This window comes from Malania oleifera, chromosome 11 (assembly GCF_029873635.1).
Source record: "Malania oleifera isolate guangnan ecotype guangnan chromosome 11, ASM2987363v1, whole genome shotgun sequence".
Lineage (NCBI taxonomy): Eukaryota > Viridiplantae > Streptophyta > Magnoliopsida > Santalales > Ximeniaceae > Malania > Malania oleifera.
In genome coordinates, this window is record NC_080427.1 from 48819550 (window position 1) to 48881172 (window position 61623).

Here is a 61623-nt window from a genome sequence, read left to right on the forward strand (position 1 = left end):
TGCAGTCCAAATGATAATTTTTGAACCATATACTATGTATAACATGTTTTTATCTAAACAAGTGTGACATATGATATGAAATGGACTGGTACTAAACTGAAACAAATGTTTCGAATGTTTATGAAATATGGGAACTGGAGTTCCAAGTGTTTATGAATTGTGGAAACTGTAGTTCCAAATGATTATCAGGAAATGTAGAAATGCAATGTCGGTTAGATACCGAGCGCTATGTATGTATGGGTTAAACCGAGAGGGTGTGTGTCGGTTTATACCACAGTATGTATGAAAGAATGAATGTACAAAAGTACGAAAGAATGAATGTATAATTTTGTGAAAAATACTGAAAATGCTTAAATGCTTTTATTATAAATTATATATATGATGTTGGAACGGCCGAATATAGCTCGTTATTATGAAAGCTTTAAAAGCTTATTATTATATGAAAGCCTTAAAAAGATTATGATATGTAAGCGCAGTATTGTTGCTAAAATATAAGGTATAGTGCAACCACATATATGTTTTCAGTGTGGGTATTATGGAGTCGACATGGCACGAAGGGCCACTGGTCGGTAAAGGTCTAGGGTGGTGATGGTCTAGTCGAACTGGAGAAAGTTATGTGGCTTAACAATTCCTGCATGTACGGGGCTCGATCAATGTTTATTTATCACACAACCCTTGCCATGGGGACATTTACTAGCACAGTTATGATGTTACGAAGCTGGGCTAAGTTCAATATACATATACATGTTTTAAAAACTAAAATGGACAAAGTCACAAGGTTGAGTATTGAGCAGAGGGACTGATGTAATATTTTCCACCTTACCGAGAAGTGTTTCACCCCAACATACAACCTTTGTTTCAGCTCCTACAGGAAATCGGTCCTAAACTACTAGAGAGACTTGGAGCGTAGTTTGTCATTAGTTTACGTAAGTGTTGTATATGTACTGGACTTGGTTCAGAATGCTTTTTAGGGAATGTAAGGACAGATTATGTTTTAAGTATGTATGGATGTATGTAAGATTACAGTTGAGACTCTGGTATGTCTAGTAGTTGAAATATGAATGTTTATGTTTTCCGCAATGAATGAAAGTACAGGTCAGTATGTTATACCCATATGTCCCTGTTTAGGGTGGATAGTTTATGTATGTTATCAGATATATGCAGGCTATGTATGAATAGTAGCACTTCGGGCCCACCTAAAGGGCCAGGGGGTTACAGTTGGTATCAAAGCCATAGCCAGCCGAATGTGTGATAAGATTCACACCGCCTGGTTATGGAAATGTCAAAACTTAGGTTGCTAGGTTCCGTAGACTAGACTATACCAGAGTATACGACGAGAATAAGATCTTTTAGTTTTGCCTTGTAGACCTGGAGACAGAAATTCATTGACAAACATCTGTATTTTTTTGGATCAGTCGACGGTGTAGAAAATCACGGCAATCTATTGACGATTGTGTTTCCAAGTAGAGAGGCGGGACTTGAGTTAGAATGAGAATGTTGAGTTATCAAATTATGTTTGTTTTGGGAATGTTAATGTGGGGGAATAAGTTTTATAGCACTGTAGTATTAGCCGATATGTAGGTTATTAAGTTTCTAAACAATTTTCTTGAATGTCTCTTCAAGATGGAGTCTAGGGAGAATATTGCCAACGTTGGAGGTAGTAGTAGTGAGGGAACCGACCATGAGGTTGGCAATGACTCCACAAGTGTACTACGGGATTTCGCACAACAACTTATGACTGAGGTAGTGCGAACAAATAGGGGGCAGGACTGTCTCACAGCTGAGATGGGATGCTCCATCGATCAGTTTACATGACTGAAGCCTCCTATTTTCATAGGTAGTGTAGACCCAATTCAAGCTGAGAATTGGATCTGAGAGATCGAGAAGATCTTGGATGTTCTGAACTGCACAGAGAAGCAGAAAGTAGCCTTTGCAACGTTTAAGTTAACTAGTGAAGCACAAAGATGGTGGGATTCAGTACACATGCTTGAGGAGCATCGACCCATTCCAATGGCAATGACATGGGGCCGGTTCAAAGAAATATTCTTTTAGCAGTACTTCCCAGCCATGGTCAGAAATGCAAAGATGGAGGAATTTATGAATTTGACACAGGGGCAGCTGATAGTTTAGCAGTACGCTGCCAAGTTCCAGGAATTGACACGCTTTGCTCTATGTATGATTCCGGATGAGGCAATGAAGGCTTGGAAGTTTCAAAGGGGCCAGAAGAAGGAGATCCGAAAACAAACAGCGATCCTATAGTTGCAGGACTTTGCTACTCAGGTAGACAAAGCCATTGTAGTAGAGGAGAGTCTACAAGAGGATGCAAAGGTCCAGATCCTAAAGAAGAGGCTAGCACCTCTTAGTTTTTCTTCAGGGGAAAGGCAAGGTGCATGGAAGAAGAGTGGTGGTGGTACATATCAAGGTGCCACGTCTTCACTAGGCTGCCTTTTTTATGGCAAACGTCATGCAAGGAAGTGTTTGTTGGGTTTGGGGGTTTGTTTTCGGTGTGGTAAGACAGGACATCAGGTGAAAGACCGTAGCATGCCAAGGAACAACGGAACCCCATAGCAGCCAAATAAAGGTGGTGCGCAGCTATAGCATAGTGGTTTTCAGAGGGGTACAACCCAGGTCAGGGTGTATACCCTAACTCCGGGCAACGCAGAGAATGCCGGGAATGTAGTCACAGGTATTATTTATATGCTTTTGAATATAGCTATCATGTTGTTCGATTCAGGAGCGACGCATCCTAGAAGGGACTTGGGTGCGTATTGATGCAACAGGGTAAGGTAATTGCTTATGCTTCTCGTCAACTTAAGGAGTATAAAAAGAATTACCCTACGCATGATTTAGAACTAGCAGCTGTCATATTCGCATTAAAGATTTGGCAGCACTATATTTACAGTGAAAGGTGTGAGATCTTTATGGATTACAAGAGTCTCAAATACTTCTTCACCCAGAAGGAGTTAAACATGAGGCAACGCAGATGGCTAGAACTGATCAAGGACTATGACTGCACCATTAGCTACCATCCGGAAAAAGCTAACATAGTAGTTGATGCTTTGAGTCGGAAGAATGTAGATGCATCAGTTTTAGCAATTATTATACAGCCTCAGATCATGATGGATCTTGAGAGGCTAGGAGTGGAATTAGTGGATAAGGACCCATAGACGTTCATGGCCAGTTTAGTGGTTTAGCCAGCTTTGCAGGATAGAATCAGAATTGCTCAGAAAGAAGATGCAGAACTGGTTGAGGTCATGGAAAGGGTTTAGGAGGGCTTAAAGCCAGATTTCAGTATCTCAAGTGATGGGATATTGAGATTCCACAGTAGGATTTGTATGTTACAATTTATGTATGTTATCAGATATATGTAGGTTATGTATGAATAGTAGCACTCCGGGCCCACCTTAAAGGCCGGGTCATTACAGCTCCTACCCATAAAGGAGTGGTATAGTGGAATCCTTAGGTGTGTTGCCTAAGGCGAGGATGTAGGCGAGTATAGCCGAACCTCGTAAAAACTTGGTCTTACTTTCTTTTTTACTCTCATTTAATTTTCTATTCATATACACTGCGTGGTTGGATTTTAAGCTTCTACTCATATAAACTACGTGGATTGAACTTTAAATAAACTAAAAATTAATTTGGCTTTGGGATTGCGGAAATCGAAAGGGAGTACGTTGGTTGATCAATACTTATTGCGGAAACCGTAAGGGAGTATGTTGATTGGTTGACACCTAAGAGTCATTAATTTAAAGTTTATTTAAATTTTGAGTTTTTGGAAAAGTGTTGGAAATTTACATTGTGCTTAATATTGAGAAATCAAGTTCACTAATATAGGGCTTTTATCAACTACATTCTTAAACTCTACTTTGAGTTACTCAATTGCTAAATCTTGGAAGCATTGATGAATTCATTCTATATTGTGAATCTTGTTTTGGGAATCTTGGTTGGTTGAACTAAATTGTTGAAAGAAGTATTCAAGTTAGAACTCTCATTCATAAAGGTTTATAACTAAATTAATTTTCTGTTGAACTTGTGATTGTAAACCAACTTTGTATGTGTGTTTGCTGAAACCAAAAAGAGTTAAGAAAGAATTAATTAAAGAGGGTATAAAGAAATTTTAAATTCCCAATTCACCCTCCTCTTGGGAATACACCTTCCTTTTCACAAACCAAACTTGCCTATATGGAATCAAAACCAAACAAAAACAAACATAAACAAATTACCTGCAAAATGATGTCAATTACCTGCAAACATAAACCAGAGGAAAACCAAATGATGTCAATTAAAGATGAAGGCTTGGAATACTCATCTTTTCCATATGAATGAGACCTCTCATTTTACTTGGCAGCACATCACATGCAAAATATCTCCTCGTATTGCCTTGACGAGCCAAAAAATCCACCACTTGATTACCTTATCTAAATTGCTGCTTTATAGAGAACTGAAGACCTTGTAACTCCTCCTCTAATAATTTATAAAAGTCTTATAAGTACCAGGAGGAAAAAATTCCATATATGAGCTATCCCACCACCAATTTCGAGTCGCTTTCAATACATATATTCTAATATCTCAACACTTTACAGAGACTAATACCACTAGTAAATGACCATAACTCGGCTCCATTGTTAGTACCTGCATCAAATTTTTCAGAGAAAGTGACCTTAATATTACCAAATGAGTCACGGATGATACCACCACCACTACAAGAACTTGGTCTTCCTCAATAAGAGCCATCAATATTTAGCTTCAACTAACCTACTAGAGGCTTTTCCATACTACTTTCCGAGGAGTTCTAAACTTTGGCTTTTTTTTGTTTTCACCTGGAACTCTTCCAATAAATTCTTATCTATAAGGGATAGAGAACCCTTCATGCCTTCTGAAATTTTTGCAAGCCAAAACCTCACAAATAACCAAATTACATTCCCCAACTCATACATTTCTTCCATGCAGGCTTTACAATGTCTGAGTTATAGTCTCTAAGAAATTATTGTAGGTAACAAACCAATAATCATACCTTTTTGGGTTGATTTTTTGGCACATCTGAACCATCTACTAATTTTCATCCTCTATGGTTCAGTATCAAAATTTAGAATTCCCAAGATAGACACTGCTTTCTTCCATGCTATACTTGTAAGGGATCTCGTACTCTAAACATGATTGAGAGACTCATTTTTTTATTCACGCAGCAGTTACAACATGTGACCATATCAAATCCCAATTTCCGCACTCTGTCATCTACGGGAAGATATTGGAACATAACTTTTCACATACACAACGATACTTTCTTAGGAAGTAGTTTATGTCAAACCCACATAAGTTTATGTCATGTTAATAGTAGATATGTAGAAATTATGATTAGTTTGGGATTAATTTCAAATATTGAAAAGCATTTTGAAAAATTTGAATCATATAGTAGAGCTAAAATAACAAAAGGGTTCCATAAATCATCAAGAGAAATATGAAATTGTTCGATTTAATTCACACAAATTTGTGAAAATTTGAAATTATTTTAACTCATAGAGGAAATAAATATTTTATCACATTTATTGGTGACTTTTTAAAATATAAAATATTCGCATGTTTATTTATTGAAAAATAAAAGTGATGCTTTTGAAAAGTTTAAAACTTTCCTCCTTGAAGTTGAAAATTAATTCAGTAGAAAAATTAGGAGAATTAGAAGTAATGGAGGTCATGAGTATGAATCTTTAGAATCCAACTCATTTGCACAATCCTTGGAAATAATTCATGAAATTACTCCACCATATTCACTTGCTTCTAATGGCATAGTTGGAAGAGAGAATAGAACTTTAATAAATTTGACTAATGTTATGCTAATAGAATTAGGTTCACCTCATAATCTTTGAGGAGAAGTAGTTTTAGTTGCTTGTCATGTTTTGAATAGTGTGTCGCACAAAAAAACCAAAGTTGCATCTTTTGAACGTTGGAGAGGGCATAAGCCTAATTTAAGTTACCTTAGTGTTTGGGGTTGTTTAGCCTTGGTAGGGTTTACAAACTCTAAAATACCTAAATCGGGTGCTAGAGCTCCTACTTTAATTTTTCTTGAATATGCTATTAATAATTTAATTAGCTTATAGATTTTTCAATATTAAGAAAAATTGAATCATGTGGTGCAGTTTTTCATGAAGAGAAATTTCCTTTTAAAACTAAAGTAGTGGGGACCGTAACTTTAGTGATAATATTGCTTTAGAACCTAGCTTATCTACTCCTAATTTAAAGAATAAAAGAGATTTTAAATATGAACGTAAAAGGAGTAATAGAGTTAGAATTGAAAACGATTTTGGTCCTAACTATTTTGTTTATGTTTTAGAGGAAATTCAAATTACCTTAGAAGATGTATTAACATCGCCTGATGTAATTTTTTGAAAAGAGACTGTAAATCATGAGATGGAATCTTTGATTTCTAATAAAACATGAAAATTGGTAGATTTATTGTAACAACCTGACATTTATCTGGGGTTTTTTTTTTTTTATACTATACTATAACAACTATAATGCTCTAATACCAAACTATCAACCTAAACAGCAAGAAGCGGAATTCATATAACCATATCCAAATTATACAATACCAGAGTGCTAAAATGTTCCCAAAATATACATGTTCGGCTATTCCCCAAAATACCCTCAACTGGGCTAGAGCTATACAGAAATGCTCCAAAAACATACTCACTCTCTACTGACAGGGCAGTACTGAGGCCCCTCTATCTGCGAGCCTGGTCTGCTCGCCTACCTAGATCACCTGAAAAATGTTAAAATAATAAGATGAGTCAACGCTTAGTAAGACGAAATATGCTATTACTAGTATGTAGCAAATGAGTTTCAATACTATGAAAATCTGTTGCTATATAATCATGTATAACTGAATCTGTAATTACAACACAAATAATAGAAACCACCACCATTTCCATGTTGCTTAACATATCAGTATTTTAGGTTACTATTCAAAATACTTCTAATGTACATAAGTATATTCTTTATCTCTGTAAATCTGTATAGACATAATAATAACTAAAAACTTTCCTATGGATAACTGTGTATCATGATTTAACCCCTCATGATAGGGTTGTGCGGCCCATAGGCAAGATCTACCCTGCCTGGCCGATCAGGGTAAACCACTATACTCCTTTGGTCAGATCTGCCCTCCTAAACCCATATCTGATGGGGAGCCTGTCCACTCATGGGCACTGTATGATCGACCTACTACCACGTATTATCTGAATAGGTGGTTGCACTCTAAAATGAATATATGTAGCTACGGTACCATGCTCTGTAAACTGTAATGGTCTAACAGGGTCTGATACTATATAATACATCTCTATATACCACTATCTGTTTTACCATGATTCTGTAGTAACTGTATTAACCATGACACTGAAATAAACTGTAACTGTGTCAACTGTATTTCTAAACTGAACTGTAATCTGTAAGTCATGGTACTGAAAATTGTATAATCATGGTACTGAAAACTGTATAATCATGGTATTCTGTAACTACTATAAAACATATCCACTGGCTATATATTCTGTAAAACATACCTTGAAAATACTGTAAAACATGCTTTTGTACTATATTTATATTCTCAAGCCACATATTAATTTAATACATAATATTCATAATTAATAATCTGTATAATGTCCTGCTATAAATAATAAACTGGTAAAAATATACATTTCATACTGGAAATCATTTTAGAACTACCTAACACAGCATATTTCCCTTACTAGTTTTCTGCTAAAAACCCCCTACTGAGACGGGTCTACACCCACAGGATTCTCCACTCAACAACCTGAAAACCATATATTTTAGAACAAAATGTCACTATTTCTACGTCTATAGCATTTCCTACAACTGCTGGAAAGCCAAATTTCAACAAAAAGACCTTATCCTGATTCTGGGGAGAAATTCAACTTGATTCCTCTGATGATCCGTCCCAGCAGACTTGAAGAGAACTCTGTCAGGAACGTCGTGGTGGCCTCAGATCGTCAATCCGATGACTGACGGGGCTGAAATCGAAGAAAATTGGAAGGGAAACCATAGGGGAGGAAGAGAGGGTTTCTCAGTTGAAATTTTCTACGTAAAATTTGAGTTTAGCACTATTTATACTACGGGATTCATCGACGAGCCACATCACCTCGTCGACGAGTCCTGTAGAAAGTTCGTCGACGAACTTGCATCCTCGTCGATGAATTTCAGACTTCTCAAAAATCCCCTCTCGATATCTTCTCGTTTACAAGACGGGACCTCGTCGACGAGATCCTGAAGAAGCCTCGTCGACGAAACCCCTGTGTTCGTCGACGAGGCCTGGGAAATTCTCTTGGAATTATCACCTCCAAAATGCTGTCATAGACGAACGCAACTGCCTCCTTCTATTACTGTTTCCATTTCCCTCCCTCTTTTTTTTATTTAAATACCATTATTATTTGGGTCGTTACATTTACCATCAGATTGTAAAATAATAAGATGCAAATGAGTCCTTAAAGAGAAACTCAAGTCGTATGGGTCAATAGGTAAGTATAAAGTACGCCCTAAAGACAAAGACTTTAAACAAAAAGAAGACCTTAATGTCTTGGATGCATTTTTTTTTTTTAGTTTCTAAAAGTGAGTCCATTAGACCATTAATTACGACTACTGCAATTTATAATCTGCAAATTCATCAAATTTACGGAAAAACTATTTTTGTAACGACCCAAAAATAAATAAATAATAATAAATTATTAATTAAAAAATTATTATTAATTAATTAATTATTATTAAGAAAATTAATTAAATTGAGAAATTTGAGAATTGTGGATATATATATATGTATATTTAATTATATATATATAAGTATATATGTAAGTAATATGTATAAGTATATATAAGTATATATATATATATATATAAAAGTATATGATAAGGTTAAAGAAAGGATAAAGGAAAGAAGAAAAAAAAAAGAGAAAAAAAAAAAAACTTAGTGTGTAATTTTTCTCGCTGGAACAAAACAGAAGGAAAGAAGAAAAAAAAAAATTCACACGCACAAAACAGAACAAAAAGGAAAGAAAGAGAGAGAAAGAGAAAGAAAAATTAAATATATTCTCTCACTCTCCACTCCTCTTCTTTCTACGATTTCACGGTCGATTCTCGTACAATCGAAGATACCACCAAATTCCATTCTTCGCCACCGACATATCTACCGAAGTGGATTTGTCGTAGGAGTAATGTGGGCATATCTCGTGGGGTAAGCCAAATTCTTATTTTTATCTCAATTTTTCCAAAATTTTAAGTCAAATGGGCGATCGAACACCACCACGAGAATCTAGGAATGATTCTCTACAAGTCTAGCGGAATGAAATTCTCGTGGGGTTATTCTAGAAATAGTCCAAAATTAGAATAAATGTGTTATTTAGATATTAATTATTATTTAATTATTATAAATTAGGAAATGTTAAAATAATATTTTATTGGAGTTGATTTGATTGAATCAGGGTTCGGGTGAGTGTCACGAGTATAAGTTTGGGAGCCCTACAAGCGTAATTCAAGGAATCAGGTAAGGGGGAATAAAATTATATCAGTATTTTATTAAAGTGAACCAATTATTTACGAGCATACAAAATTTATTATTTATCTATATGATTTTCAGAATAGTCTGATTACTGGAAAAAAAAAATTATTATTTGGTTTAAGGTTATATTTAGGATAATTGTTTATGATATGAAATTCGTGTGACATGGGAGTAATTTTTCCTAATAAATTGAATATGAATTACTGTGGTATTTGAGTTTGCATGTGGGGGTGTTTGAAATGATTATGGCATGATGAATGAGTTGTTATGTTTGGCTCCTGTGTGGAAATGTATTGATTTGTGGGGATACTGTGTGGGAAATGAATTGATCTTTTGAATTCCTGTGTAGAAATGCATTAATGCGTCTGTGTGAACTAACTGGTGTGGTTATTCGTATGCATCTCAATATAACGTTGGCATGAGGAGGTTGTTATATTGCCTAAATGTAAATCATGATATGACGTTGGCAGGTTGAGGAGCTTGTCATATTGTCATTTATATAGGGTAGGACATTGGCAGGTCGAGGAGCTTGTTCTATTGATGTATGACGGGTAGGTCATGGGGATTGGATACTGGTGAATAATGGCGCCTATGTGGGCCATGTTATATACCCTGTGTGGGTAGTGGTGCCTGTATTGGCCACATTATATCCTGTGTGGATAATGGCGTCTGTGTGAGCCATGTTATATACCCTGTATAGGTAGTGGTGCCTGTGTGGGCCACGTTATATCCTGTGTGGATAATGGCGCCTGTGTGGGCCATGTTATGTACCTTGTGTGGTTAGTGGTACTTGTGTGGGCCACGTGTAGATAAGAAGTACGTAGGTACCTGTGTGGGCCACGTACTGACATGTACGCAGTTGTTCTGTGTGGGCCACGTACTGAGGACATTGGAAGATGAAGTATGAGATGCATGATTCTTGTGTGGATGTGTTGTGCGCATGTGAATTTAATTGTAGCATAAAAATAATGGCATAGCATATTGTGAATGCATGTGTGTGCATGCGACGAGGTAAACATACCACCGGGGGCTTGCTGAGAAAGGCAAGTGCTTTGCTAGGTAGTTTCTTGGTATCAGTGCAAAAGGATGCTACTTGTATAGGCGGGTAGACATCCCGATCCTCGGAAACCTTCGCCTTTGAAATAATAATTATCTGTGGACAGGCGGTGAGGTAATACTTCACCTAAGGGCTCACTGAGTAAGGTGAGTGCTCTGGTAGGTAGTTTTTAGTACCAGAGCAGAGGAAAGCTACTTGTATGGGCGGGTAATCTTCCCTATCTTTGGGGACTTTCGCCTGCATAAAAATTATGTACTTGTGCATATTGAATGTGTGTGTGATATTGGATGTCGGGAATGTCATTAATGGTACATTTTCTCAGTTGTTATTGATGTTATATGAGAAGTAGTTTATTTTGAGATATAAATATTAAAACTCATTTGTCACACACTGTTATAATTTATTCCACCCTTACTGAGAAGTGTCTCACCCTAGTGGATTAACAATTTTTCAGGTTCTTCTGGAGACCGGGTTTGAAGGCCTAGGTTGGGATTGTTTGTGATAGTTTCTTTTTGGGGTATTGTGAGATACTGATATATGTATAGATATATTTGTACGGAATTACGTTTTAAATGCTAGTTGTGGATACAGATATTTGGATGTTGTAGTGTTGGTTTTTGGTTGTTATATAGAACTCTGGTATTTATTTGAGGTTATTTATTCATGTGCCACTGCGTGTATGTTAATTATGGTATCAGATACAAGTCATTGGAACACATGGCACTCGGGCCCCACTTGGCGGGTCGGGGCGTCACAATTTTTTCACATGGGTCCTAGATAAAGAAATTTATATGGACCAACTCAAAGGTTTCATAAAACTTGACCAATAAAATAAAATGTGTAAGTTGAATAAGTCGCTTTGTAATTTAAAACAAGCTCCAAATAGTGGCATGAAAATTTTGATTCTTGCATGATTGAGAATAGATATAAAACAAATAAGTCTGACCAATGTCTCTATCATAAATCTTAGGAAGACTTACATGTTATCATTAGCCTCTATGTGGATGACTTGCTAATTTTTTATTTGAATTTTCATGTCATAAAAAAATAAAAAATATACTTAAAAGGCATTCTGAAATGAAAGATTTAAGTGAGACTAATGTTTTTTTAGGCATGAAAATTATAAGATCATGTGATGGTATATTTCTTGATTAGTCACATTACATTGAGAAACTTTACATAAATATGACTACGATAAATGTAAGCGTGTCTCTACTCCTTAGTCACTTATTTCCAACTGAGAGTGAAAATGAAGTAATTAATAAAAAAGAATATAGTATTATTATCAATAGCCTAAGATATGCAACTGATTTAGTTAGACCTAACATTGCATATACAATAGAAGTACTTGGTAGATTTTCTAGCAAGCTAGGTAGAGAGCATTGAAATGCTCAATGAAATATTTAGTTGATACCAAAGGTTATAGCTTATTTTTTACTAAGTATCTTGAGTACTTGTGAGTTTTTTTTATGCCGATTGGAATACTTTGTTAGGTGATTCCCTCTCTACCACTATCTATATTTTTTCTTTAGGTGGTGGTGTTATGTTGTGAATTGTGGCTCACATACTGAGTGGATAGAATACACAAAGTAAAAGGCATGAAGGGAATCAAGCAACAGCAGGGGAAATTGTTGACAGTAAGGCTCTAACCATCGACGGTTTGGAGCAAGATTTTAGACAAATTACATTCTTTATGAAACCGTTAATGGTTTGAATTGAGACACAATGGAGATTTTGAATTTTGAATGAGGAACATTAGTATGGTTGGGTTTTGGAGGGAAAACCTCTAGGAACTCTATATAAATGTTATATCTGATGTATATAGACATATGGTTATTAATGGTTGTAAGAGTTCAGAGGATCTTATTGTTCTTGTAATTTAGACAAGAAGATAGTGAATTCTTACCATTTGCTCCCGTGGATGTAGGCATTACCAAACAACGTAATTCCTTGTGTCTTTGTGACTATTATTGCTTTCATAAATTTGTTGTGGTTGTGGATTATTCTGTATTTTCATCATCAGAGTGTTGCAGTGTGTGTTTGATTCTTTACATACAAATATACATTTTGTTGTGCATATTTGGGGGTTTTACACAATAAATTGGTATCAGAGCACTTGTTATAATGGCCTCTAGATCATGATCTGCGAAAATTGATGTTGTCAAGTTTGATGGAACAGGGAATTTCGGTTTGTGACAGAGAAGGGTGAAGGATCTCTTAGTACAGCAAGGCATGGTGAAGACCTTATAAGAAATTCAACCGGAAGGCATGGATGAAGAAAATTGGAATGAATTGGGGGCAACGACAATATCAACCATCCTACTTTGTTTCACTGATGGCGTGTTGTATCATGTCATGGATGAAGATTCTCTAGCATCAATTTGGTGAAAACTGGAAAGCCAATATATGTCTAAGGGTTCGTCAAAATCTAAAAATGTCGTGGAAGGAGACTCAGGAAGCAGTGATGGTGATATGCTATGTGTTTCATCGAGTTCGGAGTGCCTCACAGATGATTCTTGGATCCTTGATACCAGATGCTCTTATCACATGTCAGCGAATATAAAATAGTTCGACACCTACAAGTCAGTTAATACTGGTTATGTTTTAATCAAAAATGATATTTCATGCAAAATAATTGGTATTAGAAATTTCAAAATCAAAATGTATGATGGTGTTGTGAGAACCGTATGTGATGTAAGGTATGTACTGGGTCTAAGGAGGATTGTAATTTCATTGGGCACTTTAGAGTGTAACATGTATAGTTACAAGTCTGAAAGTGGGGAAATGAAAGTGTGTCAAGGCGACTCGATAGTGATAAAAGTAGAAAAGGTATCTATGCACTGCAGGGTATTATGGTTGTAGGTGAAGCTGCAGTTATAGAATCTGAGTCAGATGTTTTGTGGCATATACGGTTAGGACATATGGATGACTACGTATATTCAGATGTTTGGGGACCGATAAGGATAAAATCATAGGGCAGACATGTTTTTTGTGGGCGTATCACGAAAAGTCTTGGTGTATCTCATGTGGCACAAGTCTGAAGTGTCCAGATTTAACTTGTGGTTGTGGTGGAGAACCAAACTAGGAGAGAGATCCCAAGTTCAGACATTAGGACTAAGTATGCTAGTTTTGTTTAAGGAATTTTGTGAGTAGGAAAGGTTATGTGCAGGGCTTGAAAGGAACATCTTGGTAAAGTCAGGGAGTATGGCGGGTTTCTCATGTGACCGATCACCAAAAGTATCACTAGATGGGAGAGTTATAGGTGAATTGTGGGGGGATTTTGCGGTGGACAACTCATTTGTGAGTGGATGTCTACTGGTGCACTATTCTAGTGATGGAGGATCAAGGTTTGGTGTTATGTCCAAACAAGAATTCTTTTTGGGATATAAGAAAGGTGGGTGTAAGCTGGGTGATCCTTTAGAAAACAAAGGGATGATCGAGGACATTGCTTTTAGTGATAAAGCCATGGAGCAGCGTACTCAGGTGTAGGAAGAGAAACAAATGCCAGAAAACTGCGGCAGTAACGAACATGTAATTGAGGTGGAGTTAGGAACTCAAAGCAGAAATGTGATGAGTTTTATCTCGAGTTAACAGAATCATAGTATAAATGGGTATGTGATGTAGGTGGAGTTACAAACTCAAGGCAGAGATGACATTGTTCATATTGGAGGGAGTTTCAGCTCGAGAGACCAAAAGAATCATGGTGGGCCCATGTGCACTATTAGACCATCACTCAGGTATAAATTTGATATTCTGGCATTCTATGCATGCATTACTACCAGTAGCAAGGTTCCTATTATTTTTCAAGTTGTCATGCACAGCAAAGGGAAAAATAAAAGGATGAGTGCTATGGTGGAGTAAATGGAAGTATTGCATATGAACCAGGTGTGGGAGTTGGTTAGGCTTCCAGCGTGGAAAAGGGTGATAGGATGCAATGGAGTGATGTTTATGTTGTGTGTGAATGACATGTTATTGGATGGGAAGGCTTTGATTGAGGCTTATTAGTTGGAAGCTCTATTTAAAGGTTTTGACATGAATGTGTTGGGTACGGTCAAGAAAGGTTTTGGTTTGATTATTCACATGGACAAGGCTGCACGGAGATTGGTGTTATCTCAGGGTGACTTTGTGGCGGAACAGCAAGGAGACTTTGTTTGCCGTGTCAGGGAGGTTCTATGGAGAATCGATATGGAATGCCTACCACTCGGTACTCAAGGACGGGTTGTGATGTCCAGGATATGTCAAAGGTCCCCTATGATGGTGCAATAGGGTGTTTTGGTAGGCAATAAAGTGGACCATCAGTTATGAGATTTGTCAAAGACTATGCATGGGGGCTTTGGTAATAGAAGGCTTGCAGCAGCTTTTGTATTTATTGTTGTGGGAAGGCCTTGTTGGAAGCCTAGTGCGAAGTCTCAGGTTGTTGCATCTACAACTGAATCGGGGTTGATGGTAGAATCTGAAGTTGCCATTGGCAAGTTTATGCGGTGTTGCTTAAATTTGGTATTTGTCTCTAGTTGTTAGATGGGAGGTGGTCCCAACCTAACATCCCAAGTTCAAGGTGGAGCAACGGGTTCATGTTTTCAGTTTTCCTAAGGGGCGTATGTTCGTCAAGGTGGAGATTGTTGTGAATTTTGGCTCACATACTAAGTGGATAGCATATGCAAAGGGAAAACATGAAGGGAATCAAGCAACAACAGGAGAAACTGTCGATGGTAATACTCTAACCATGAATGATTTGGAGTAGGATTTTAGGCAAGATACATTATGTCTGAAACCGTTGATGGTTTGGCTCGGGACACCCAACGCAGATTTTGAATTTTGAATGGGGAACATTAGTATGGTTAGGTTCTGGAGGAAAAACCTCCGAGAACTCTATATATATGTTATATCTTATGTATATAGAGAGATGGTTGATAATAGTTGTAAGAGTTGAGAGGATTGTATTATTCTTATAATTTGGACAAGAACATAGCTAGTGAATCCTTTCTATTTGCTCTCGTGGATTTAGACATTGCTGAACCACATAATTCTTTGTGTCTTTGTGATTATTATTGCTTTTATTAATTTGTTGTGGTTGTGGATTGTTTAGTATTTTCATCATTAGAGTATTGCAGTGTGTGTTTATTTCACAACATACAAATATACATTCCATTGTGCATATTTGGGGGTTTTACACAACATGTTATTTGTTAGAAATTGAAAAAAAAAAAAAAAAAAAAAACAATAATTGCTAACTTTAACTATGGAAGCTAAGCTAATTGCTTTAGCAGCAGCTAGTGAGGAAGCAAGTTGATTAAGAAATATGTTATATGGAATTTCATTTTGGGAAAAGTCAATACCACCTTCTCGATTAATAAAGATAGCACTATTGCTATTAGTAGATTTAATAACAGTGATTATAACTGTAATAACTCGGGAAAAAAATTATTTAAAAAATTAATTAATTTTAAATTAAGAGTAATTATTGATTAGTTAATTAATTAAATATTATTAAATTAATTAATGAATTAATTAAACAAATAAAAGGAATAAAAAATTAAATTAAATTAAAATTATTTACTATTAATTAATTAATTAAGTATTGTAAAATTTGATTTGTTGAATAAATAATATGATATATATATATATATAATATAATATTATTAGATAAAGTAAGAAAAAAAAAGAGAAAAGAAAAAAAAAAGAAATGAAAGCACCTTCAGGAAGCTTCAGCTTCCTGAAACAATAGACGCCTCTCTCCTTCTTTCTCTGTTCGTCTCGCCTCTCCATCTCCGCCTCTCTCTCTCTCTCTCTCTCTCTCTCTCTCTCTCTCTCTCTCTCTCTTTCCTTAATTTCATCGGCCTAACGAGTGCCGATCGGGAAACAAAAGGTGTCGTTGGATTCCTAACTCCGCTACCGACATTTCTACAGGAGCGGATTGTCGTGGGAGCGACGTAGGCACCATTCCTGGGATAAAGTAATTTTTCCCTAATTTCTCAATTTCTCTTTAGATCTTCAGTCAAATCAACGATCAGGCACCACCATGGGGTCTTAGTCGTAATTGTCGTCATTTTGGTTAGAGTAAATTTTCAATTGGGGTTTTCTAGGTCGTACTCCAAATAGAGAGTGGGATTTTGGAAATTTAGCAAATTGGTTATATTTGAGGGTATAATTGTTTATTTGGTATTTAAGGGCTTAGGAAATATTAAAATAGTATTTTATTTAGGATTAATTTAATGAAATTAGGATTTTTGATTCAGGATCCAGGTGAGCACCGCAGGTATTTTTCATGGTCCCTGTTGGCGTAGTTCAAGAAACCAGATAAGGGGAAATGATATATTAAATCAGATTTTATGAAATTAAAGGTAACAAATTACGTGACATTATATGTATGTTTTAGTGTGAATTATAAAATGTCAACCATGTAAAATTATGTTTTCTGAGCCTAGGACTACTTATATAGCTATGTATATGTGAAAGTAAACGAATGAAAGTGAAAAGTAATTTCTAAGGAATTATGCAAGAAATGAAATGTATTTTCAGCATATAAATGTTAAATGTGAGTTGGTCTATTTTATAGGAATATGAATGAATTTTACTGCTAAATTGTGTGGCATGAGTAAATATAAATTCTATGCAAATATATGTTAAATGTATGAGATGCAGGCTAAGTAAGTAAAGCATTGAGAATAAAACATGATATGGACTATGTTGCTTGTGTATGTTAAATGCAACCATGTAAATGTAAGACAGTTGAAAGATAGCCATGTTGGCAGATTGTAGCATACTTCTGTGTAAACTAACTGATGACAGCTAAAAGGAGCTGTAGACTAACTGATGATGGCTAAAGACCAGCTGTAGTACGAAGGAAAGAAAGGAAAATGTAATGTAATGGCAATGAAATGATAAAAGAATAAAATATGAAACGTGAACAATATGAATGGAAAGAGTCACTTAAAGTGAAATGTAATGCTATGTTTAAGTTATGAACAAGAATGGATATGAATGATTGAATAATGGCAGAAAGAATAATGTAATATATTATTAGAAGTATTTATGCTATTAGAACATGTTACGATTGGGTGAGGTGTACTCTTCGCCTGAGGGCTTATTGAGTAAGGTGAGTGCACTAGTAACTTCAGATGTGACAGTAGCTGCATAATGTACTAGGGCAGAGGGAACCTACTTGTATGGGCGAGTAGATTTCCCTATCCTCAGGGCCTTCGCTGGTAAACTTTTGTTTGAACTGTGTGAGTACGAGGTTAATCTAATACTTAAGGGCTTACTGAGTAAGGTGAGTGCCCTGGTATGCTTAGTAGTGACCTTCGAGTTGCTTAAGTATCAAAGCAGAGGGGTGCTACTTGTATTAGCGGGTAATCACCCCTATCCTTAGGTAATCTCGTGGGTTAAACATTTGCATGTGTTTGATTAGGTTCAGAGAATAAGTTTATTGTTTATGGAAGTGTTTTGCAAATGTTATTAATATGTTGTTATATAAACTCATGTTAGCCACACACAGTTTTAATATATTGTTTCTTCCCTTACTGAGATGTGTCTCACCCAAATATAAATGTATTTTTTTTTTCAGGACCTCCTTGAGATCGAGCTTAGAAAACTCGAGGTTTTATAGTATTTTTGGGAGATGTAAGAAAAAAAAAGGATATAAACATTTTAATTATGTTTTTAGGAATGCAAATATTTTATGTTTTATGTTTTAAGTCTTCTAGATATTATGAATTGTCGTGAAACATACTGGTATTGTGAATAATATTTTTGGGAGATATGTGTATATATGAGAATACAGGTGGATGCATGGTTTATTATGGTATGTAGATAGATTTAAAAAACTCTAGTATTATATTTGTTGGAAGATTATAAATATATTTTCTACTGCGTACATGATATTAGAATGTAGATTATCAGGTAAATGAATGGATTAGTAGCACTCCGGGCCCACGTAGAGGGTCAGGGCGTTACAATAACGAAAAATCTAGACTCATAAAAAGAAACAAAGCACTGTGAGAGCATATTTGAGTAATGACATTATTAATATGAATTATGAAAGATCTTCTGAGAATCTTACAGATCCATTAACCAAGGCTTTAGCAAGAGAAATGATCTGAAATACATTGAGGGGGATTGAATTAAAGCCTATAAAATCATGATCCATGTATGAATGTCAACCTAAGGACCATAGATCCTATAATTGGGTTCTGCAGGAGAAATAATCATATGGTGGTTATAAAAAATACACTATTATCTTAAACTCATCCTTGTGGTGTAAGTGTATTAATCTTATAACCATGAAGGTTAAGTTTTTAGAACTCTTAAGATAATTTGTATCTCTTATAAGTAGGGTGCTAGAATTATAGGAGCATCTTTAATAAATTTCACTTATGTGAGCATGAGAGTAGGGCCACCCTCCATGAGAATTAGGTGTATTCTCAAATATGCTTATGAAAACTAGGATTAACACAATGTCAAAATGATTTGGCTATTAAAGCTTATGACAACCTCTAGACCATTATGTGTAAATGATAATGCTTTATTCTATTTGAGCAGTTATAATTCAAGTTTGAGACCATTACTAACTTCAAAGCAAAGAATATTATTAAGTGAATGTTCAATGCAGAACACACCTTCATTATGCATAGTTATCCTTCTTTGATTATTAAATTTTCTGTGCATACATGTTGCATACATAATATTAAAATGAGGAATGGAATTTTTAGTTTATTTTAATATTTTTAATATTATAAAAATTGATTAATCATCTTGGAAAGGGCATGTACCTTGGAGTCAGGTTTTTATTTTAATTGAGTTTTTGGAAAGGGCATACACCTTAGAGTTAAATATCTATTTATCGAGTCTTTAGCTGTTATGTTTCTTAAATTCAATATATTAAGTGTACTTTGATTTTAAGTCTTGTGTTCCTATAAATAGAGCCTAAAGCATTCACTCTATATATAGTCTTGTACACAATTCTCTTCACATCATTCTAATCATACTATTATATCATCCAAGTATAGATGATTTGACAACTTAAGAAAAGTATTATTTATGGAGTTTTGGACTTTTCTATTTGTGCAAAATTAGAGAAAGTCGCATGATTCAAATCAGATTGTTATATCCTGGGTGATACAAGTCAAGTACTGAATTTTATTTTTTTTATTAACATGGGGACTCCTACCACCGATGAACCCTTCGGACCCCCCCCCCCGGTGCGACACCAACACCCACGGGGCGGAGGTCTCCCCCATGGTTCGCCACCTATATACATCGGATGCAGTCACAGGTAATCACAACCTAGGTTAGACGTTCAGTCAACTTGCCTCCTAGGACATATCTTAGGACACCCTCATTGAGAGTCTACACCAAGTGCATGTACCAGGATTTGAAAGCCTGATGCTCCTACTTGATTGCTTGGCTCCTTTCCATTGCGCCAATGCCCTAGGGGTTCAAGTACTAAAATTTTGCTGCACCGGTTTGTGGATTAAGTCAAAAAATCGCAGAGGACTTAAATCTTTTTAAAGATAGTAAGGTATTTATATCTTAGTCTAATTATGAATTGTGTTTGTATTTGATTTGTGTTTAAATTTTTTTTGTTATATTTGTGCTATATTCCTACCAATTTTCAAATAAAATTTTTTAAATAAATATTTTCAACTATTTTATATTTTATTTTTCATAAATTAAAAGACAACAACAACAAGAAATATATAAATCATTTTTCGCCAATTTATGCAATCATGAACAATTTCTTTTGACAGATTCAAAGAAATTAAAAAATAATAGTATATAAATCAAGACATGCCCATTTACAAATATAATTGGTAAGAATTCATTCACATTTATGGTATTGAATTTAAAAATTAATTAATATGAATTTACAACAGTTGATTGCTCAAAAGTTATCACCTTAATTATGTAAATTTCAAATAATAAAAAGATAAAAATGAATAAAGTTGTTAGATATGAAAGCATCCTTATTTATAATTTGCATTGATTACATACACTAATTACCTACATTTATTATGTAACAATAAAATATCTAACTAAATAAAGGATAATATCTAGGAAAGCATTTAATTTATGTTTAGTTATTAAGAAAAATTAGAAAGAAAAATAAAAAATATATAAATATATAAATAAAATTTTCATTTTACACATCATCAATATTTAGTTTTTCTTAATTTTTTGGTTATATTAAAATATTTTTTTCATTTTGGCAGTATTAAATGGAAAAGGAAAATACAAGGAAAAAAAAATTTTCCTCCTTGCATTTTTTTTTTCTTTTCTTTCCTTAAGTAAAATTCTTAATCAAACAAACTCCCAAAGAGAAATCCTTCATCCAAACAAACCCTAGAAATATAAACAAAATAAAATTTAGACTTGGAGAGAGAGGCATGTATAATGTATTACTTTTTGCATAACTAGTTTGGTCAATTCAAAAGTTATTGAGCCTAAGCCATAAAAAGGGGATAAACTCGTTTTCTGTCTCGAACTTCTTTCTAATCCATTATACATGCCTTTCTCTCCAAGTCTAAATTTTATTTTCTTTATATTTCTAGGGTTTGTTTGGATTAAGGATTTCTCTTTGAGAGTTTGTTTGCTCAAGAATTTTACTTAAGGAAAGAAAAGAAAAAAAAAATAAGGAGCCTAAGACTATAATTTAAAAACTACAGACATCAACCTACACAAATCAAAGAGAAAAGTAGCATATTGGATAACTCATGCATGAAATTGACTAGGACTAGCTCACAAATTAGCTACCCTATTTTTCCTTAATGACTTCAAAACTATTATAGAAGCTTTTTATTTATTTATTTATTTATTTATTTATTTGTTAGTATTTCGCATAGAGATCACAAGTTTAAATGTGCCTTAGCCTTTTGCAACAACTAGGCTATATTTGATTCACGAAATATATGGACTTGGTAACTTATAAAAGGAAATGTATTGCCATCATAAAGTAAACAACAATACAAAATCTTTTATAAATTCAGAACATTAAATGGATAAGCAATAATTATTCTCAAATTTTTACTATACAAATATTTATTACTATCATATTTCATGTTAGATAAAATAACACAAGTTTTGTATGAGCATGGTTTTTAGCTTATGTCCTTATATAATTGTATCACATTTTATCTTATTGCATTTTATTCCTAAAAACACATCTGTAAATAAATTATAAGCTTAATAATTAGGAAGCAAAGAAAAAAAAAAGGGAAGGGCTAATAATAATGCAAGGATTGGATCATATACAAACTACTCTAGTCAACATTTGTTGATGTTAAATATCCCGCTGGGAGTATATAGAGTCAAGAGGGGGCTGAATGGACTCTTTCGCATTTTTAAAATTTTCTCTACATAATAAAACTTTTGGTGAGATTCAAGCAATTATATCACAATATAAGTAAAGTAAATCATGCACAAGACATAAAGTAAAGAGTAGTGTTAAGTTAGGTGTAATCCCAAGAGGGGAGCTAAATTGGGTATTTAAAAAATTACTTAAGATTATTGTATCACTCAATCCCTAATTTAAGATTTAACAGAATAATCACAAGTTAGGGAATACTTAGATTTCAATTTATTACACTATCTAATAAAATTAACTAAAATTAATATCTTAATAAGCTCCGTGATACCCAATTAATTCTCAAGTGCACATAATATTTAACAACATACATACATATAAGATTGACAATTAAACACAAACGGAAATTAAAAGGAGATGAGGGAAGAGAGATGCAAACACAAATTTTTATGAGGTTCGACCTACCCCAGCCTATGTCCTCGCCTTAAGCAATCCACTCAAGAATTCCACTAATTCACTCTTTTAACTGGGACGGAACTTTCCTTTACAGTCCACTACTTACAAGAGGCGTAGCTTCCACCTCACACCGGTTCATAACCCGAACCATCAATTCAATAATATGATTACAATTTTCTACAAACACAAATGCCCTTTAACAAGCTAATGAGTACAATCAAATCTTAATACATACTCAAATGATATAACTCGAAGCTCAATAGAATGTATGTAATATGATCAATGAAATTCTTTTGCAATAATAATTTGATAATCTTTGTATAAATATATTAAAATTGGTGTATTCCCAAGAGGGAGGGGGTGAATTGGAAATTTAAAACTTTCTCCTAGGTCAACTCAGATTCTTTAACCAAGTATTACACAAACCTAGGGTCTTTCTATACAATCATAAACTCAATCAAATATTTAAATAATTAAACGCAAACATTCAAGAACTAATTTTAAAGTTTGAAAAATAAAAGCAGACACAAGAAATATTATCGGGATTCGGCCAATACTGCCTACGTCCCCGCCTCAGTTTGCAAGCCCGAGGATTACCACTATTACTCACTTAACGGGTGGAGCGGCACCGGTTACAATCAGGTCAAATTTCCAGGGTTGACCTCAACCTTTACAACCTCTCCTTAACGGGGCGAAGAAAACCCACCTCAGACCACTCCTGAATTACAATCACATAAACTTTTTGTACAAGAATGGTGCTTCTAACACAAGCAGATTTGTACACCAATATGTTCAATATAATTACAAATTGCACTTCTGTATGATATGAAAGTATAAGCTCAGTGAAATCTAAATGTGACTACTCTCAAGATAATGTCAATATCATTAAGCAATATGTGAGAGTGATGTGAATATATCTTTGTATTAAAAATGTGTGTATCACTCACAAGCAATAACCACAAAGAATTCAAAAGCACACTCAAATATCTCTAGAACAAATATTAAATATAAAGTATAGGAGATATTTGAAATCAAGCTTGTTTGAAAAGTAAACAAAGCACAAGAACAAGCCTCTGAATACTTGCAACAATAATGCAAGATTCACAAGTTCTAGAAAGTATTCCCACTAAAGACTTATGAATTAAATCACGAGGGAACTCTCAAGCTCACTCTCAAAAAATCAACATCAAACAAATACCATGAGAGTGTGAGCTAATATTAACAATCTCAATAATACTCTTACCAAAAGACTTTAGCAAGTAGGATGAGTAAGAGATGGATTTTTTGGCTTATATATGAGAAAATAAAGGTTTTGAAATTCAGAGAGTTTTAGCTAATGATATTTTCTAGTCTCCCTTCTCTTTCTTCGATTTCGGCCCCATTAGTCGCTCAATCGACGATCTGAAGCCACCATGACGCTTTTGGGAAAGTTCTCTGCAAGTCTATCGAAGCGGATCATTGGTGATGCTGAGTTGGAAACCATCCCAAATCCAAGGTTAGACTTTCTACTCAGTATTTGGTTTCTAAACTGTTGTAGGAAGTGTAGTATGCGTAGAAATATTAAACTTTAGTACTGGGGAATGTCATTTTCAGGGTGTTGAATGGGGAACTCTGTGGGTGCTGGGCTATTTGTTTTAGGGGCTTTTCAGGACTCGGGTAAGGAGATAAACTAAACTAGTTATTTTATGAGAATATATTAGTAAACATTTTGTTTCTTATTTTCTTTTGGAATTACACTAAGTTTTGAATTAAATTGTATTCCTTAAGGAGACAATCTGGCCCTTGGGCTAATTATTACACAACTCAACTCCTATACTTGAGATAGCTTCCGAGCTGCTCATTATTAGAGTGAGTCAAATATTTTCAAAGATATCAATGAGTGCATTGCTCCAGAATCAAATAGTACTACTGCATTCTTTGAAAATATAATGATATTACCTGTCACCACGTCACCAGCATTTTTTTCATCTCTCGGAGTAAGAGAATAAACCCACGCCTGGGCGTTGTTCCTCTGATAGTTGCCCTGGGGTGCTTGATTGTTTCCCCGATATTGATTAGAAGTGGGTGCATTATTCTACAGCGCACGATAGTCTCGTGCAATGTGGTCGGGTCTCCCGCACCGATAACAGATAACACCTCCAACCCAACTTTCATCCCAATGCCTCTTATAACATCTAGAACAAGGAAGGCGTGACGACTCACCCTGATCGGATCGATTCCCCACTACTCGTCTCTGGCCCACGTTATCACTATTTCTCTTCCATGGACCCTGACTTGCACCGGCATGAATACCTAGAGGCATGGGCCTCTTCCTCTGGTTCAGTACCTCTATACTTTTATACAAGCCTTTTCTCCAATATTGTTCCTCTATCCACCAACTCTAAAAAGTTTTTGGACTTAAAATGCCACCACCAGCTCGTAGATCCTCAAACTCAAACCTTTCTCAAATCTCCGAGCCTTCTTAGATTCATCTGGAACCATATCTAGGTCAAATCAAGACAATTCAATAAACTTGGTTGCATATTGCCGAACGGTCAAGTTTCCCAGGGTTAAATTTGTAAACTCCTCCACCTTGGCATCTCTGGTGGAAGAGGGAAACTATCAATCATAGAAGATTTCCTTAAAACGGTTCCATGTTAGGGTTGCTAGTTCTGAACTTTGTTCTTCCAGTAACTTTACGGAAATCCACCAATGTTTAGCCTCCCCAGTCATTTTAAAAATAGCATACGGAACCTTCTGCTCGTCTACGCAGCAAAGAGTTGCCAATAACTCCTCCATCTCCTGGATCTAGTCCTCCGTGACTAGATCAACTCCTCCCATAAAAGTTAGGGGGTTTATGCGGGTGAATTGCTTAACGGTGCAACCCTGGTCAGGGGGCGGGCTGTCCTATCCACTAGAATTCTGCATAATCCCTGCCATAACCCATTGGTTTAGCCCACGTAGCAATAAAGTAGAATCAATGTCCTCTTCCATATTGAGAGCCACCATATTACTACTTCCTCCAACATCCACGTTCTTATCTCTAGGATCCATCATAAAAATAGGGCAACAACTAATTTAGGATCCTAATGCCGTAACATGATCGGCACAAATATTTCACTAGGAATTATAAAGTACGCAACACCCTAAACAAGATTACATAGACTCTTTCTCAGGGACTTCTCCCCACAAATCAACCAACTTAACGTTCAAGTTCTAATTTTTAAGCTCCAGTCTCACTGCTCAGAAACAAAACCATCGATGGTTTGTTGTGACTTTTCTGAAACCGTTGTTTCAGGAAAATCACAGAAGATCATCGAGGGATTTTTGCCTCTCAACTGCGAAACAAAACCAAAATTCCATTTTGCTTATTATATTTTATTCCGCTAAGCATCCTATACCCAATCCACCTTACAACACCTAGCCTACCCATTCCTACCCTCATCATAATTCATACCTATGCTCTAGTAAGATTATCTGCTAAATTTTACAGAACCTAACAACTTATACTTTGATACCATAACTGTAACGCGCTGAACCCAAAACAGGGGTCCAAAGTGCCACATAGGAATAAATATATTTTTTAATACCATAATGACCTGAATCCAATGGGGTCTAGAATGAGACTTTCCATACATAAATTCAATCCAAACAGCGGAAATAATATAAACCTCAAATATTATACCACAGTACTAAACCATCATAAACATATAGGTATCTCCAAGTAACAATATTACAACCCAAGAGATATAGAAACATAGGTAATTCATTATTTTACAATACTTACTCTAAACTATATTATCTCACCCCTTCCCAAAGCTCGCTAAGCTTGATTTCCAGTAGGTCCTAAAAAGTTGAAATATTTGTTAGGGTGAGACTCATCTCATTAAGAAGGAATAGATTATTATCAGTGTGTGACTAACATGAGTTTTAGTGTGAGCAAAATACCTCCATTAATTTAACTTTAAATAAAACTGCATTTATAAACTATAACTCACACCTATATAATTAAAAATACACATTTTCCTTCAAAACATAATTCCGGCTCAATAATCGCCTCATTTACGTAAATCTACAAATATGCATATAAGAACTCCCCTTTTTGGACTAATGACATGTTAAACCCCCATAATAGGTTGTGTGGTCCGAAAACTGGACTTAACTTGGTTGATCAACCCATAGCTAAGTCAAAGTAACTCATTTGTAAGTCCGATTGGCCTACCGTATCCTGGTATAGACTTCAAGAGGGTACACAACCCTTCCCTGACCAAATCGACTTTACATGCCTACACTTCCACAATAGTGTGGCTACACTAATATTTCTCTCTAGCTACGGTATCGAACTTTCATCACACCTGGTCCATCAGGGTTCTTAAACCATATATTGTAATTTACATAATAAAATAGATAAAATGATCTTATTTTCTCAACACATGATTCGCAATAGCTTTTCCAAAATTTTCCAACAATCCCCGTGATTGGTATAAAACCGTCAAATTCACAATATGCACGTTATTCTCAACCATTCAAGAAATCAGTATATCACCATATCGTTCACAGTATATTACCACAAAAATCCCAATAGGCTTTAATTATACAATAAATGAAATATTCTCATGTCACACTATTTGTAACACCCCGACCCCGGGGGGCCTGGGATATTAACTTTTTATTACTGATTTACAGCGGAAGTAAAAATAAACTTAACTTTTATTAAACCAGAGCGCTAATTATCCATATTACAATCATTTATTTCAAAAGAAGGAAAATTACACAAACATAAATATCTGAAACCATACTAATATTTCTAATCAATCTTTATTTTTCTAATCCCCACCCGCATGCTTGCTAAGCCTGATTCCCGACATGTCCTTCAGAATTATCTGAAATAAAATATGATTGGGGTGAGACGACGCTCAGTAAGTAAATAAGATTATTATTAGTGTGTGGCCAAAATGAGTTTTTAAAGAATTTCGTAAAACAATAATGAATACTATAACTTCAAGACTGCTTTTAGAATAAACATAAATTTAAAAATTTCTGCATAAAACTTTTGTCATCAATTTCAACAGTAAATTTTTAAATCATATACTATAACTGCTAAATTAAACTTTTAACTTTAAAACTATAAAAATATTTAATGATAAACATACATATACTTTTCCTTATACGTTTTCCTTAGATCGTCATATAAGCACCAAAATGATCCTTTTCACGTAAACTTACACTTTTCCTTCAAATCATCAGTAACTTTGTACATGTAATTAAATATGTATAAACATATATTGTAAAAACCCACCCTTAGGCCTGTTTGCCGTAAGTCATGTTTACCCCCATGACTGGGTTGTGCGGTCCGAAGACTGGACTTAGCTGGCTGGCCGACCAAACTAAATCAACGTACGTAAACTTTAAGTGTGATTTTCCTTATTAAGTCCTGGTCCGAAACCAGGTGTGCACTCAGGAGAAATCCACTAACATAAATAACCACTCTGTAAATAGTGTGGGTGCACTCTGATCCGTATAAACTTTAAGCTGCGGTACCGAGCGTCTGTAACTTTGAACTTTCGTTGCCATAAGGGGTTTTAAAATTATCTTATTATAATTTATGCAATTTAAAATAATATCGTGAAAATCTCATCTTTACTCATATTTTCATAAAAATGTAACGTAAAAATAAACTCATGCCACACAATTTTTGTGTTAAAAATATATATAATTTTATTTTTGAATAGAAATAAATGCTAAAAATTTACCCGAGGGGATTAGAACATTTTTTAACCCAAATATAGATGCAAGTATATTAAAGATAGAACTGGTATAATTAAATATGCGTAAAAATAAACTCATAGAAATTTTGTGGAACTAAGTAACATAATTAAAATTTACGTACATAATAAACTCGGGTATGAATTTAAAATAAAAAGAAACTAACATAATCAAAATTTACTTACCTTCTTCTTTTACCGTGTGCTACGAACACAATAATTATCTTTAAGAAATGAGATCAAAAAAAGTGGGTGATTGAGAATTTATTCAAAAATTCTCTCTCCACCACAAATTCTTTCACTCACTAATCCTTCTCTTCCTTAGAAAATTGTTGTGAAAAATGAAGGTTGAGAGTTCCCTATTTATAGGAAAATTTTGGGGAAGAAATAAAATTTATAAAAGCGTGGGAAGATGGGCGAAATTATAATTTTTTTTTTTTAAAATTAAAGAATGGGCAAGGGATGGGCAAGGTATGGGTTGAGTATGGGATGGGGATGGAGGCCATGTGGGGGTGCTTGCCACCATTCCCATTAAATAAATTTTTAATTAACTACTTACCTAATTAATTAATCAATTAGTTAATTAATTATTTTATTATTTTATTATTTTTCTTAATCATTATTGTCATTATTATTATCATTGTTATTACTTATAAACTATTTTAAGTATTTATTTATTTTATTATTTATTTTTGAACAAGAATTAAATTTAAATTTTGAAAACTCATGTGGGCCCCACATGGTCTTGTGGGCCCCACACAACTTCGAGACCCGAATGAATCCTACGTAACTCAAATAACTCTTATACGATTTTATGCATCCTACATAACTTTGAGACTCGTGTAAACCTCCATACGGCTTCGGGACTCATGTGGACCCCACACAGTCTTGTGGGCCCCGCATATGATACTTATATTATTATTATTTTATCATATATTTCTACAAATTATGTCAGTCAAAACATTATTTTATGTACTTATTTACGTATATAAACAGTGTCTACCTTGTTTATCCTATGAAATTCCATTTTGACCAGGCCGACCTCCAGGGAGCGACTGAGCCGCAATGGTCTCTGAGCACTCGCTTAGACAAGGTCTTTCTTAGGCATCAAACATAGAATCAAGGATCCTAACAGAGAAACACTTTCTTTTTTAATACTAACTATTATTATTATTATTCATTTTTTTTTCTTAGGTTATTACACTATTTGAGTGTTAAATCATAATTTAATAAACTATTAGAGAAAGCATGTCATAATATAATCGGTATATGTTTTACTGAAAATACGGGTATGATCATCTCTACAACATTAACTTAACTTAAAATATTTATTTTAAACAGAAACGGAGATGATCAACCCTACTCACTTTATTTCTTCCCAAACACATGTTTAATAGACCAAAATCACTAATTTCATATGCCTGATTCATTTAGAAAATCTGATATAACATACCCATATTGGTATACTCAACTTTAATTAGTTAATATTTCAAAATAAACTAACATAACCTATTTCCCTTACCTATACTCAACTTTAACAGGTTGGAATTTGAAATAACAACTAACATAATACCCCTAGGATCATAAACTTCAGTTTAATCGGTTGAAATTTGAAAACAAATTGACATAATTTATTCCCCTTACCTAGTCCCGAAAATATGCCTACCACGTTCCTGAAACAGTGCTTGCAGCGCTCGAAAGACGAACTTCCCAAGCTTCCTTAAACCTTGCCGCGAAGAGAGACAATCGGAGAGCGAGATAGGACTCGGGAGTGGGAGAGAGAGCTTGGGAGAGGGGACGGTTTTAGGGAGAGAGAGAGGGAGTGGGATGGATTAGAGAGAGAAGCCTCACCAAGATATTTAGATATATAAATATTATAACAAGATATTTGTATAAAGATATTTGCATATATATATATATATATATATATATCATAAGATTATATAATCTTATAACCTTATATTAAATTATATTATATTAATATATCATTTTATTTACTCAATATTCATTATCATTTAATTAATTATCATTGTAATTTTTTTTTTTCAGGTTTCTACATATTTAGTTTAATGAAATAATCTTAATTTTAGTATTTTTTTTTTTTTTTTAATCTCTATAACTTCCCCTTATCTTCTCGATTTTTCATTACCTCTAAAAATAATTACATATATAAGGCACATGTATGCCCACTACTAGTACTTTATAACACAGATCAAATTCTAATACTCATATAAGAAAGGCGCCTTACCAAGGAGAGCCGTATACACGAAAAATCTTATTTTAGTAGATATATGAAATTCTGTGAACCAAACACAACCTAAAAGAGTCAATAGAAAAAATTGTTATCTGAAAAGGAAAAAGAAAAGAGCCAATAAAAGAAATAATCAACTTACCTAGAAGAAAATAAGTTATTTTCCCTCATGACATATATACTTTTTATTTGGAGTTAGGGCTGTCAACTCTAAGAAAAACACCTCTATTTTATTTTCTCAAAGTAGAAAAAGAAAGATAATCCTAAAATTACAACGACAACAATAACAACAAAACCAAACCTTAAGTTCCACTAGATGAGATCAGTAATATGAATCATTTTTTGTCAATTTATGCGATTAAGTTGAGAAAAAATGGGGTAATTTTTTTAGAAATTTCACTCAAATAAATTAAATATGGTATATTGAAATGGTATGTACAAACAAGAGTTCAATGTCTTTCAGTATGACAACTCTTACTTGACACGACTGCCACTTTTGCTTCCTCAAAAAGCAACACAAGTATACAGTGTGAGTGCGTGCTTTTGTGTGTGTATACAGCTAGATATTGTTGTATGTTTCCTTATTTGTTTTCAAATAATTACAATGAAAATTATTATTTTCTTTTATAAAATACATGTTAAAGGAATATGTTATTAAAAACAATATAGAAAATAAAATATGACATCACAATAACATCATTCGTTGAACCATATTAATTAGTCAATTTTTTTTATCACGGGTCCAATTTTTTTTAAATACGTACGTACAAATATCTGTAATGTTTGTAAATCAAATATTAGCATAAAGTTTATGTTCTTCTAACTCCCCTATTTTTTAATATGGAAGAGTACAAATTGAGGGAAGAAGGTGAGTTTTCCACCTTGAAGGTAGTGAAATCAAACTAATAGGATTGTTTAATATCATGGTTAAAAAATTATGAAAATAAAAATTTTAAAAAATAAAAAATTAGAAACAAAAACTACAAACCGACCATCTATTTGATTAATATTTCTGAAACTAAAAAAAATTAAAACTTAATTAAATAAATAGTTATTTTTGTCCTTGAGTCAAATAATAATTAAAAATATCACTAAAAAATCAGATGCAAAAAGAATACGAATTCAAAAATATTATTAAAAAAACAATATTATAATTATTTTACTTAAATATTATATTTCAAAACTCCATTTTTAATTCTATAAGAACAAGAACAGTCTTATTATACATGACAATTAAAAAATAATAAAAGTATTTTTAGAATATTTTTAAAATAACTTATTATTTTTAAAAATTTATATATTTTTATCTAATTTATAAATAAATAATAAATAAAAATATCTAAAATATTTTGATATGAGGTAATGAAGAAGCATTTAACAATCCTTAATCCAATAAAGGAAAATGCTCTTAATGAGCAAGGCCTATTGTTGTTGTTGTATGAATTTTTATTTAATTAAAATTTTAATTTATATGATTTTTTTTATTTTAACCTTCTAATTAAAAATTACGTATAAAATGAATGATTTAGTTCAAAAAAAGTTAATTCTAATATTAATATTTTCTAACATCTGAAATCATAAAATTTGATTCTCAATTTTTTCAAAAATAGTAAAAAATCAACTATAAAAATAGAATACTAATAATGTAAATAGGCACATTTTCATAAATTGTCTTTCCACTATAGAAATAAAAACTAAAAATGACGGCAAACATATGCTTGTTTGCTTTTTTTTTTTTCTCCAGCATCTTCTTGTATGCCCCTGTTTTACCACTACAACTAGGGGCAAAATCCGTATTGCCATGTACAGCAAAGAAAACATACTGCCCAAAGTTGGGAACCTTCTTGACACCATCTAAATTTTTTAATTTTTTTCTCTCTTAAGAGGACACACAGAAATGGTCCATGATAGCATAAATTGACGGAAAAGTATTCATATAGTCGACCCACCTAGTGGGAATTAAGGCTTGGCTTCGTTGTTGTTTAAGAGGGAGGACACACACAAAGTCTACTAATTGTTTTTTTAATGCTTAACCTATTCTATCCAGAGACACCATAAACCCCTATTTCCCAACTGTACAAGAGTGAAACCCTAGCCTCCCATTTGGGACTGGGCGGGCAATGAACCAGTGTGCCCAAGGCATGGTTTGGCCCTGCTGACAATATTTAAAACCATAAAGCCTCATGAATCCAGAAAGCAATAGATGAAGCAAAATAATGCAAGCAAAGCAGCAATCAATAGAAAAGCCCAACAAGGAATTGGCAGGAATTTACAATAGAATTGAATTTCATTCTAGCCTCACAAACAATCTGTCTGTAGCCAAAACCGATCATCTATTTATAAAAAATAAAAATAAAAATAAAATAAAAAGTAATATACTGTTTCATCAGTAAAAAATTTTGTTGCATAAAAAATATTACATGGTTGAAGGATTCTGATCTTGGATTAAAACAAGGTATGAAACTGAGTCAATAACTTTAAACCACACTGCACACAGAAAATTCTTAAGTTTAGACATACCCTCGCGAATTTGCTGCAATACACAAGGGTGGGAGGGAGAATTAATGGGACCAGAGCTGTGCAAGTGATTTCCCTCTACAGCATGTGGTGACGCAATCCAATACAACCTCCTTCAACTGTTTCTCAACATCTTCCATGGGCAGGGAAGCATCTATAATCTGCAATTTAAGACAATGCAGTTGGTCAGCATGCCACTGCTAAATAGAGGGAAAAATTTGTATTGTGTGTGATATAAGCCATTAAAATTTTTATAAATGATTAGAAACGTGACAATTGGTTTTAAATATAAGCTAACTATCATGATTTATTTTCAACCAGTCCGTGCACAAAACATTTGGTAGGTAATTTGCTCATGATGAACAGCATTTTCCCAACTAAAATGAGAAATGAGCTTTAATTGTATGGCAGCTTAAAAGATTAGCTTCAAAAAGTTAAGGGTGCAAATGCAGTCCCACTGAGGAAGGCATGAAGCTATTGCATTGCAGAGTGAAACCTGGAATATTTTTACCACTAGGAATGAAATTAGCTAATGGAACCAAATTATTACCTTCCAGGAGCCATCTCGGAGGATCTGATAATGTTGGGCAACTTTCTGCTGAAACTCAAGCTGCTCATATCTCTCACCTCCATAGCCTCCTCTTTCTGCAGCTTTCTGATAATTTTGAAACACTTACTCAGTTTTAATGAGTTTTAAAAATAAAAATTAAAAATTAAAAAATATTAATTGCATCCGCCTGGGAGGCCGGGACCCAACACAACAGCTGTTTAATTGTGGTCACCTCAATATCAAGATCCTGCTTCCTCAATTGAAACAGACTGATTTTCTTTTGAGTGAAACAGAATAATGGCACTGTTGTCAATTCATTGTAATGGGGTATACACAACATAATGGTGCACATCGAGGCTTATCCTATGACCACAATAACCAACGGCAGGTCATTATTTTCTTGAATAGCTACAAAGAGAACACACTAGAGAAAATGCATTTCACATCAGGACATCGCACATATGGGGCCAACAATAACCACCCACCCTCTTCTCTGAAGTACTTGTAGAGTGCATCATTGTGTGTAACCGTCAAATAATTAAAAAGGGCATGTGAAAATTTTTTAGCCAAGAAGTGGATTAGCATCATGTTAAGTACTTCTAACCAAATCTAAAAGTGAAGCAACAACAATTTACCTCCGGAGATATGTCAAGGTAAACTACCAGATCTGGAGCTAGCAACCCCATCTCAGGTGCCTGCAAAGAAATTGTTTCTTCATTGACTCAAAAAGAAAAATAAATTTTATAACAATCTAAATCATATCTTCACCTTACACCATTCAATATCTAGTCCTTTGGCAGCTGAGAATGCAACCCCAGAAAAAGAATAACGGTCAACAATAAGCGTGGTTCCAGTCCGCAGCTTTGTCTCCATAAGTGATCTGCAAACAGTGTGCAAGACTTTGAAACGAACTTTCTGCATTCAAAGCATGCTTCTACTGCATTCTTAATCAAACAGTGCCACCACAGAAAAAGTAAAATGAAATCAAATGGCCTAAAAAAGAATCAAAGAAAACTATTAGGAGGTAGGCTGAATTCTTTAGCCTTTTTCTTCTATATAATCACAAAGTTCTAAGGCTGCTATAGATATGACCCTGTTAATAAGGGGATTATCCATTTCAACCATCAACCTATAAGATGCAAGAGTCATCCACAATATTGCAAAGTCATCTCAATATGACTATCAGTGTATGTTTCTCAAACTTGGCCTATTATTAACAGTGTAACAAAACTCATCTGTATGTATTCCCCTGGATGCCAGACATTCTCAATTAGCAATGTAAAATTCAGCTTCAAGAGTCTTAATGTTCAGCAGCTGAAGACGCTGAACAAAGATAGTTTCCCTCATACATTCTCAGTATTTTAAATGCTGATTTCCACACCAAGCATCCAAAAAATGAGATTTAGTACGTCCTAAAAAATGCAATATGAACTCCTATTATGTTCCATTTTCTTTTCTTTACCTCAATAGATAGGCAGCATTTGCAAAAATACTAAATGCAATTCTGGTGCAACCTCCTTCCACAGAGTGGTGAATGACCACCTTAAATCCAGCACAACATAACAAATGCATCTTGGAGTAATAAAAAGCAACACCAATAGTGGCATACCAAACAAACAGCATATTTTCATTCTTCCACTTAAAGCTGCAAAGATCTATGAAATCTTTTTGAACCAATTTCTTCCTAGACAACATATCTGCATTTCAACAAATGAGCGAGACAGGCCAGCATTGATGACTTTTTTTTCTTCCTAAACAAACATCATATGACTTCCTTTTTTTTTCAGAAAAAGACCACCTGCCACAACCTGAAAGTGTAACAATCCAATAGTTCAGCAAAAGACTGTGCCATGCCCTACTCTTGCCAAATGGAGACCAGCATAATAGCATTCCCATCTTAATCTTACCACTCCTTGAAATTTCATAATGATGCAAATGTTTGACATAACCTTGTTTCAGTTCTATTGCCACAGACTCACCGTTTGACATGTACCTTACACATTTAACAATTAGAATCCCTATCATTGAAGCTCACTTGAGCACACAACATTGTACCAGTCTTTCAAAAAAAATTTTGGGGCTTGTGTCTTTTTCAAGAACATAAACCCCCACAAACCCACCTAACATTATCAGTAGAGAAGCTACAACTGCAAGGAAGGGGAAAAACATTTCGAGCCTTCAGCTTTCCATAGCTACAAGGCCAACCACTAATTAAACAGCTAACCACTAGTCCATGCCAACATGCCAAGACTAGAACCACAAGGCCACACTCAACCAAAGACTTAACCAACATGGCTAGCACAAATCAAAAGTTTCTGTCCCCACACTCAAATGACAAAATATTTGCCAAGATATTGAATGCAGCCACACCCAACAACTGATCCAATCCACAATGATGTTAGTTTGCTGATTGACATGCCACAATGTATGGAACCCACCATCCCATAGAACACCAAGATGTTATGTCACAATGCTATTCTATAGTATTTGTCAAGGCACCAAAATCCTTCAAGGCTGATGCTGTGATGCACAGTTAAACATCATGGACCCATGCCCAGCCAAAGCTATGAGATCTAGAAATCAAGCTTCTATTTTTTATGTTATGCCCACCAGTCTCATAAAATAGCTAGCTTTACACCTATGATTAGGGGTGAACAAACGGTCGATTCGGCCAAATTCGGTTAATTAACCGAATTAACCGAAATTTTCAGTTAATGAAAACTGTTAACCGAACCGACCAAATAAAAGGGCCGAACCGAACCGAACCGAACCCGACCAAATTACCTTTTCGGGTAATTTGGTTAACCAAATTTAATCAAAGTAATTTGAATTAATTAATAAAAACATTATATAATTGTAGATTTTTTACCAAATACTAATTAACATATTAACAAATAACATATACTAATTAACATATTAACAAATTAGCATATACTAATTAACAAATTAACATATACTAATTTATATTTAAATTTTAATTGATTATTAAATCAGTTATTTCGGTTAACCGAATTAACATTCCTCTTAACTGAACCGATTAACCAATAAACCGAACAGCGTAAAACCATAACCGAACCGACCGATCCAGTATTCTTAACCGAACCGAACTGACCAATTTCAGTCGGTTAATTTGGGTTTCCCCGAATTAATGTCACCCCTACCTATGATTCTTTATTCACAGACCTAAAATTTGGAGGGGGGAGAAAAGGCAGAAACTATTTGAGATTCCCCTTGAAATTCAAAAATGCAATTAGAGATGAGAATTTCAAATCACCTATTTCAAATGCATATGCATGATGATTGAATATGGCTCTCATATTTAAAGATCTAGAGGTCCAAAGTCCAAAACTGATCTCAATTCAATAAACCCTTGTCCAACTTAGGTTAACCCACACAAAACCTGTCACATTGATCTGTCATGCTTTCTAATAGCAGCCCTTCATAATTAAATTCTACATCCACCTCATGCAACATTTCATTCTAATCAAGTAATTTTTACAATAAAAAGTGCATAATTCAAAGAATCCTAGCTTTCCAAGATGGTCTTTTCTTCTCTTTGGTTTTGAATAAACAATTCTAGATACACACCCGTGTCTAGACAATGTATTGTCAAATAAACAACAAACAAACCAAGACTTAAGTCCCATTAGGTGGGGTTGGTATTTGGCAACATAAATCCTCTTTCACAAGTTTAGACAATCTTGGGTAATTTCCTCTAACAAATTAAGGTCTATTAAATCCTTACTCCTTATCTCATTCCAAGTTAGATCAGGTGTATCCCTATGCCTTCTATTTCCACTACTAATAACTAGCTCACTCCTCCCTACCGGAGCACTATTTGGGCTTTGTTGTACATGCCTAAAGCATCTCAACTGCCCTTCCCTTATGTTATGTTCTAGTGCTATCTCTAACTTACCCTGAATATGTTCATTCCTTAATTTATCTTTTTTAATGATGTATCACTCATCCACCTTAGCATTCTTATCTCGAAAACTTTTACTCTTTGGATATAGTGTTTTTAAGTTACCCAACATTTTGATCCACATAGCATAGCAGGTCTTATGGCCATCCTTCAAAACTTAACTTTTAATTTTAAGGTTATTTCTAGGATCAAACAAAGCACTAATTAGTTTCACCCAACTTGTTTTATCTCTATGTATTACATCTTTAATTTTTGCTTCAACTTGCATAATAGATCTAAGATATCGAAATCTACTAGTACTATTAATAACATGATAAGTATAAACTTTTCTCCTACATTCCTCCTAACCATGGTTGAAGTTGCATTTCATATACTACATCTTAGTTCTACTTATCCTAAAACCTCTAGATTCTAAAATTCCTCTCCAAAATTCTAACTTAGATTCTACACTACCCCTAGTTTCATCAATCAAGACAACATCATCTGCAAACAGCACACACCATCGAACCTCATTTTTTATACACCTAATAATTTCATCCATCACTAAAGCAAAATGGTAAGGGCTCAAAATTTTCCTAGACTATCCTAGTACTAATGCAGTCACTGCTCTATCATACATATCCTTAATGACATCGTATCCTCCCTTTCTCTATAACCCACCATAAAGCTTCTCTAGGTAGCCTATCATAGGCTTTCTCTAATTCAATAAACCATGTGCACGCCCCTCTTCTTTATCCTAAACTTTTCCATTAATATTTTAATATATATAGTTTCTATAGTTGATCTCCTAAGCATAAACCAAACTAATTCAAACCCTCATTTATAACATTAATCTTTGTTCAGTTATCCTTTCCCACAATTTCCCAATATTGCTTGTAAGTTCAATTCCAAAATATTTATTACAATTTTGAATAACTCCTTTATTTTTGTGTATAGGTGTTAATGTGAATTTCATCCATTGTGGCATTTTCTTAGTTCTCATAATTGTGCTAAAATAAATTAATTAACCAAATAATTATGTTATCACTTAGGCATTTCCAAGCTTCAATAGGGATGTCATCCAATCCTTTTCCATTTTTCATCTTTTGTAATGCAAACTTAACTTCGTTAGCTCTCATTTGCAAATAAATCTAAACTTTTTACCATTTTCCTCATTTATCAATTCTAAGTTTAAGTTTTCTACTTAATTTTTATTAAATAGCTTATTAAAGTAACTTTGTCATCTTTCTTCAAGAATTTACAAAGAAAAGAAAAAGACATCTCTCATCAAATTTCTAGAATAAACCAGAAGGGAAAAACTAAAAACAAAAAAGAAAGACAAGGAAAAATCATTCAAAAGATTCCTCCAATCTCATTGAACTTCTGGAAAGGTAACTCTTTTATAAAATCCAAAACCCAATGCATCACAAAGAGGCCAAGTGGTAAATCTTTTCCCAAATCAGCTGCCCATTCAATTTTTCCCCCCCAAAAAAGATCCATGCATTACGCTCCAACCATAACGCCCACAACACTGGAAAAATACTACATTCCCATAATATAACCCTATCCTTTCTCCTTCTAAAACCCTCAAATGAATTAGTCAACAGTTCCTCCACTGCTGTTAGACACATCCAATTTTCTCCCAACACCAAATAACTTGTTCCAAATCCTCCAAGAAAAATCACAATTTAAGAAAAGATGAGATGCTGCTTCAGATTTCAAATAGCAAAGCACACAACACAAACATTTGGAGATAGAGCATTCAAAGGTCTCTTCATTTGCAACAAGTTATTAGTATTGATTTTATTAAGCACAATCAATAAAAGCCTTAATTTTTTCGGGTTACTTTGACCTTCCAAATACATGGATATAGAGGAAAAAGAGTTGGAATGGATCAAGAACTCAAAACATGACTTGCAAGAATAAACCCCCAAATGATCCAAAGACCAAGATAGAACGTCCCTATCTGAAGAAAGATGACAATTATTCAATGAAGACAACAAGGAAGATAATTCCACTAGCCCTCTATCATTAAGAGATCTTCCAAGATGAAAACTCAAGAGACCAAAGGGCTAACTGAACCAATCGCAAAGAAGGAAATCACACCATTCTGACCCTAAACTTAATCAGAAGAGACGAGGAAAAGATGTGAATAAAAAATCATTCTAGATACATGGGTCTTTCCAAAACGAATCTGAGAACCCCTCCCCACCACAAATTTAGTGTGAGTGTATAAGAGGTAAATCTAGGAGATAGATCTCCATGAAAGCTCCGAAGAACATCTTAAACTAGCAATGATATCCCAACCATTCTCACTCAACCCAAACTTGCTTCCAATCACTCTATGCCAAAGCGAACAATCTTCTAGGAGAAAATGCCGTAACAATTTAGCTAAGAGAGCTTTGTTTTTAGACACCAACTTTCCAAGACCCAGCCCTTCCTCTATTTTAAAATTGCAAACCTCTTTCCAACTTACTAAATGATTCCTATGACTCCCAACTCCAGACCACAAGAAATCTCTCATAATTCTCTCTATCTTATTAATTCCCACTAGAATTTTAAAATAGTTAAATAATACAATGAAATACTAGATAAACAAGCCTAAGTAAGAGTGATTCTACTCCCAAGGGAAAAAAGATCCCCCTTCTAACCATCTAAATGCCAGGCCACCCTTTCCACTACTAGATTCCAAAAATCCACAGATTTGGGATTACCTCCAAAAGGGACCCCTAAAATAAGTCAAAGGCGAATACAATAAATCATACCCCACATCAAAGAACCACTCACTAGCTTGCTCAACAAGCACATTTATAGCTACTAAACCACTTTTCCCCATGCTCATTTTAAGCCCCAACACCCTCTCAAAAACTTGGAGAATTTCCAAATACTCCTGAAAGAAGCGCTATGATCATCTAAAAACAAAATGGTCGTTAGCAAACTGAAGATGAGAAATTGCCACTCCCTCTCTCTCCACTCCCAACACTTTCACCAACCATCTACGATCATCTAAAAACAAAATGGTCATCAGCAAAACTGAAGATGAGAAATCCCCACTCCCTCTCTCCCCACTCCCAACCCTTCCACCGACCCTCTATGATCATCTAAAAGCAAAATAGCCATCAGCAAACTAAAGATGAGAAATCACCACTCCCTCTCTCCCCACTCCCAACCCTTTCACCAACCCTCTCAAAAACTTGGAGAATTCCCAAATACTTGGAGAATTCCCAAATACTCTATGATCATCTAAAAACAAAGTAGTCATCAACAAACTAACGATGAGAAATCACTACTCCGTCTCTCCCCACTCCCAACCCTTTTACCAACCCTTGAGCCACAGCCCTATCCACCATCCTACTCAAAACATCAACTACTAGGACAAACAAAAAGGGGAAAGTGGATCTCCTTGTCTAATACCTCTCAAAGCCCTAAACCATGACACGGTTTCACCATTCACAACTACTAAGAACCACACATAGACAAACAACCCTTAATCACCGTCACCAAAATCCTTTCTTGCAAATATTTTATCCATGAAACTCCAAATAATTTGTCATAGGCTTTCTGAAAATCCAATTTAAAGATGAACCCCCTTTTATTTCTCCTACAAATATCTTCCACCATCTCATTAGCAACCAAAATAACATCCACTATTTATCCACCCCCATAAACGCACTTTGAATAGTAGATATAGTATTATCAAGCACCGCACTCAGCCTATTAGCAAGCACTTCAATGATCATCTAATAAACACTAGACTAAACTAATAGATTTGAAGTCCTCTACCTTAATGGATTTAGATTTCTTAGGCACCAAATTAATGTGTGATAAATACTCTTGCTCAAAATCCCATCCCAAAAAATTCAGTAGACTTTAAAACGAATCATCCTTAATAACATCCCAACAGTCTTGAAAAACAGCTAAATTAAAGCTAGCCATGCCCAGAATCTTATCCCTCTCCATCCCAAAAACTCCCCCTCAACTCCTCATCAAAATGTCTCAAACCATTGCATCTAATCTCTAGAAATGGAATTCCACTCTAACCCCTCAACCATCGGTCTACAATGGTGAAGGATCATATCACAGGACTCATCTATATTGTCAAATAAAATGCTGAAAAAACAAAATCCCCAGACTTGCTTACAAATGTTTTCTCCTTATTATCTTCTTTTTCCCTTATTCTTCTTATATTGTCATAGATATTAAGAATCAAAAGATTAGTAACTACTTTAATCATTAATAGTTAATGAAAAAGATTATTGACCATTTCAATCTTTAGTAGTTACTCATGCAGCAGCAGCAAGACAAAGCATGCCATATTATTTGACAATAATACCCAACTTGCTAGGAGAGAAGTATACAGTCGGTGTAACAGGCAATCAATTAAAAATATCACAATAGATGAGCTTGAAGTTGGTATTTTAATGAATTTGTGCAATAGAAAACATAAAACACAGCACTCAGCAGCATGCAATAGTGACACAAACCTCTTCTCCCACCGATTTGCACTGAAAAGAAGATGGATTGTATGATCATCCAGCTGCGACTTATTGGTAAGATAGGCAGATATCATTTGCCCAACACTTGTATTTCTGTCTGGAAACCGCCATGATTCAACTGGAAACCCTCGTTCCTCCAAGTACGATTGCATTTTTCTTGATTGTGAAGTCTTTCCACTACGATCCAAGCCCTCTAAAACAATCAACGCACCTCTTGCATTGCTAGTGTAACCTTTTTCCATTTTAACTTGCCCAATTGCGCACTTGCGTGAGAAATTCAAGCAAAATTTCAATGACTTGTGTCCTGTGACAACTCCAAGATTTCTAGAAATTGAACCAAAGAAAATCATTCATTAAAGTAATATTTCATTCGCTAGTATTTTTTAACAATTATCAACATAATATTCTCCCCAACCAAGTTCAAGTTTTATATCAAGATATAAAATCTTAAAATTGAATATTTGATCCCCAACAATATGGCGAAGGAGAAAAAAAAAATATTCTTACAAAGCCTTAAAAAGTGTGAAATGGCAGGCATGTGTCATGTCCCTTCCACACCTATAAACCCAAATGAAGAAAGGGAAAAAACGAGAAAGAAAAAGATAATTGCTTTAGATCCACATGATTGAGCGATGGAATGGAACTTTATGTGACAACTGGCATGAGGAAACAATAGGATAAGCATTCAAATGCAAGGCTTGAACAAGAGTCCACATTACAAATGAATAAATGATGCATATGCATAATAGCAAGAACAATAGAAAGTACCTTGTAAACAGCATAAAGAGGATTTTTTTCTCTCCAAAAATTTTTCCATGAATTAATTTGCGCAGAAACAAAGAAAAAGCACTAACCTTTCACATAAATTCTACCCAAATTGCAAATCAGCAGAAGGAGAGAGACTCTAGTGATCACTTAACGACAACTAACTAACCAGTGATGACAAGTGCAATACCTTTTGGCAATTACTTTTTATAACAGCTATACAATTACAACAGGCATGAAATTCACAAATCCTGAGTACACTCCCAAAATATAAGAAATTCAAAATCCCTTTTTGAATATGAATTTAAACAATCTGATGCTAAGGTTGTGTTTTTCTATACTTGATTACTTGTAAAATCAATTCTATACAAATTATTACACATAAACATTGTCTGTTGAAGCACTTCTATGGTTCTATGACACATTTGAATGTCATCAAGCAAGAAATATTATAGGTGGCCGTTGTCATCACTTATGTCTTATGAGAAGGACTTTTCCAGAAGTGTTTCTATTTAAAACACTTCTCAACAAGTATTTGAACTGTGTTAGGTGTTTGGAAGCAAATTTTTATTTTCCATTAAAGAAAAAGAAGAAATTTTATTGAAGAGAGGATAAAATACAAGAAGGAGCATAAAAAATCCTCCTTAGAAGAGAAAGAATCATAAAATAAATAAATAAACAAAATAGAAAAAAAAAATCAAAACAGTACCACCAACCAATCACACCAGAGATTGTTGCCTGAGAAGATGACTGGTGCTATGTGAGCAAAGGAAAGAGGCAGCTGATCATCACCAAAAATCAAGAAAAAAAATGTTGGAAGCAGGAGAAAAGAAAGAGAGACCCAGAAAATGAGCATAGATGGGGAGGGGAGCAGGTTCAATGGTAGCTCAGGTAAAGAGGGAAGGTAAACAGCTTAAAGGGGCCTGCTGCGTAAGGGTCAGGATAAAAGATTTTGTTTGGGGCCGATATGAAAGGAAAATAAGAAAGAAATTTATTCATTTTTGCTATATTTTTTTATAATAAATACTCTTATAAATAAATATTTTGCTTCAATATGATTAAAAATTAAGAAAAATCTAACATTAATAATGTGCAAAAACAAATTTTTAATTTTCAGACTTGATATATTTTAATTTTTTTACTTTTCTTGATGATCAAATATGAAAAAGTTTTTTTTTTTTTTTTTACTTTTTAAATATTTCCTATGATTTAATGGGGTCTTAGAGAAACTGTTTCTTTTGACACCTCTGGCACAAAAGAACCAAATGCGTGTTTGATCTTGATTTTTATATCTGAAGAAACCACCTGCTATGAGCGGAGCTAGAATAAGGTAGGAGGAAGACCAAAGGGGAGCTAGGAGGACGTTGGTGGCAAGGATAGGTTTAACAGGAGCTGAAATATGCGCAGCACCACTGACCAATTTACTTAAGAAGAATGGGTTTCACTGGAATGAAGAGGCTGGGAAGGCTTTTAGGGAACTAAAGGAGGTAGTGTCCGCCCCACCTGTTCTAGCCCTACCGGACTTCACAAAGAAATTCATAATTGAATGCGATGCATCAGGTAAGAGGATTGGGGCAGAACTCATGCAACAAGGGCAACCAATAGCATACTTTAGTCAAGCACTGAAAGACAGAACACTTCTCATGTCAACATATGAGAAAGAATTGGTAGCTTTAATCACAGCAGTTGAGAAATGGAGACCCTATATCTTAGGGCAATCATTCATTGTCAAAACAGATCAGCAAAGTTTAAAATTCATGTTGGAACAAAGAATGGGCACCCCAATGCAACAAAAGTGGATCACAAAGCTACTGGGAGCCTGGGATATGATTTTATAGTACAGTACAAAAAGGGACAAGAGAATCGAGTAGCTGATGCTCTATCCAGAAAAGATTCAAAAAGTACATTCTTAACACAGCAGACAATCAAGCAGCAGATAAAGATGCAAGTATAATGGTTATTTCATTCCCCACGGTTGGGTGGATTGATGAATTAAAAGTCTCATATGCAGATGACAGTGACATACAAAACCTCATTCAGAAAATTCAATTGGGCACACAAGCAGAAGGTTTCACCATGAGGGATGGGTTATTATTTTACAAGGCCGAGCTGTTTATAGGCAAAAATGCACAGATCAAGCAACAAGTATTACAAATGGTTCATGGCAATGCAGTAACAAGGCATGAGGGTTATAAAAAAAACCATACAGAGAACCAGAAGAAATTTTTACTGGCGTGGCATGAAGAAAGAAGTAAAGCAATTTATAAAGGAATGCCCCATATGTCAACAGATGAAAGGGGAAAACACTTATCCCACGGGCTTGCTACAACCACTTCCCATTCCAGAACAAGTGTGAACAGATCTAAGTATGGATTTCATAGAGGGTTTACCCCTCTCAGATGGGAAAGACATTATTTTCGTCGTGGTTGACCGAATCTCCAAGTAAGCCTATTTCCTACCCCTAAGTCGCCCATTCATGGCAAGCCAGGTAGCCCAAAGTTTTATGCAGAACATTTTCAAATTATATGGGATGCCAAGAACTATTGTCTCGGACAGGGGAACCACGTTTCTAAGTAAATTTTGGCAAGTACTCTTTACTCTACAGGGAGTCCAACAGAAGTTCAGTACGGCCTACCACCCACAGACCGACGGTTAGACAGAGGAGGTCAACAAGTGCTTGGAAGGCTACCTTAGATGTTTTGTGGGAGGACAAACCAAAAAACTGGGTGAAGCACTGACTATTAGCAGAGTATTGGTATAATACATCTTACCATACATCGGCTAAAACTACTCCCTTTCAGATCGTTTATGGTGTACCACCACCACCACACCTCCTAAGCTACATTCCTGATACCACCATGGTGATGATGGTAGATGATTACCTCAGAGATCGGGAGGTAACACTGGTTCTCCTTAAGCATAACCTGCAACAGGCCCAAAACCGAATGAGAAAGTATGCTGATCTTAAGAGAAAGGAGTGGAATTTTTCAGTTGGAGACTGGGAATACCTGCAACTCCAACCGTACAGACAAACAACCGCAGCAGTCCGGCAGAATCTAAAGCTGTCACTGACGTTTTTACAGACCCTTCCGGGTGTTAAATAAAGTCGGAGAAGTAGCTTACAAGCTCGATCTTCCAGTGGGGACCTAGATTCATCCCGTTTTCCATGTATCCCAACTCAAGCCCCACCTCAGAGTTTCAGCTCAGGTGACTCCACGATTACCACCCACTGATTCCCAAGGAACCCTCAAACCCGAACCTGAAGAAATTTTAGAAAGGGGCATGAAGAAAAGAGGGAACATCTCGGCAACGGAGGTACTAGTTCAGTGGGAAGGACAAAAGAAGGAAGATGCAACGTGGGAGTGGTATCATTCGTTGAAGGAGCAATTTCCTCACCTTGTGGGCAAGGTGCTCTAAAGGGGAGGGTATTGCTATGGGCAGAGCCAGAATAAGGTAGGAGGAAGACCAAAGGGGAGCTGGGAGGACGCTGGAGGCAAGAGTAGGTTTAACAGGAGCTGAAATGAGCGTTGCAGGGGGAAGACCAAGGTGGCTCTTCGTAGACTGAGGTGACTCTTTGTATACCGAGGTGACTCTTCGGAGTTGGGGAAGCTGGGAGAAAGACCGAGGCGGCTCTTCGCTGACCGAGGCAACTCTTTGTAGTTAGATAAGCCGAGGGGAATCAGGTGCACGTGTGACATGAAGCTAAGTGCGCTGGGTGAATCATGTGTGGGCTGAGTGTGGAAGCTGGGCTGAGGCGCTGCGGGCCGAGGTCCATTTTACCTTTTAGTACAAATTTTGTCTTTTGGTATAAAAGGGTGTAGAAGTGGGCCGACAATTGTCCCAAGTAGGAGTCCATTAGGGAGTAGTATTTGCTTTACTTAAAAAAAACCCATGAGGTATTCTAGAAGTAGGTTGTTACAGTTTGTTAGGAATATATAGTGGCAGCCGGGAATGCAGGAGGGAGAGAAAAAAATTAGAATATGTTTGTTGCTTTAGAGAGTGGCTCTCTCGAATCAACCAACTTGTAGCTTCACCATTTCCATTTTTTATGAATTGCAACCAATAAATCTACATTCATTCATTCCATTTATTCGATTTTCTTGTTTATAATTCATCAAATTATACATCACACACTATCGGGTTCATTACACCACCACTGCTGAACAATACACTAAACAAAATATGCACGTAAAATTGACACATTCAGCCAAACTATCAGAATCAAAACAAATGCTCAATAGAAAAAGAATGAAACAAAAAGAAGTGCACACACCTAAACCCACAAAAAAATGTAACAAAAAGAAATGCTCTTGGCCATTTATATTTCTCACATAATGGAAGGAATGGCCTAATAAATTCTAGAAAAATCATTCTGCAGGACATGTATAAATGCTACATTTATCATAACACAGGCTTTAGGCATCTGATTTAGTTACTGTGAATCTAACCTATAATCTGTAATCCGTGGAAGGAGTGAAGTTTCTAGACTTCAAGCATCGAAAGTCTCCCGTTAGTCTTCGTAGCCACCATTCCTGTAAAAACACACAATTTAAACACGTAATTCAATGCTATAATACCAAATCAGAACTAACAAAAAACCGAATTTTCATCTTTTAGAAAATAAATAGTAATAACAATAATAATAATAATAATAATAATAATGCCAAAAGAGGGAGGAACATTAGGAGGGGAAATTGATCCAAAGACCTTGCTTTCAATCTTCTTCGTGAAGTACAGACAACATAATCCCAAGACAAAAAACTCAATAAAATCCACGTCATCTAAAAGGCACACAAATTAAACCAAACTATAACTCCCTTGAGACGCAATTTTCAAACTGTAGAAAAAAAAAATTATGTCATGCAAGGGTAGAGAATTTAAGGGTAGGGGTGGGGGAACTGATCCAAAATCCTTGCTTTCAATATTTCTCATAGACTACAAACAACCCATTACTCCTAGCTAAGAATCCAAAGCCCAAACCAGGAAGAGAATGAGATGAGAAAAGGGGGAGAGACTGAGAGGCGTCAGGGGAGAGACACGGATGGGAAGCTCGAAAATATTATTTACCACAGAGTGATCCTTCGCAGGAAATTACGGGCACATGGCAACGCGTCACGTGTGTGCTACCCGTCACCTGTTTTTTTTTTTTTTTTTGGTTGGGTGTGGACTACTCGCCACCGAATGAAACACGAAAATCAGAGAGTGAAAGGCTTAGCAGAGAAGCGGCAGGGTAAAGGTTGAAGTCGGCGGCGGCGATGGCGCAGTTTGAGGAGGATTCGACAACAGGGACGCAGAGGGTACTGGACTGGCCATGACTCGTGAGATGTGCAAATAAGGGAGAATGACAAATATGTATTGCCCTATTTGGCAGCGAGGGGGGAGCAAACGGTCGGTCCGGTTAAATTCGGGTAATTAACCGAATTAACCGAAAAATTCGGTTAAATAAAACTATTAACCGAACCGATCGAATTGATGATGGAAACCGAACCGACCCTGACCGAATTGCCCATTCGGGTAATTCGGTTAACCGATTTTAACCGAAATCATTTAAAATTAATTGTTAGAAATATAATATAATTATAAATTTTTTTTAAAACCAAATCTAACTTAATTAAATACCTTATTTATTAATTTTATTAATGAAAATAATATTTTACCGTAAAACAAAGAATCGAAATATGTTAATTAAACTCCTTCATGCACTTGCATAAGCAAAATTTATATTCATAAATTATATTTAAAATCTAATTAATTAGTAATTCGGTTAATTCGGTTAACCGAAATTTTTTTACCCTTAACCGAACCGAAACCGATTAACCGAAATTTTGTGGAATTATAACCGAACCGACCAATTTCGGCCGGTTAATTCGGTTTTCACCGAATTTTGCTCACCCCTATTGGTAGCGCACTCTGCAAAAAAAAAAATTGCTTATAGCATTTAACGCTAAGTGTACAGCAGTATAAACAGTTTAAAAAAAAATAATTTTAAATATGATATGAAAAATAGATTATGAGAAATGTGAATGTGAGAATCTTTCCATTTTCTACCCCAATAAATATGTTGGTATCCATATTACCCTATAAAAGATACCCTATCTCTCACATTTGTAAGACATATATTTACATGCTTGTAAAAACATTGCATACTTTTTTTTTTTTTTGGATTACGCACCGAGTATCCACGCATCCGTTTTACGGTCCATGTGACTAATCATGCGCCCCTTGAAGTTGATCCCATAACTCCAAATGGAGGGTAAATTCAGGAATTTAGGAGCGGAAACGAGTCCGAGAGGGTTTGAACACCTGACCTCGTGAGAGGCACTCTCGCAGCCCGCACTACCACCTGAACCACACCCTAGGGGTTATAAACATTGCATACTTGAATAGTCACTTGTATGCTTAAAGTAAGTTGATATATATAAAAGGAAAATAAGAGATAAAGAGGATATAGAAATATTACAAAAACCGGTTTCATATCATATTGTAATTCCTCTCATGATAGTGAAATTTTGATTTCATCCGTCCATGAAAAAGACATAATCGAACCACAGAAATTCTATCTCGTCTCTATTTATTTATTTTTTTATTCACCTTTTACATCTTTTATAACACGTTATCAGCACGAGACTCTAACCAACAACAACAACAAAACCAAGTCTTAGTCCCACTAAGTGGGGTCGGCTATATGAATCCTTTTCCTCCAATTTATGCGATCATGGACCATTTCTTTTGATAGATTTAAAGATATTAAATCCTCACTCACTATCTCCTCCCAAGTTATTTTAGGTCTATCTCTACCCCTTCTACTGCCCCCCACAGTAACTAAGTCACTCTTCCTCACAGGTGCACTATAAGGCCTACGTTGCAAGTGTCCATACCATCTGAGTCGTCCTTCCCTTATCTTATCTTCTAGAGGAGTTACACCTAACTTACCACGAATATGTTCATTCCTTAATTTATCTTTCAATGTTATACCACTCATCCATCTAAGCATCCTCATCTCGACAACTTTTACTTTTTGGATATTATGTTTCTTCGTCGCCCAACATTCTGATCCATATAGCATAGCTGGTCTTATAGCTGTCCTATAAAACTTCCCTTTCAATTTTAAGGGTATTCTACGATCATGTAGAACACTTGAAGAACTTCTCCATTTTACCCAACCTGCTTTAACTCTATGCATTACATCATCTTCAATTTCTCCTTCAACTTGCATAATAGATCCGAGGTATCAAAATCTACAAGTGCTATTTATTTCTTCATCATCAAGTTTAACTTTGTCTCCAATATTCCTCCTATCATTACTAAAATTACATTTCATATATTCAGTTTTATTTCTACTTATCTTAAAGCCTCTAGATTTCAAAGCTTCTCTCCATAATTCTAACTCAGCCTCTACTCCATCCCTAGTTTTGTCAATTAATACAATATCATCTACAAACAACATACACCATGGAACCTCCTTTTGAATACTCTTAGTCAATTGGTCAATCACTAAAGCAAAAAGATAAGGACTCAAAGCAGATCCTTGATGTACACCTATGGTAATTGAAAATTCTCTAGTTTCTCCATCTATAGTCTTTACACTAGTCATTACTCCATCGTACATATCCTTAATGACATCGGTATACCTACAACATACACCCTTTTTTTCTAAAACCCACCATAGAACTTCCCTAGGTATCCTATCATATGCTTTCTCAAGGTCAATAAATATCATATGCAAGTCCCTCTTCTTTTTCCTAAACTTTTCCATTAATCTTCTTAAAAGATAAATAACTTCTGTGGTAGATCTCCCAGGCATAAAACCAAATTGATTTTCTGAGATCTTCGTTTCCAACCTTAATCTTTGTTCAACTACTCTTTCCCATAGTTTCATCGTATGACTCATAAGTTTAATTCCACGATAGTTATTACAATTTTGAATATCTCCTTTATTTTTGTATATAGGTATTAAAGTGTTTTTCCTCCATTCATCTGGCATTTTTTTAGTTTTTACAATTGTATTAAATAAATTAGTTAACCATATAATCCCGTTATCACCCAAGCATTTCCAAACTTCAATTGGGATGTTATCTGGTCCCATAGCTTTCCCATTTTTCATCTTTTTTAGTGCAAACTTAACTTCGTTAACTCTAATTTTTCGAATAAATCTTATATTTTTAGTCTTTTCCTCATTTGACAATTCTAAATTTAAGCCTTCTATTTGGTTTTCGTTAAACAACTTACTAAAGTAACTTCGCCATCTTTCTTTAATATCTTCGTCCTTAACCAAGACAATATCATCCTCACTTTTTATACATTTTACATTTCCTAAGTCCTTGTTCTTCCTTTCTCTAGCTTTAGCAAGTTTAAATATATCTCTTTCCCCTTCTTTTGTACCTAATCTATCATACAAACTATTAAATGATCTATACTTAGTTTCACTAACGGCCTTTTTTGCATCTTTTCTTGCCTCCTTATATTTTTCAAAGTTATCGCTGTTTCTACATTTTTGCCACGTTTTATACCAAATTCTTTTTGTCTTTATGATTTTTTGTACATCTTTATCCCACCACCAACTTTCTTTGCTGTTTGAGAATCTTCCCCTTGATTCGCCTAAAATCTCTTTTACTATCTTTTTAATAGAGCTAGCTAATCTATTCCAAAGAGTATTTGAATCTATCCCATCCTCTAAGGTCCAATCCCAATCTTTGATCATTTTATCTTTAAATTTTATTATATATTCTCCTTTTAGGTTCCACCATCTAGTTCTCCTACACTGGTTTATTTTATCCTTTTTCTTCCATTTTTTAATGCATATATCTAACACTAAGACTCTATGTTGTGTGGTTAGACTTTCACTTGGAATAACTTTACAATCCTTACATGATACACGATCTACCCTCCTAGTTAAAAAAAAATCTATTTGACTTCTATTTTGTCCACTTTTAAAGATTATTAAGTGTTCTTCTCTCTTCTTAAAGCAAGTATTCATTATACTAAAATTATATGACATAGTAAAGTCTAAGATCATCTCCCCAAACTCATTTTTGTCTCCATATCCATATCCTCTATGTATCCTTTCATAATTTTTATTATCTCTTCCAACGTGTCCATTCAAATCTCCTCCTATAAATATTTTCTCAGTCCCTGGTATGCCTTGTATAATACTATCCATATCTTCCCAAAATTGTCTCTTAAGATTTTCTGCTAAGCCAACTTGAGAAGCATAAGCACTAATGATATTTATTATCTCTTGTCCTAATACCATTTTGATTTTTATAATTCTATCCCTTACTCTAGTTACATCCACAACGCTATCTTTTAAGTTTTTGTTTATAATAATGCCTACTTCATTCTTATGTTTTTCTTTTCTAGTGTACCAAAGTTTAAAAGCTAATTTATCGATTTCTCTAGCTTTCTCCCCCACCCACTTAGTTTCTTGAAGGCAAATTATATTAATTCTTCTTCTAATCATTGTATCCACAATTTCCATACTTTAACCCGTAAGTTTCCCTATATTCCAAGTTGCTAATCTAATCCTAGTTTCCTGAACTAACATCTTTACCTGCCCACGTCCAGAATGATGCAGGAACCCTCGCAATTGACATATTTATTTAATTCTTATTTAATTTATAAGACTCTAAACGATCGACATATTTATGTATATTTATACCGCCTTAATGGATGGTTTTATTTCTATACCGTCTATATATATATAAAGTATCAATCTGAAATGATAAAATAGTCCTCCTAAAAAGGCAGTATATTTAAATTTCTCGGTAATATATTTAAATCTCCCGAAAAGATAGTCCTCCTGAAGAGACAATATATTTAAATCTCTCATCTATATTTTTAACTCTCGAAAAGATGTTGAATTCGATCTCCTAAAGATGTGAAACATTTATCCTCTATATGAGGTAGTATATTTAACCTCCGGAACTCAGGTAAAATGATAAATGGTTTATAATCTATAAATTATGCATATGTGGATTTGGGGAGAATATATATGTGATAATTATCTAGGTGAATTCAGTTGTTTGATTGAGAAATTATACATGTGTTATCTCAGGAAGTTTAAATTATGAACACCGCATGCGTGAGAATGTAAATAGCATTTAGTGCTCAGATAGTTAGGTAAAGGAAATAAACTTTGTTAGGAAATTTTAGTATGGTTATCGGTATAAATTATATGTTTTACCATATTATTATTTAGATCATAAAATATTAGTATAACGAAAAATACAGATTTAAGAGCATGTGAATCTAGTTATTTAATTGTGTGGCATAAGCTTGTAATAGATTAGTACAGTACTTATATAGTTTACAAATACCATGTTTTATAATATATTAGCAGAAAATATCATGGAATATACATGTTCTATAGAATGATGGATTTTTAGTATACATACAGGTAGAAATTTTTCATATTATTCAGAAACATGATTTATAGCATTTCCAAGATATCATGATTTCAGAATCATAACACCCAGACACTCAGATATTCAGACAGATATTCAGATATACATATATTAAATATTCAGTCAATTATTCAAATTTTCAGATTATTCAAATCAGTTTTACAGTGTTATGGTTATTTCAAAATCATGGTAAAACAGTAATATAGAATTATTAGTTACATATATATATAGTATCAGACCCTGATGGACCAGATTCAGTCAGTAAAGCACGGTATTGTAACTATTTTCAGTTCAGAGTGTAACTACATAATTCAGATAGTATGTGGATTTTCAGTAGTCGATCATACATATGTTGTAGACAAGCTTCTCGTCAATTAGGGTTGAGGAGGCCGATCTGACTTTCGGAATTTAGTTAACTTATCCTGGTAGGCCAACCAGTGATAGGTCCCGTTTGTGGGCCGCACAACCCTATCATGAGGGGTTAAATCATGACTTTCAGTTATACATCAGGGAAATTTTTTTCAGTTATTATATATATATATATATATATATCCAAATTTACAAAAATTGTAGATATACCTATGAATATTATAAGTATTATGAATAGAATATTCAGAAAAATAGTTTATGTTAAGCAACATAGGTATGAGTTATACTGTGTATTAATTATACATGTTTTCTTAGACCTAGTTATTTGCAGTACTTCTAAATTAGACTTTACAATTTTGTAAACTCATTTGTCACACACTAGCAATAGCATATTTCGTCTTACCGAGCGTTGTCTCATCCTAATGATTTAACATTTTTCAGGTGATCCAGTTAGGCGAGAAGATTAGGCTCGCAGATGGAGGGGACTACAGTACTGCCCTATCTATAAGGTGTGTATTTGTGGGAGGTCACTTTTTGAGTAGTCCCTAGGTCCAGGTGAGGGCATTTTGGGAATGACTATGTATGCGTATTCTAGAAAATTTTGACACTCTGGTATTGTATTTATTGACGTGGTTATATGTATTCTGATTCCCATTACATATGTAGTTTATTGAGTTCCAAATTCCACGGTCCTTATTTGGTCCGTGATGATGGTTTGGTTTATATCAAAAGGTATCAGAGCCGTGAAATTTTACAGTTCATATATGTGGAAAAAAAATGGCATGAAAAACTAGGTCGTTACAATTTGGTACCAGAGTCTAGGTTGCTAGGTTCTGTAGACTTTAGACTGCAGCAGAAGCAATATCAGAGTATAGGAAAGGATTTAAGGTTTTGTTTTATGGTCTGGATACAGGATTTCCGTGGTGGTTTCTGTGTCTTGCCTGGGGTGACGATTTCAGGAAAGTCATAGTAAACTATTGTCGAGTCGTGTGTCTAGGTTACAGTATTTGATTTTAAATTAAGATCAGGGAGGATAGTTAATTGTGAGTATGAGAATTCAATTAGATGAAATAAATTAGATATGTACGGGAGATAGGGTCCTTAAATTGTGCTCTTTTTCTTTTCATGATAGACCTAGGGAGTAGTGGTACGAATGCTGGGGGTGATGGAGCAGGACCTTCCAGTATGGGAGGTGGAGATACAGATGCGGTATCGCGTAGCATCACCTAACAGGTGATGGCTGAGATGGCCAAAAGCTCAGGGGAGCGTAGCTGCACGATCGAGCAATTTACGCGGATGAAGCCCCCATCTTTTGTTGGAGGAGCGAACCTGTTTGTGGCTGAAAATTGGGTCTAGGACATTGAGGAAATGTTGGCAGTGCTTCCATGTACAGACGAACAAAAGGTAGTATTTACGATGTTCAAACTGACAGGAGAGGCAAAACGCTAGTGGAGATCAGCGAGGTTAATTGAGGAGCAGAGACCGGATCCTATGCCAGTGACGTGGAGATGATTCAAGGAATTGTTCTTCAAGCAATATTTTCCTACTATCGTTCGGAGTGCTAAGGTAGTAGAGTTTATGCACTTAATTTAGGGGCAGATGACAGTATCACAATACGCAACTCAATTTATTGAGTTGTCTTGGTTTGCCCCACATTTGGCACCAGATGAGGAGAAAAAGGTGAGGAAGTTAGAATATATTTGAGCAGGTTATTGGTTTTTTGGCTCAGACATTCGCAGAGGTTGTAAATAGGGCTGCAATTATTGAGAGTGGCATGCAGAGAGACACCACAACTCAGAGTTAGAGAAAGTGACCCACACCTTAGGGTTTTTAGGGGGGTTCCAGCCGGGGCCCATGGAGAGGAAACCATTACAATGGTGGTCAGATGCAAATGACGGGACCTCATGAGAATCAGGGTGTGCAGACCTACCCTGTGTGTCAAACGTGCGGGAGGAAGCATTTGGGAGAGTTGCGGGCTAGAAGAGACGTCTGCTATCATTGTGTAAGACCCGACCACATGGCACGAGCATACCTCCGATCCAAGTCCCAGCTCCTAGACCCTATCGGAGAGGTTATTAGGTGCCTCGTGGAGGCCAGCAGAGGAATGTGGCCACGGCAAGGGTTTATGCTCTGACACCAGGAGATGCCGAGACCGCAGGTGATGTAGTGACAGGTACCTTTACTGTTTTATCATATCAAGTTATTGTCTTATTTGATTTAGGCGCCACCCATTCTTTTGTGTCTGCGGCCTATGTTAAATTGTCTGGAAATGAGACACATTAGATGTGGAATTGTCAGTAGCTACACCGTCAGGGTCAGTGGTGAAGTGTCGTAGAGTGCTTAAGGGTTATCCAATAGAAATTCAGGGGAGGGTGTTGCCAGCTGACCTGATTGTGCTAAATATGCATGGATTTGATGTAATATTGGGTATGGACTGGTTGGCAACTAACTGTGCTAGTATCAATTGTCATCTGAAAGAGGTGATATTCAGACCACTAGGCAAGTGAGAATTTAAATTTGTGAGATCGCAGGTGTGTTCCCCGCCTCAGTTAGTGTCAGCCATGCAAGCGAGAAGACTGCTCCTAGATGGATGTCAGGGGTTTATGACCTTTATAAAGGAGATGTCAGAAAATGAATCGAAGCTTGGTAGTACACCAGTGGTAAAGGAATTTTCAGAATTTTTTTCCAGAAGAGCTACCTAGGTTGCCTCCCGATCGCGAGGTAGATTTTGCTATAGATTTACTTTCAAGAATGACGCCAATTTCTAGGGTTTCTTACCGAATGGCTCCAGGAGAATTGGGAGAATTAAATTACCAGTTATAGGATTTGTTGAATAAAGGGTTTATCAGGCCTAGCGTATCGCCTTGGGGAGCACCAGTACTATTCGTAAAGAAAAAAGACGGGTTTATGAGAGTGTGCATAAATTACAGGGAGATAAACAAGATAACCATTAAGAACAGATATCCTCTACCCTGTATAGATGATTTATTTGATTAGCTTCAGGATACACGGGTCTATTCCAAGATTGACCTCAAGTCAGGCTATCACTGGGTAAAGGTTAAAGCAGAGGACATCTCTAAGATAGCTTTCAGGACCAGATATAGGCATTATGAATTTCTAGTTATGCCATTTGGTCTGACGAATGTTCCTACAGTATTCATGAACTTAATGAATATAATTCTTCATCAATATTTAGACCAATTCGTAGTTGTTTTCATTGATGATATACTGGTCTACTCGAGGAATTTTGAGGAGCATAAGGCATACTTACGGTTGGTACTTCAGACACTCAGGGAAAATGAATTGTATGTTAAGTTTAGCAAATATGAATTTTGGTTAGAGAAAGTAGCGTTTCTGAGACATGTTATATCAGGGGATGGAATTTCAATGGATCCTAGTAAGATAGAGGCAGTGGTAAATGGGAAAGGTCGAGGAATGTTCAAGAGATTAGGAGTTTCTCGGGACTGGTGGGATATTACTATCGGTTTGTAGAGAGATTCTCATGACTATTAGGGCCTTTGACGCGACTGACCAGGAAGAATGTCAGATTTTCATGGGATGATGAATGCAAGCAGAGCTTCTAGGAATTGAAACAGCGGCTCATCACTACACCAGTATTGACGATTCCATCTGGAGGTGATAACTATGTAATTTAAAGTGACGCGTCTTTGAAAAGGCTTGGCTGTGTATTGATACAGCATGGTAGGGTTGTAGCTTATGTCTCCCGATAGTTGAAAGGATATGAAAATAACTGCCCTACCCACGATTTGGAATTGGCTATAGTGGTACCCGCGTTAAAGATTTAGAGGCATTACTTGTACAGTGAGAAATATGAGATATTTTCTTATCACAAAAGTTTGAAGTATTTTTTCACTTAAAAGGAGCTGAACATGAAACAAAGGAGGTGATTGAAACTTATTAAAGATTATGACTACACTATTAGTTACCCCCTGAGGAAAGCAAACATGGTAGTAGATGCTCTGAGCAGGAAATCAGTACTGTAACGACCTGCTTAATTTCCTTGTTTTTTTTTTTTTTTTTAATACTGTGACATTTAATATGCTCTGATACCATACTGGATTAAACCTAATCATCAACCTAGGCAGCGAGAAACAGAAATCAAATAAACATAATCATATGTAATTATATACAATACTAGAGTGCTAGAATGTATCCTCAAAATATACATATATATTTGTTTCCCAAAAATACCCTCAACTAGCTAGGGCTATACAAAAATACTCCCACAATACTCACTTCACTGTCAGGATAATACTGAAGCCCCTCTATCTGTGAGCCTGCTCTGCTCGCCCACTTGGATCACCTGAAAAATGATTCAATACTGGGATTAGTCAATGCTCAGTAAGACGAAATATGCTATTACTAGTGTATGGCAAATGAGTTACAATATTATGAAAATTTGTTTCTATATAATTATGTATAACTAGATCTATAAATACAGTACAAGTAATAAAAACCACTGCCATTTCTGTGTTACTTAACATATCAGTATTGTAAGTTACTATTCAAAATACTTCTAATGTATGTAAGTATGTGCACTGTCTCTGTAAATCTGTATATACGTAATTGTAACTGAAAACTTTCCCTGTGGATAACTGTGTGTCATGATTAAACCCCTCATGACAAGATTGTGCGGCCCGTAGGCGGGATCTACCCTGCCTAGCCGACCACGGTAAACCACTATACTCTCTCGGTCTGATCTGCCCTCCTCCACCCATATCTAATGGGGAGCCTGTCCACGTCAGGGCACTATACAATCGACCTGCTACCACGTATTATCTGAATAGGTGGTTGCACTTTGTAAACTGTATGTAGCTACAGTACCATGCTCTATAACTGTATGGTCCAACATGGTCTGATACTATATAATACATCTATATATATACAACTATCTGTTTTACCATGATTCTGTAATAACTGTATTAACCATGACACTGTAATAAATTGTAACTATATCATCTGTATTTCCAAACTGAACTGTAATCTGTAAGTCATGGTACTGAAAACTATATAATCATGATACTGTAAACTGTATAATCATGATATTGTAAATTGTATAATCATGGGACTATAAACTGTACAATCATGGTACTGTAATTATTATAAAACATAACCCCTGACTGTTTATTCAGTAAAACATATCCTGAAATACTGTAAAACATGTTTCTTTACCATACTCATATTCTCAAGCCACACAAAAACTTTAAACATATTATACATAAATAATAAACTGTATAATTCTCTAGTGAATAATCATCTGATAAAAACGTATAGTTTATATGCAACATAGTAAAATTTGCCTAACATAGCATATTTCCCTTACCTGATTACTGAAAAGTCCTTATGGTATACTGCCCTAACACGCGCAGGGCTTCCTACACAACACCCTGAAAACAACATTTGTCAGAATATAATATCAATATTTCTTTGCCTACGTCATTTCCTATAACTGTCAGAAGGTTAAAAATTAACTAAAAGGCATTACCCTAAATTTGGGATGAACTCCAACTTCGTTTCACCAATGATCCGCTCTGATAGACTTGAAGAGAACTCCGCTAGGAACGTCGTGGTGGCTTCAGATTGTCAATCCGGTGACTAACAGGGCCGAAATCGAAGAAAGAAGGAGGAGGAGCCGTAGAGGAGAGAGAGAGAGAGAGAGAGAGAGAGAGAGAGAAAGGGTTTCAGCTGAAATTTCTGCGTAAAAATCTGAGTTAAACACTATTTATACTGCGGCCTTCGTCGACGAGCCACGTCATCTCGTTGACGAGTCCTTAAGTAATTTCGTCGATGAACTTTACTTCCTCGTTGACAAATTTTAGATGGCCTAAAATCCCTCTCGGTATTTTCTCATCGACGAGGCCTTGATAAATTTATTGGGGTATTTTCCCAAAGTACGATGTTGTTGACGAAGTCGACTAACTCATTCTATTACTGTTTCCATTTCTCTCCCTTTTTATTATTTAAATACCATTATTCTTTGGGTCGTTACAAGTAGGACCAACACTAACAGCTATGGAGGTTCAGCATCCGATCCTGATGGATCTTGAGAGACTCGATGTAGAGTTGGTAGAGAGTGATCCTCGGGAATTTATTGTCAACTTAGTGGTGCGGCCTACATTACAGAAAATAATTAAAGCTGCTCAAAAAGAGGACCCGAAATTAGCAGAGGTAATAACTAGAGTACAGGATGGTCAGGAAAAGGAATTCAGTATGTCAGATGATGAAACTTTGAGATTTCACACCAGATTGTGTGTTCCTGCAGATGATGATATTAGAATAACGATTTTAGAGGAGACTCACAAGTCTCTGTACACAGTTCATATTGGTAGTATTAAAATGTATAGGGATCTGCGAGAGTATTTCTGGTGGAGTGGCATGAAGAGGGATATTTCCAAATTTGTGCAGCAATGCTTGACGTGCCAGCAAGTTGAGGTTGAACACTAAAGGCCGACAGGGCAGTTGCAGCCACTTTACATCCCTGAGTGGAAGTAGGACCACATATCAATGGATTTCGTTACTGGGCTATCGCCAACCCCACATGGTCAAAATGCCATCTAAGTAGTTGTTGATTAGCTGACGAAAACAACCCACTTTCTACCTATTAAAGTTAGCTACCCTATGAATAGATTGACAAAGATTTAAATTCAGAAAATTGTTCGACCCCATGGAGTGCCAGTATCTATAGGCTCGGACCGTGACCCACGCTTTACATCACGATCTTGGAGGAACTTGCAAAAGGCTTTGAGGTCTCAGTTAGCATTCAACACCGCTTTTCATCCTCAAACAGATGGTCAGACAGAGAGGACAATCCAGGTACTTGAGGATATGCTCTGAGCGTGTGCTTGGATTTCGGGGGTAGCTGGACCCGATATTTGCCGCTGGTTGAATTTGCCTACAATAACAGCTAACAGGCCAGCATCGACATGACACCTTATGAGGCGCTTTATGGAAGAAGGTGTCGTTCTCCCCTATACTGGGATGAGTTGGGTGAGAAGCGAGTTTTGGGGCTAGAAATAGTGCAACAGGCATACGATAAAGTCTGACTTATTAGAGAAAGAATCAGTGCAGCTCAAAGTCGGCAGAAAAGCTATGCAAAAAATCATCATCGGGAATTGGAATTTAAAGTGGGTGACCATGTGTTTTTGAAAATAGCACCACTAAAGGGAGTCATGAGATTTGGGAGGAAGGGTAAGTTGAGCCCTAAGTTTATTGGCCCATTCGAGATTCTTGAAAAGGTTGGATTAGTTGCCTATCGGCTAACTTTACCACCAGTTTTGTTCAAAATACATGACGTATTTTGTAACGACCTTCTTAATAAATTCATGTTTTTTTTTTATATGTATATGTATATATATATATATTGTGTAACAATTAACATACTCTGATACCACATCATTAACCTAAGCAGTGAGAAGCATAAACTGAATAAATATAACCATAAACCATTATATACAATACAAAACCAATACCAGAGCACTACCGTATTCCCCAAAATATACACATATCATTGTATTCCCCAAAATACCCTCAACTAGCTAGGGTAATACAAAAATCCTCCCAAAACATACTCACTTTGCTGACAGGGCACTACAGATGCCTCTCTATTTGCGAGCCTGATCTACTCGCCTACCTGGATCACCTAAAAAATGTTTCAACACTGGGATGAGCCAACGCTCAGTAAGAAGAAATATGTTATTACTAGTGTGTGACAAATGAGCTATTATATATCATGAAATCTGTTTTCATATAAACATGAATAACTGAATGCAAAAGTACAGTGTAAATAATAAAATACACCACCCCTTTCCATGTTGCTTAATATAGCAGTATTATAGGTTATAATTCAAAATACTTCTAGTGTACATAAGTAGAGTTCCTGTTTCTGTAAATCCGTACGTATGTAATAGTAACTGAAACTGTTCCCTGTGGCTATCTGTGTCATGACATGCCCCCTCATGACAAGGTTGTGCGGCCCGTAAGCTGGATTTACCCTGGCTAGCCAACCAGGAATAAATCACTGAATTCCGTCAGTCAACCTACCCACCTCAACCCATATCTGGATGGGGAGCCTAACTTTTTCAAGGGCCTAGGTGGTCGACTTTATCACGTATTATCTGAATAGGTGGTTGCACTCATAAAGAAACATAGTATCTGTAGCAACAGTACCGTGCTCTGTAGCTGCAAGTCCAATAGGGTCTGATATCATATAATATATTTCTATACATATCTATCTGA

At 35.4% G+C, this 61623-nt stretch overlaps 1 protein-coding gene across 7 annotated transcripts; it reads right to left on the reverse strand.

Moving 5' to 3' along the window:
• Positions 1-32624: 32624 nt before the first annotated feature.
• Positions 32625-47968, reverse strand: LOC131167818 (thymidylate kinase). Of its 7 annotated transcripts, none has more exons than XM_058126743.1 (9): positions 47663-47960; positions 47303-47376; positions 47044-47127; positions 42338-42388; positions 41819-42154; positions 34202-34313; positions 34069-34128; positions 33434-33538; positions 32625-33044 (listed from the first exon to the last, which is right to left on the reverse strand). In XM_058126743.1, exons 4-9 carry the CDS (start codon positions 42373-42375, stop codon positions 32928-32930), a joined length of 768 nt encoding a protein of 255 aa, XP_057982726.1. In that variant the 5' UTR covers positions 42376-42388; positions 47044-47127; positions 47303-47376; positions 47663-47960; the 3' UTR covers positions 32625-32927. The 7 variants fall into 7 exon arrangements, with proteins under 7 accessions (XP_057982726.1, XP_057982724.1, XP_057982727.1 ...); XM_058126741.1 differs by having other exon boundaries at positions 47260-47376; XM_058126744.1 differs by lacking the exon at positions 47303-47376 and having other exon boundaries at positions 47663-47968.
• Positions 47969-61623: the final 13655 nt, after the last annotated feature.

Excerpts from the sequence above, each read along its gene's own strand:
- LOC131167818 (XM_058126744.1), bottom strand. The coding sequence starts at position 42,375 with ATGACACATGCCTGCCATTTCACACTTTTTAAGGCTTT. Across the intron at positions 34,129-34,201 it reads TAGATATTGAATGGTGTAAG|GCACCTGAGATGGGGTTGCT; the intron begins GTGAAGATATGA and ends ATTTCTTTGCAG. Across the intron at positions 33,539-34,068 it reads ACCTTGACATATCTCCGGAG|AAAGCTGCAGAAAGAGGAGG; the intron begins GTAAATTGTTGT and ends CAAAATTATCAG.